Below are 72089 nucleotides of genomic sequence, written 5' to 3' on the forward strand. Positions count from 1 at the left end.
AAATAATTAAATGAACATTTTTTATTTATGAGTTTTGGTTTCTTTAATTAAATATTGTGTATAATTCAATTATGGTAGGTATTCTTTTTGAGAAAGAATCAATTAAAATTTCGTTTTGTATCTTACACATTAATTTTAAGTTGAAATAATAATTCTATATTTAGTACAAGCTTTGTATCTGACCTTATTTGCGAATAATATACATTATTATAGGTATCTTTAATTAAATTTTGTGTATAATTCAATTTAGGTAGGTATTCTTTTTTAAGAAAGAAATAATTAAATAAATATTTTGTATCTTACATTTATATTATATTAAAGGAAATAGTATTAAAAAAACGAACAGGAGGACAAAGGAAAAAAGACAAGAAAAATTAAGGTTTGGTGGTTAATAAATTTTAAATAACCACAAAAAAAAAAGTTGAAATTTAAAAAATGCCAAAAGCTAAAAACTGAAAGATTCGTATCATTTCTTCAGAACTCACACATACATATTGATTTACCCATGCCTTTTTTAAATATTAGGATTTCATATACATAAAAATTGATTTACTATGATAGTCTTTCCTTACAAAATCTTTATTTAAGCAACTTTTCTTTAGGGTTGGCTTCTCTACATTGCTTAGGGTTTAGCTTCTACACAAACTTCTGCAGGGCTCCAAACTATAAATATATCAGCGAAATATCAATGTCCAAAATGAGTTAGAATTTGAAGGTTCGTGTTGTTAGATTATGGCACATTCCAGACCGCGAGAAACCAGAAAATACTAATTCAATTGAATTAATTATTCAAGATGAAAAGGTGCATACTCTTTTACATGTTGTTATTTTTTTCGAGTTGTGATGTATTTTTTCAACTTATGCACCTTACTAACTTAAATTTCTTTCCACATTTTTTATTTTAGGGAGATCGAATTCATGCAACTATTGAAAGAGATGTTATGCATATTTTTAAAATAAAAATACATGAAATGAGATTGTACGTTATGAAAAATTTTGTGGTTGGACCAAACAATCTGAAATTAAGACCTGCAAGCATAAATTGAAACTGAAAATTATAGGGGTTTCATCAATTTTTGATATTGGGAACATATTGAGTTCCCAGTTGGTATTCTATTGTTTATATCAATATGAAATATATTATTATTGTTTAAGTTCTCACCTCAGCATAATCAACCCTTCCACTGGCTTCATCTATGGTTTGAATAGCTGAATTTATCAACACTCCGCAGTTGACCTGTCCTTTTTCTACCTCAACGTTGGTTTTAGATAGTGTTAGGCTAATAGACAAAGCTTGTGGAATGGTAGAAAGAGCAAAAAAGTTTCAATTACCACAAATGCCAGACAATAATAAAGAGAGAGCCTTAGCAGGAAATTAGTTTTTGCATATGCATTGCCACATACATTTTGATTCTGAATAAGCTAATGTTTGACATAATATATTGCCTCAATATAGAGGACAACTTTTTAAAAATGCACTGCAATATATCATGAGCATTTGCTACAAAAATGTTCCCTTAAGCACTTGCTTCATATCAAGCAAATTGTATAGTATCATTATTTTTCGTGGAACATTCATATCAAACAAGTTGTATAGTATCATTATTTTGTATGGAACATTTATTAGGAGATGGAATGAAAGTTTTACTGGAGTCTTAAAATGTTTTTAATATTTGATTATAAAGATGATATTAACACTAACATATTAAAAACTTTACGGTGTAGATCGTATTTTTAATTATCCGCATATCACAAGGTACTAATACTAGTGATCACTAAAGGCCTATGTTATCAAAATGTCCAGAAGAATCATTAATCATTTGCATCTTCTACTGTTTAATAAAAAGCCATTGATATATATATATATATATATATATATATATATATATATATATATATATATATATATTTATTTTTTGCATATGTACGCATTGGGCAAGTCGCAAGCAATATGTAACAGTCTTTCTCTCTCCACAAAATATAGATAAGGTTTGCGTACACATTATCTTCTATATAGCCATCACATGGAATTACATTGAATATATTTGTTGTAAACCCGGCTTAGATCCGACTCTGGTTGTCACACCTCCTTTTTGCGCGCCCGGCCCCGAAGGGTTAAATGCGCGAGGGGAGTTTTTCCAATTTAAGTGACAATATTCGAAATGGGATTATTTATTTTTATTCAGAGTCGCCACTTGGGAAAGGTTTGGCTTTTGGTGTCCCAAGTCACCGGTTTATCTTGAATCCCAAATCGAGGAAATTTTCGACTTTTCCAAATGAAGTCTGCGAACCAGAAATTCTAAGTAAGGAATTCTGTTGACCCGAAGGAAGGTGTTAGGCACCCTCGAATCCCGTGGTTCTAGCACGGTCGCTTAAATTGTTATAATGGCTAAATATCTGATTTAAATACATGTTATGACTTACGTGCTTTTATTAAGTTTAAAACCGCTTTTATTATTATCATTTATTTTATTTTTTTATAGAATTGCAACGTCGTGGAAATGCATCTCGAACCACGTCACAATCAATGCACCCGTAGTCGTCGACACATCTTGACTCCGTTGAGATTTGGATTTGGGTCACATCAATGTGCACCCGAGTTTAAGACTGTAATTTAATTAAACCGTGCCTAAAGAGTCTAACGTGTTATAATTCTTGGGGAAGGCCATGAAATTCACTAACTGGCCTGTCCTGAATTCTAAGTATTTATTATGGCTAGTTATTGAGGGCCCCGCAATTTGCATTTTTCATTTGGCGAGGCTCGTCTCTATTTTAGAAAGGATATCCAAAAGTGGCTACATTTCTAATGCGTTTGTCTCTAAAACTAGAAGAAAAAAGGTACATGCTAATTTAATTATATGTTTAGGCCCAATCCGGATTTTTATCAATTTCTGATCAATTATTTACAAAGTGGAGAAAACATTATACTTCATGGAAAAATGCTTTAATTTGTCAAAGAAATCACATACGAGCTGACGAAGTACAACGCTTAAACCGAACAAACATCCTTGAGTCGAATTTAAATTAAATTGCTTAAACAGGATTAATGGAATTCCTTACCAAAGGATGCTACCTATGGTGTAAAAAAAACTATCTTAAACATGCCTAATAAAATTGCAACCCAAGAATCTAAAAAAAAAAACTGTATTGTATTTTTGCGGGATTAAAAGGAACCGTCCAACCTATATATTCGAAGCATGCTGAAGAACGAATTTTGAATTAACAACTATACTAATGGTTGCATATTCCATGAATTGTAGTTACATCCTATATACCATTAAATCAATTGCATATTGTGGTTTAAAATCAGCATAAGCTTCAATCAGATACAAACTTACTAATGTACTTCTCTATTGAACTACAAACTAAAATTTACACGATTTAACAACATTTATGAAAAAGGCAGTCAATAAACAGCGGATGATTATAACTCCTTCAGATCTTTCAATTCATGCTTTTCAATGTTACAATCAGCTACACCAATGTGAGACTCGAAATATGTACCTGGAAATACTGAAAATGCAAAGGAGAAGAGGAAGAAGATAGGGAAATCAGCAGCAGCAAAAACAGAATAGCAACAGCAGCAACAAATGAAACAATTGGGGTAGAATCAAGATCCCAGCTAGACCAAGTCCCAAAGTAAACCAACAAACAACCAGCAGACTCAGTTGGATTTAGAAGAAATCAGTGTTGAACAAACAGATCAAGACCAGTGAAATCAAGACAGCAAAGAAGAATGCAATTTCTAGTTTTGTCTGTCTGTGTTATCAAACAGAGTTCTTTTCCAGTTTTCTGTTTTTTCAGAACTTCAGCTCTCAATCTCCAAACTAAGTTTTCTGTGTGTATTCTCCTTTTCTCTGTCTGTGTGTGTGTATCTATCTCCCAGAACTTCAGCTCTCATTCTTCTTATTTCTCCCTCTATCTATCTGTGTGTGTGTATATATCTTCTAGCCCCTCTTATCAGATCTCCCTCCTATGTGTCTGTATCCCTCCTTTTCAATCTCTCAATGTGCCTCCCTTTTATAGGCCTTAACATCACCCCCTTTACAGCCTGATAGACTAATTAGATACCCCTCCCATGTGCTCTCTTCTTTTCAGTTCCACTTAGCTATTTAAGTATTAGAACCCTCATCACATTCTCTGGCAAACTTACTTTTTAGTAAGGTTTATTATTTCTGAAACTAAAGCAGTGTATGGGTAGCAGAATGTGATCTGACAGCATGTGCTGTCAACTATTTTATTCAAAAGCCCTTATGCAGGTCACAGGCTGTGCACAAATGCACCTGTGGTGCACAAATGCACATGTTGTGCACAAGTGCACATGCCCTCCAATTCAGAACTTAAACAAATATTCCTTTTACATTTCTGATTCAAATTAACAACTATAAGTAAACAAACTTAGTTCTTAATTGATTCAGGCAATGTTTAACAGAAGCAAATCGATTTGTTATTGTTTGGACAACTGAAACTAATTGACGACATATGCCTACTCGACTATACTAGTTATAACACATACAATCGAAACCAAAATCAGACATTTAACAGTATCGAACACATGATTCGAATTGTACTGACTAAGCAAAATTACATGGGAGGAATCAGTTGGTCAGTTCACATTTGAAATTCAATTAATTGCACAACAAATACATACATACACATTATCAGAACAATTAGAAGAAGGACTCAATCAAACAACAGAGGTTCAGGCAAAGTGGACAGGAACAGTTGATAAAACTCAAAACACAGATTAAAGCAAAACATGAACATACCTTTTAAACGAACATGGACTAACAGAAATAAGAAAAGAAAAGCAAAACTCACCTTAAATCTCGAAAAATCAAAAGCCTTAACTTGGATTCGGACTGACCTTTCTTAAGGCTGAATGGACTTTAATCGAAGTGTTTCTCAATTAAGGTCCATTAGACCTTAATCTTTTGGTTTAAACGAGATACGAACCAGTGACAAGGAACCCTAAGGTTTCAAAGATTAGATCTGGGATTCATGCTTCCCTGGTCAGATTCGGACCAAACCAAGCATGGTTTGGTCACGAGGGGGTCCGGGGACTGCCTGGTATGAATTTAGGGCAGATTGGGGTAGATCGAGTTTTGACTCGAATCTTCAAATGAAGATTCGAGAAGGTGGGATGGGATTCGAGGTGTGTGGTTGGTGGATTTGGGTTCAGGACGGTGAGGAGCATCTATGGTGTTAAGGGTAGGGTCACCGGCGTCCATGCCGCCGGCTTTCATGGCGAAGGTATGCAGGGGCGGCTAGGGTTTGGAGGGTTGGGGTCTGGTGAAGACGACCTAAGGCAGGGGGGTTTGGATTAGGGCGCGGGGTGAAGGGGGAAGGGTTTATATACGGGGTGGATGGCTTGATCTCAACCGTTAGATCAATCTAGATCTACGGTCTGGATCTGAGGGCTTAAGTGGAACGGTGTCGTTTGGCTTAGTAGGGGTCAAGGTTGGTTCGGGTGGAACGGGTCGGGTTCATTAGTGGGTTATGGGGTGTGAGATCTTGGCCGTTGATCAATCTGAGATCAACGGCCCAGATCATACTGGATTAAACAGTGTCGTTTGGATGGCTAGGGGTAGGCAGGTCACGGACCGGGCAAGCCTATTTTTTAGGCTGAGTTTGTTTGGGCCAATTTGTTTAAAATTGGCCCAAGTCCGAAAAAGATTTTTTTTATTTATTATTATTATTATTTTATTTTCTTCTTTATTTTATTTTAAAAACAAAACCTAAGTAAATCAAATTAAAATTAAATAAACACTTAATACAATTATTTGCACACACATTAAAATATTTTAAGACAGGTAAAATCAAACAAAAACAAAATCACGGACAAAGATGCCTATTTATGATTTTCTATTTAACAACCGGATTACGGTTCAAATTATGCATGACACATACATTTTTTTTGTATTTTGTTTTAATAAAATAAAATGGGCAAAAATCATAAATAATTAACAAAGTGCCATGTAAAAATCCAAAAATTGTACAGCAGGACCAATTGTTATTATTTTTTTATTTCTTTTGGAGCGATTGTCGCGCGAAACAAAAATCACGTGCTCACAGCTGCCCCTCTTTGTTCGGAAACACGAAGAGTTTTCGTGCAAAGATAAAGTGAGCGTGTATGAGCGATTTTTGCCTATGGACTACTCCGTGTGAAGCATGTTTTTGAAAGATCTGACCGAATCTTGCTTCAAAGATTTCCTACATATCCTGGGCTAAACAGGAATCAGGTCAATGTAGTTTGGGAAACCTTTGGTAGCTGGGACTACCATGGGATTGCAATGCTTGCTGTTACTACTGTTGCTGTTGTCACTGCTGCGTCAGTGACCGCCTTATTACAACCAAAGGAAAATTGGAACTGAACTAACTACTTATATGCATGTCAACTGCGAGTTACAAGATTCCTATCTATGATTCTTTTGCGACTTGATCTTGGGTCTTAGCTGATTGTGCTTGGAGACTTTGATCCGAATCTTGATGCTTGCGAGTTGCGGCGACTTGTTCAATCTTTGGGATACTAAGTGAAACGCGACTGGCAGAGTTCAGGACCTTAGTCAAATGTTGGAGTCGATCCGCCTTCCATTTACTCTGATATTCTCAGGACATCTTCTTTTTGTCTTTTTCCTTCTTTGATTCTGAGTTGAGACTCATCTCGTGGGTCATTTCGAATCGGGTGGCTCGAGGTTAGACCTGCGGGAGAAAACAAACAAACGAATGAAATTTTCTGCCCCAGTTTTACTAGGAAAATTTCGTGAATTATTCGCCGGGAAGTTCATAAAATTAATGAAGGAAGATAAAAAAAAATGCTCAGTTCAGGGTTGGAGCCCTAATACCGACTAGCTGGGTAGAAGTTCAGTTTAGGGTTTAAAACCCTAATGCTGACTAAAGGAAAAATTCAGTTCGGGGTTTAAAACCCTAATGCTGATTGCATGGAAAAGCTTAGTTTAGGGTTTAAAACCCTAATGCTGGCTGAATGGGAAAAAAGTTCAGTTTAGGGTTTAAAACCCTAATGCTGACTAAAGGAAAAATTCAGTTTAGGGTTTAAAACCCTAATGCTGATTGCATGGAAAAGCTCAGTTTAGGGTTTAAAACCCTAATGCTGGCTGAAAGGAAAAGCTCAGTTTAGGGTTTAAAACCCTAATGCTGACTAAAGGAAAAATTCAGTTTAGGATTTAAAACCCTAATGCTGATTGCATGGAAAAGCTCAGTTTAGGGTTTAAAACCCTAATGATGGCTGAAAGAAAAAAGTTCAGTTTAGGGTTTAAAACCCTAATGCTGACTGAATGGGAAAAAAGTTCAATTTAGGGTTTAAAACCCTAATGCTGACTAAAGGGAAAATTCAGTTTAGGGTTTAAAACCCTAATGCTGATTGCATGGAAAAGCTCAGTTTAGGGTTTAAAACCCTAATGATGGCTGACAGGAAAAGAGTTCAGTTTAGGGTTTTAAAACCCTAATGCTGATTAAAGGGAAAAATTCAGTTTAGGGTTTAAAACCCTAATGCTGATTGCATGGAAAAGCTCAGTTTAGGGTTTAAAACCCTAATGCTGGCTGAAAGGAAAAGCTCAGTTTAGGGGTTAAAACCCTAATGCTGGCTGAAAGGAAAAAACTCAATTTAGGGTTTAAAACCCTAATGCTGGCTGAAAGAAGAAGCTCAGTTTAGGGTTTAAAACCCTAATGCTGGCTGAAAGGAGAAGCTCAGTTTAGGGTTTAAAACCCTAATGCTTGCTTAAAGGAGAAGCTCAGTTTAGGGTTTAAAACCCTAATGCTGGCTGAAAGGAGAAGCTCAGTTTAGGGTTTAAAACCCTAATGCTGGCTGAATGGAAAAAGTTCAGTTTAGGGTTTAAAAATCCTAATGCTGACTGCATGGAAAAGCTCAGTTTAGGGTTTAAAACCCTAATGCTGGCTAAATGGAAAGAGTTCAGTTTAGGGTTTAAAACCCTAATGCTGACTAAATGGAAAAACTCAGTTTAGGGTTTAAAACCCTAATGCTGATTGCATGGAAAAGCTCAGTTTAGGGTTTAAAACCCTAATGCTGGCTGAATGAAAAAAGTTCAGTTTAGGGTTTAAAACCCTAATGCTGACTAAAAGAAAATTCAGTTTAGGGTTTAAAACCCTAATGCTGATTGCATGGAGAGCTCAGTTTAGGGTTTAAAACCCTAATGCTGACTAAAAGAAAAATTCAGTTCTGGGTTTAAAACCCTAATGCTGATGGCTGGGGGCAAAATTCGAGAACAACAACTGACCTCTTTTCTTTTTTTTTTGAATTTTCTTGTTTTAGTAGAAGATAAAAGGGAGTTTCGTGGAAACTTACCTTTCGAGTGAATTCCTTATTGCCAAAATGTTTCTTGTACCCATGTACCTTCTTCTTTGGGCGACACCTGCTTCTTGCACGGTTGTCTTGGATTAAACCTGTTTCAACTTTTCAGACAAAGAACATTTGTTAGTTCGGAAATGACGGTCGGTTTGGTGACCTTGATCGTTCCCGGTTGCTTTGTTGCGTCTTCATTTCTGTTGCGAAGTCCCGCCATTGATTTGATTCATATGTCGGAACCTTTTAGACTGCTCAGGCTTGTATTTCCAGATTCCGTGATGATTCGCCTCACAAGGCTCTTTTTCTTTTCTCTCTTTCTCTTTTTTTTGTCCCGTTTTGCTTGGAGGTTCTCAACGGGGGTTTTATTGGAGGTATACGGTGGGGATTTGTACAAAAGGAAGCTCTGAGGGGGAATATTTACAAAGTGGATTCTTTGTGCGGATTTTGTACAATGGGGCATGCTGGGTATTTGTTTCAAAGCGGGCTTTCTAGGATTTGTTGGGGTAAGCTTGTTGGGGAATTTTTACAAAGGGACTCGCTGGGGATGTGCTGGGGAAATTCCAACAGGATTTTTTTTTTTTTTTTTTATTTTTATATTGGGGAGACTTTGTGGGAGGATTGTACAAGGAGAGACTCTGTGGGGATTCGTCCGAAGGCGGACTTGCTGGGGGAAATTTCTCTTTTTCCTCTTTACTTCGAACGCCATCAAACGTCATGATTCATCAAGTTTGGACAGACGTACCAACGAAATGGGGTGTTGTCCTTCATGAAACGGAACTCCGTGAAAACAAACCTGCCACCTGCCCTCTCCGGTGTATCCTGAACTTGGGGTTAAAACATTAAAGAGATTCGAAAAGAAACAAAGAAAGGAGAAAACAAATTTCAGGAAGGGAGTGTCCCTTTTGGGACAAGAAAGACTTATCTGAGGAAGATAACGCTGGCTTTAAATGACATGACATGCTCTTTGGACTGGACGCCTGACCTTCCATGAACTTGCGTTTCCCTGAACCAGAACGGATATGTGATTCCAAACCGGTGGAACTTTGCCGAGACCTCCTTGGGGTGGAGTCATTCTTTTCGGCCAACAGCGCCCTTTGCGGGTTTTCGCCGGCTGACCTCTCTCATTTCTCTTCCTGTCATCGCTTGATAGCACTCTTTGTGAGTTTTTACTAAACAAGCTCTCTCATTTTGGTTTCTCTACTCCCGTCGCCTCGTGGTGCCCGAAGGTTTTCACCGACGAGACTCTCTCATTTTATCTCTCTCAATTCAGAGTGTGCCGGTCTCCATTTGTGACGCTTATTGGTTCCCCACCATCTTTGGTAATTGATTTGAAGGCTTGTTCTTGGTATAGAGAGGTAGATAATACTAACTTCTCAACTGCTCGACGTGCCCCGGTTTCCATTTCAAGGCGAATGGGATTTTATTGTTGGTGTGACTGAACCTCAGGGAGAGGCGGCCTACGTATCCTTTCGGAATCAAGTCAAACATAGTTCAGGCTCAATCAATTGTTGGTTTTTTTTTTGTAAGCGGCTCAAAGGTTGGTAGAGAGAATTGGGTAGTGTTTGGGGAGTAGCGGGGAATAAATCCTTCGTCGTTTCAAATGCGTCAAGACTACTAGAGTACAATTCAGACGTAGTATCTCTTGACTGCATCCACATTTACTGTTGTGTCGGGGTCGTTTCCTTCGATATCACCTAAATACAATGCTCCTCTCGGCAATATCTTCCTTATGATGTATGGGCCTTTCCAATTTGGAGCAAACTTCCCTTTTGCTTCCTCATGATGCGGCAGAATACGCCTCAGTACCAGCTGACCTACTTCGAAATTCCTGGGTCGGACTTTCTTGTTGTAAGCACGGGCCATTCTTCGTTGGTACAACTGTCCGTGACAAACCGCGGCCATTCGCTTTTCATCAATCAAAGTCAATTGCTCTAACCGAGTCTTGACCCACTCGCTGTCTTCGATTTCTGCTTCGACAATGGTTCGAAGCGAAGGAATTTCTACCTCTGCCGGTATTACAGCCTCGGTCCCATAAACCAGAAGATAAGGAGTCGCTCCTACTGATGTGCGTACCGTAGTGCGATACCCCAACAGTGCAAATGGTAACTGCTCATGCCACTGTCGGGAACTTTGGATGGTTTTCCTCAAAATCTTCTTGATGTTTTTGTTTGCCGCTTCTACAGCGCCGTTGGCCTTTGGCCGATAAGGCGTAGAATTCCTATGCGTTATTTTGATTTGCTCGCATACATCTCCCATCAAGTGACTGTTCAAGTTTGCTGCGTTATCTGTAATGATAGTCGCAGGAATACCGAAACGACAAATAAGATTTGAGTGTACAAAATCCACCACAGCTTTCTTAGTGACCGACTTGAGAGTGACAACCTCTACCCATTTTGTGAAGTAGTCTATGGCAACCAGTATAAACTTGTGTCCATTCGAAGCCTTTGGTTCGATTGGTCCAATGACGTCCATGCCCCAGGCGACAAATGACCAAGGCGCAGACATGGGATGCAGTTCTGTGGGAGGTGCATGAATCAGATCACCGTGCACCTGACACTGATGACACTTCCGAACGAAGCTAAAGCAATCATTTTCCATGGTTATCCAGTAATAACCTGCTCGAAGGATTTTCTTTGCTAAGACATACCCGTTCATGTGAGGTCCGCACACACCTGCGTGTACTTCGTGCATGATTTTCCTCGCTTCCTCGATATCGACACATCTTAGGAGATTGAGGTCCGGGGTCCTCTTATATAACAATTCACCGCTCAGAAAGAAACCACTTGCATGTCGCCTAATGGTCCTCTTTTGATCTCCAGTAGCGTGCTCGGGGTATTCTTGTGTCTTTAGGAACCTCTTGATGTCATGGTACCACGGCTGCGTATTTGATCCTGCCTCGATTACATTGCAGTAACCGTGTCTTTCCTTGATTTGGATTTCCAAAGGATCGACGTGGGCGTTGCCCGGGTAGGGTAGCATTGAAGCCAAAGTAGCAAGTGCATCTGCCAGTTCATTGTGACACCTCGGGATATACCTGAACTCTATTGAGGTAAAGCGCTTGCTGAGGTCCTCCACATGCTGTCGGTAAGGGATAAGTTTGACATCCCGAGTTTCCCATTCGCCTTGGGCTTGCCGGATAATCAGGTCAGAATCTCCCATAATCAGTAAGTCTTTGACATCCTGATCGATTGCCATATGCATGCCCATGATGCAGGCTTCATATTCAGCTGTATTATTTGTGCAAAAGAAACGAAGTCTAGCTGTGGCGGGATAATGCTGACCAGAAGGTGAGATCACAATTGCCCCAATTCCTACACCCTTGGCATTCACGGCTCCATCAAAGAACATCTTCCAAACATGAGCTTCCTCCGAGACCACTTCTACGGTGTTTACTTCTTCATCTGGAAAGTAGGTATCCAATGGCTGGTATTCCTCATCGACCGGATTTTCGGCCAAATGATCTGCTAACGCCTGGGCTTTCATTGCCGTGCGAGTGACATAGACTATGTCGAATTCCGTAAGCAAGATTTGCCATTTAGCCAGTCTCCCAGTAGGCATTGGTTTCTGAAATATATACTTCAAAGGATCCAACCTGCTTATGAGGAACGTAGTGTGGGCTTGGAGATAATGTCTCAGCTTTTGAGCAACCCATGTGAGAGCGCAGCATGTCCTTTCCAGCAGAGTGTATTTGGCCTCGTAGCCGGTGAATTTCTTGCTCAAGTAGTAGATTGCTTGCTCCTTCTTTCCGGTTATGTCGTGTTGCCCGAGGACGCAACCGAAAGAGTTCTCCAGGACTGTTAGATACAAGAAAAGTGGCCTCCCTGGTTCTGGAGGGACCAAGACTGGGGGATTCGAAAGGTATTCTTTGACTTTATCAAAGGTTTCTTGACACTCAGTTGTCCATTTAATCGCCGCATCTTTCCTTAACAACTTGAGTATGGGCTCACACGTGCTTGTCAGCTGGGCAATAAACCGACTGATGTAGTTCAACCTGCCCAAAAGACTCATCACGTCTTTCTTTGTTCTCGGGGAGGCAGATCTCTGATGGATTTTATCTTAGTTGGATCTAGCTCGATACCTCTCCTGCTTACGACGAAGCCCAAAAGTTTGCCCGACGGAACTCCGAAAGCACATTTGGCTGGGTTTAGCTTCAAGTCATACTTCCTTAGTCTCTCGAAGAATTTCCTCAAGTCTTGGATGTGATTATCCTGCGTCATGGACTTGACTATCACGTCATCCACGTACACCTCTATTTCCTGATGCATCATGTCATGAAAAATGGCAGTCATGGCCCTCATGTAAGTAGCCCCAACATTCTTCAAACCGAATGGCATAACCCGATAACAGTAGGTGCCCCAAGGCGTGGTGAAGGCAGTTTTCTCGGCATCCTCTTCATCCATCAGTACCTGATGATACCCAGCGTAACAATCTACGAAAGACTGTATCTCGTGTTTGGTGCAGTTATCAACGAGGATGTGGATGTTGGGAAGTGGAAAATTATCTTTGGGACTGGCTCTATTCAAATCTCGGTAATCTACACATACCCGAGTCTTCCCGTCCTTTTTCGGTACCGGAACCACATTCGCCAACCATGTTGTATATTGGACTACCCGAATCACTCCCGTTTTCAGTTGTTTAGTGATCTCCTCTTTAATCTTGTCGCTGACCTCAGTTTTGAACTTTCGTTGCTTTTGTTGAACTGGAGGACAATCAGGATGAATCGGCAATTTATGAACCACTAGATCAACACCTAGACCCGGCATGTCATCATATGACCAAGCAAACACGTCTTTAAATTCAAAAAGAAGTTGAATTATCGCCTCTCGCGTTTTCTTGTCCGTGTGAATGCTTATTTTGGTCTCCCGGATTTCTTCAGGAGTTCCTAAATTAACCGGTTCGGTGTCATTCAGATTTGGCTTAGGTTTATTCTCAAAATATTCCAACTCTCGGTTTATTTCCCTAAAAGCTTCTTCCGCATCATATTCTGGTTCTGGGTTCATTAATTCGCAGTTAAATAGCTCATTGTGATCTGGGCGTGAAGTCCGCAAGCATGTCATATTTAAAGCCGCATTATTATAACTGAAAAGAAAGATAAAAGGAAAAATAACAAAAATCAGAACAAAAGAAAGAATGGGAAAGCAATGATGATTTTTTTTTATTTTCTTTGGAAAGTTGGAAGACAACACTGTTTACAACTTAGGAATTCAAGACAACAATTGAAAGGAAGAAAACGTTCAAGTTATGTCCTGGAGATAACTTGTGACACAGGAAAGGTGGCAGGACAGGTCTACCCGGACTTCCGTCTAGTCGGGAATGGCGTGGCCTCCCAGTTTTGAAGTTGGGCGTTCGGCCCCATGTACAGCATCTCAGCAGTGCTTGTGCCTTCACCTGGTTGAACCATGTGGACCTCGTAGAGCATCTCTCTCATCGCCCCACATATCTCCTCGATTTCCTCAGCTGTGAAGACCTCATCATCTTCTTCTTCAGCGTACCTTGGCCTGATGAAAGTTGCATATAAATCCGGCAGTGGTCGAGGTAACTTCCAACCCTCATTTTTCCTTTTCTTTGCCCACTCTTCGTCTGCTGGAGTAGGTTTGAAACCTAGTCCAAAAGGTTTCTTGGTGACTGGCAAGGTAATGGGTTCTGTTATTCCCTGAAGGGTTCGTCCAAGCCCCTTCCCTGGCCTAAATCCGTGCCGGATCATCTCTTTGGCCACCATAACCGAGGCGTTAGACAAGAAAGGCTGGGGGCAGGGTATTCCCTCTTCGTGCTGCTCTGCTAGTACAATCTCAAAAGCTTGATAGACCGTATGTTCGCTCCCTTCTCTCGGTTCCAGATATGGGATGGATGGGTCCCGATAAATAGCATGCTCATCTTCCCCATGGACCACGATCTCTCTGTCTTCGTACTCGAACTTCACCATCTGGTGAAGAGTGGAAGGCACGGCTCCTGCCGCATGGATCCAAGGTCTGCCAAGGAGAAAATTGTAGGATGTATCCATGTCGAGCACCTGGAAGGTTACTTGAAATTCGACTGGTCCTATGACCAACAACAGGTCTATTTCTCCCATGGTATCTCTCTTGATGTCGTCGAAAGCCGTTACGCAGACATTGTTGGGTTGGATTCTTCCGGTCCCAATTTCCATTCTTTGTAGCGTGGAGAGCGGGCAAATATCAACGCCTGAGCCCCCATCCAACATTACCCGCTTGACATAATAGTCTTTGCATTTAACTGTTAGATGCAAAGCCTTGTTGTGTGCCACTTCTTCCGGGGGTAGATCGTTCTTGCTGAAAGAGATTTGGTTGACGGCGAAGAATCTTTCTGTCATCCGCTCTAGTTGTTCAACCGAGGTTTCAACTGGCACATATGCTTCATTCAGGGTCTTCAGTAAGATCTTTTGATGCTCGGCCGACCTCATCAATAATGATAGCATGGACACTTGCTCGGGGTACTTGCGCAGTTGATCTATCACTTCGTAATCCGGCATTTTCATTTGTTGGAAGAACACTTCCGCTTCTTCAACACTTACGGGCTTCTTTGGCGGGAAGCGCCTTTGTGTGGCGTTGTTCAGTTCTTGGGTATTTGAATACCTTCCAATGAAAGTATTTTCTGGAAGTTCTCCCATGACCTCTTTACCTTTGTACATTACCAAAGTCTTTTGATAATTCCACGGCACTGTGGACGGGTTGGTCATTGGCTTTTGTGGCACGCGTCCGATAACCACTGGCTCATTCAGCCGAGGTGGTTGAATCGTCCCCCGGACCACATAGGCCCCTTTCGGCACGTACATAGGTTTTGTCTTTTTGATTGCGAAGTTCTGCGTCTTCTCAGTTCGACCTCGTGGTATGTAAAGAACTCCATCCTCTACCGGTACCACTTTATTCTCCACCTTCTTTTCAAGTCTTTCTTTATAGCCTTGGCCTCCTCCCCCTTTTCTGGTTTCTGGTCTACTTCGGGCCTCTTCCCTGTGTCGACAATGGCAATTATGGCTTTCAGAGCAGGGTCGAACTCTTTGTCTTCACAAATCATTCCGATCAGCGGCCCATTATTGTGAGCAGGTAATGGATTGTTAGTTACATTCGGGATCTCCTCGTCCCTTAGCACTATTTTCCCTTGCTCTATCAAATTTTCGACCACTCTTTTCAACGACCAGCAGTCATTTGTATCATGTCCCTCGGCCCCTGAATGATAGGCGCATCTGACTCCAGCTTTGTAAGAAGGTGACGTCGGGTTTTGCCTTGTTTGAGGGATTGGTTGCAAGAAACCCAACTGGACTAGCTTCGGGAACAAAGTTGAGTATGGTTCACCGATGGGCGTGAAAGTCCGCCGTCGAGGTGGCTCCTGAGGGCGAAAGTTATTCTGCGGGGGTTGTGGGTTATAGTGGTTGCGGTAAGGAGGCTGATTTCTGGGAGGTGGAGCTGGGCCTCGGTTGGCTTGTTGTGGTGGATGGGCATAAGGTTGGGCATTCATGACCATATAAGGTTGATGAGCATATGCCAAATTGGAGTGGGGGTAGTAGTGTTGTGGGGTTCTTTCCGGAAAACGGGGCCTGGGATGACGATACTCCCTTGCTTCCGAGGCTGCCATAGTCGTTTCTTCTTTCTTCTTCCCTCTGGTCATTCCTCCGGACCCGCTTTGGACGGCCTGGGAGGTTGCCCTTATGGCTGCTTGACTCAGAATCCTACCTGTTTTCAGACCACTTTCTACCATCTCTCCAATCTTGATCGCTTCCGCGAATGGCTTACCCATGGCTGACATCATGTTTTGGAAATAGTCAGACTCTTGAGCCTGGAGAAAAGTAGTGACCATTTCCACTTCATCCATGGGAGGCTTCACTCTTGACGCCTGTTCACGCCACTTAATAGCATATTCCCTGAAGCTTTCTGAAGGTTTCTTCTTCAAATTCGACAGCGAATTTCGGTCTGGCGCAATGTCGATGTTATACTGGAATTGTTTCACAAAATCTCTGGCGAGATCATCCCATATATGCCATCGGGACATTTCCTGGTCCATATACCATTCCGAGGCTATCCCTACTAGACTTTCCCCAAAATATGCCATTAGCAGTTCTTCTTTTCCGCCGGCTCCCCGCAATTGGTTGCAGTATTTCTTAAGATGTGCAATGGGGTCACCGTGCCCATCGTATTTCTCGAACTTTGGGGTCTTGAAACCCGTTGGCAGGTGCACGTGAGGGAACATGCACAGGTCGGCGTAAGAGACGCTCTTTTGTCCGCTCAATCCTTGCATATTCTTCAAACTTTGTTCAAGGCTTCTCATTCTCTTGGCAATCTCATTTTGTTCTGCAATTCTGGGGTTCTGATCCTGCCCGGGTGCAAGCTCGCACTGAGGCGGTAGAGGATTAGTGCTGGTAGCAAACCTAGTTGGTTCCATTGAGAACGATGGTGCTTGGAATGTAAAAGAGGATGAGTCAAAGCTTGGCTTGTACGTGGTAGGCTGTGCCGTAATCGGGCAAGGCGATGCAGTAAAGATGTTCATGCTTGCATCAGTGGATGACATTCGGGGATGAGGCTCAGAAGGCGATCCAGCAGAGAAGGCTGAGGTGGCTGGGTACCCGAATGGGGTAGCAGGATAATTTATGGGGACATTAGAAGTCCCACTTGACCTGGAGAATAATTCAGGGAATCCGGGGACGACACTTGGCGGCTCTTTCCCATTATTCCAGTCGTCCAGCATTTCCAACATGCGGAGCCGTAGGATTTTATTTTCCTCCGCAGTTGCGGATTCAGGTGTGAGGATGGCTGAGATTGAGCTCTCCTCAGAAACAGGGATTGTTTGCAATGGAATTTCTGAAGACATTTCCACACTTCCTTTTGACCTGGTGAAGTAAGTGTGAGTACTGCTTCTGGTCCTAACAACAGGTAGTTGAACACTTCTCCTTGACCTCGTGAAGTATGAGTGCGAGGCCAGACTTTCACCAAACCAACCGTCTTTTCAAAACCCTGGATACTCAACGACAAACGCACGGTTAATTTGCAGCGAATAACAGGTAGTTGATCTCACGTTGGTCATGATGCACCTATACAGTTAAGTGGATTACTACATGTTTGCTACGAGAGCATGCGTCATTCCGGCATTTTTCCTCTTTATTAGTTTTTCCCCTTTTTATTATATTTTTTTTTTCTTTTATGTTTTTTTTTTATTTTATTTTGCAGTAAAAGAAATGCGACCGGATCCGATGAGGATTGCCTACGTATCACGATGCCTACGTGAATCAGATCATTACGTAGTTCGAAAAACACAAATGAGCGTAAAAGAAGCAACCTCTTTATTGTTGAAATGGTCTATTACAAACTACATTTTGCAAAAGAAAGAGCAAACTTTGAAAATAAACCTAGACTCAAAATAGACTAAAAATCACCCTGATGGAAAAACAGGCAGAAGATGCTAAGATACAGGCTTGACTTATGAGTGCATTATGGTTTTGAAAATTGGTGTCCGCGGGGCATCGTTCGGCCTCGCCGCGGTCCTAGGCGTGATATCCCTCTCAAGTTGCTCCAGCTCATGCATAGTCTGCTTGACATAACCCATCACTGCCGAGAGGACGGTAACGCTGGACATGTTCTCACATCGTAGACATCGTCTGGTGATGGCATGGGCAATGGCCTTGATCCTATCTCTGGTTTGCTTCTTCTCTACGAGTAGGCGTTTTATCTGATCGCTACATATCTTGAATACTTGAGTATCCTGTATATGCTGATGCTTCAGTCGCCGTACTTCCAACTTCATCTGGGCTATTGAGTCGTACCAGTATCTGCTCTCAATTTGGAAATCCTTGGCCTGATTAGCTGCTTTGATCTCAAGTGCAGCCATCTTTCTCTTTATTTTAGCAACAGTTTTCTCGTGGTTGCCTTCCAATTGATTCAAATATCGGCGATGCTTATCTGTTCTTGTATCACACTGTGCCCTGAGCTCCGCTATGACGTTTTCAGATTTCTCCAAACCATCTTGCCATTCCCTGATTTCACTTTTTAACCTTTTTATCAGCTGCTCGTCTGATCGACGCCTTGGCTGTTTATCTGCATCCACCCTTATCTGTTTGATCTGGGCTCTGAGCATTTCGTTTTCCTGAATTAACCTGTTCCGCTCTCCCAGATTGGTAGCAGCTTGCACGTTGTGCTCATATTTCAAGCCTTCTACTTGTTGCTTTAACCTGCTGATTTCGGCGCAATAGCCTCTTTCCTTTGCTAACCAATCCCACTGCCTTTGCGATGATTCGGTGAAATTCCGGATGTGGGGTCTCTTAGCCGGCCTTTCATGCTCAAATTCCCTTCTATACCATGCAAGGTAACCTGGCGCTGTCTCTCCTTTGGCTCGATCCCGCACGCAAGTATCTGATTTCAAATATTGACACTCACTCCAGATTTGGCGAATCTTTGCTTCTGGGAATTGTCCGTTAGGACTTATCTCAATTGCTTGAGTGCTAAGATCTTCCTCATGAGGTACTGTCTGGCATCTTCCGAACTGTCTCAAAACTCGGCAGGGTGCGTAAGGTTGAATGCTCTTAAGCCCCATCAGTAAGAAATAAGTTTTAGCTGCCGACATATATAGGATCTCATCAACAGGCAACCATCCTAGCGTCCATTGTATTTGGCTGGCAGTAAGAGCTTGAAAGAACGAGGTCCATGCCAGGACTCCTTTGGGCAAACTGATCTCTTTGGTTCTCGTGTAAGATTCTTCTATGCAAGTCTTTTCCGGGGAACCATGGCTCAAAATCTCGGAATGATGGCAGAGGTGCTCGGTCATCCATATCTGTAGGAGCAAGTTACAACCTTCGAAGAAATTTCCCCCAGCTTTACAAGCTGTAAGAGCTCGAAAGATGTCAGATACCACCATAGGCGCGAGAGTACTGTCACTTTGCGTGAGTAAAGTGCTGACGACCCCGGATATCTTCAAATCAATGTTTCCGTCTTTCCTTGGAAATACCAGAAGGCCCAGGAACATCATCATGAACGCTACCCGTCTGTGCTTGTCCCACTTCTGACGAACTCCTTTGCTGCACAGTTTGTTGATTGGATTATTGAATCCCCCCTCATGACCGTACCTATCATATATGAAGCATGGAGTACAAAATCCGGCTGCCAGATCCGGGTTGTGGACTGTTCTAGGTATCTTCAATGAATCTAGGAACCTATGTACCGTGACAACTCTTGGGGCGACCAAGTATTTTTGCCTCAAGGGAAGTTCAGTATTCCCGATGTATCCGGCCATTTCTTCCAAAGTCGGGGTGAGTTCAAAATCAGAGAAATGGAAAACATTGTGCGCCGGGTCCCAATAGGTAACCAAAGCTCTTATGATATCTCCCCGAGGCTGGATTTCCAACAAACCCACAAGACCTTTCAGATATTTCTTGACCTCATTTTGTCCTTCAGCACCTAGATCATTCCACCATAGCCGTAACTTGACAGGGATTTTGGTCATTATTGAAAAATGTTCATTTTGCATCGTGCTCATCCTGCACATTTATTAAGGTGATTTCAACAAAAATGACTTTGACTCAAAAATATTTTACAAAGGGGATCAAGTTTTGAACACGGCTTTAAACACTTTGAGGACGAAGATTTTAAGGTCGTGTGGGTCAACTGGACAAAAATACTAAACAAGACCCAAAGGTGGCTGTTTATGCAAAGTCAGCCTTCCGGCGTCCCTTTCGGGAACATTCGGCTATTTATGACAAAACAGCATCACCTGACTTATTTATGACTCTTTTTATCGTTTTTTTTTCAAATTAGAAAACTCAATATTGCCAACACGACCTTTCAACGCCTCAGTGACGAAGATTTTAAGGTTGTGTGGGTCAACTGGACCAAACCTTAAAAAATGACCCAAAGGTGGCTGTTTATGCAAAGTCAGCCTTCCGGCGTCCCTTTCGGGAACATTCGGCTATTTATGACAAAACAGCATCACCTGACTTATTTATGACTCTTTTTAAATTTGACATATATTTTGGCTATTTTTAGCAAAAGGGAAGGTTGGACACCACCCCACTTATTTATGGCAAAATTTAAAATTTGACACGTTTTTATTTATTTATTGATTTTTGGCTATTTTAGCAAAAGGTGGGGTTGGACCCGATGAGGGTTGCCTACGTATCTCACATCCGGTGAGAATCAAACCGGCGTAGTTCTCGAATATCGTAAATAGAAAAAATTAAATAAACCTAGAAATCAAGGATAAGTATTTTTATTATATTTTTTCTTTTGCAAAGAGATAAAGACTAAAGAAAATATTATTATTATTATTTTTTTTTTAGGAAATATTTGGACTATTAGTCTAAATTTATAAAAGGGGTACTACGAAAGAGACAACATTTTTTTTGAATTATGAATTTCCGTTTTTTTTTTACTTTTAAATAAATACCTTCTCCTTTTTTTGATTTTGGAAGTGATAAAAAAAAGAAAATTTTTTATATTATTTTGTTTTTAATAACTCAAACTAAGAAGACAAATTTTGTTTTTATTCTCTTTTTTTTAGAAAAATTCCGGCGAGGTTTCGACACTACTTGGACATTGGTTTTATTTTTCCAAAATAAGTAATTATCTCTCTACGCTGCTATTTTTCTTTTTTAGAAACTGGCCAGCATGCGGAACTGAAGCAAATAAATGCGCAAAACAGGTAGGAATGCAGCAGGATGGTCTTCTCATTTCAGGTTGCCTGTCCTAGACGGACCCAACCCCTGTGTTGAGCCCCCTAAGTAAAATGCAACATGATGCAAATAAATGTTCCTACTAGGGATCCGGCATGAAGTTTACGTTATACTAGGTTTATAACCTGGGTATTTGTTCTAGACTGTGTACCCGAGCGGACAACTCGAGTCGAGGAGGGGGCTACGTACCAGGGACCCGCGAGATCGTCCGGCTTTGTAACTTGTCCGACCTCTTTCTTATTTCAGGTATTGACACTAACAGAATAGGGAGTCTCGACCAGCGAGCTTCTCCCGGAGGTAAGAAGAGAAGGGTTTCGGCGCAGTTTATATACAGTTCAGATAATATCAAAACGGTAAAAGACAACATTTAGCACGTTATGCAAAAACATGTAATAAAGATCAGATAATAAAGCCAAATATAACAATTATTCTAAGCTCGAATTCTTGAACCCTGAACCAGTGGTTCTGAGTTAATATGTCCCCAGCAGAGTCGTCAGAGCTGTCACACCTCCTTTTTGCGCGCCCGGCCCCGAAGGGTAAAAATGCGCGAGGGGAGTTTTTCCAATTTAAGTGACAATATTCGAAATGGGATTATTTATTTAATTCAGAGTCGCCACTTGGGAAAGGTTTGGCTTTTGGTGTCCCAAGTCACCAGTTTATCTTGAATCCCAAATCGAGGAAATTTTCGACTTTTCCAAATGAAGTCTGCGAACCAGAAATTCTAAGTAAGGAATTCTGTTGACCCGAGGGAAGGTGTTAGGCACCCTCGAATCCCGTGGTTCTAGCACGGTCGCTTAAATTGTTATAATGGCTAAATATCTTATTTAAATACATGTTATGACTTACGTGCTTTTATTAAGTTTAAAACCGCTTTTATTATTATCATTTTTTTTATTTTTTTATAGAATTGCAACGTCGTGGAAATGCATCTCGAACCACATCACAATCAATGCACCCGTGGTTGTCGACACATCTTGACTCCGTTGAGATTTGGATTTGGGTCACATCAATGTGCACCCGAGTTTAAGACTGTAATTTAATTAAACCGTGCCTAAAGAGTCTAACGTGTTATAATTCTTGGGGAAGGCCATGAAATTCACTAACTGGTCTGTCCTGAATTCTAAGTATTTATTATGGCTAGTTATTGAGGGCCCCGCAATTTGCATTTTTCATTTAGCGAGGCTCGTCTCTATTTTAGAAAGGATATCCTAAAGTGGCTACATTTCTAATGCGTTTGTCTCTAAAACTAGAAGAAAAAAGGTACATGCTAATTTAATTATATGTTTGGGCCCAATCCGAATTTTTATCAATTTCTGATCAATTATTTACAAAGTGGAGAAAACATTATACTTCATGGAAAAATGCTTTAATTTGTCAAAGAAATCACATACGAGCTGACGAAGTACAACGCTTAAACCGAACAAACATCCTTGAGTCGAATTTAAATTAAATTGCTTAAACAGGATTAATGGAATTCCTTACCAAAGGATGCTACCTATGGTGTAAAAAAACTATCTTAAACATGCCTAATAAAATTGCAACCCAAAAATCTAAAAAAAAAAACTGTATTGTATTTTTGCGGGATTAAAAGGAACCGTCCAACCTATATATTCGCAACATGCTGAAGAACGAATTTTGAATTAACAACTATACTAATGGTTGCATATTCCATGAATTGTAGTTACATCCTATATACCATTAAATCAATTGCATATTGTGGTTTAAAATCAGCATAAGCTTCAATCAGATACAAACTTACTAATGTACTTCTCTATTGAACTACAAACTAAAATTTACACGATTTAACAACATTTATGAAAAAGGCAGTCAATAAACAGCGGATGATTATAACTCCTTCAGATCTTTCAATTCATGCTTTTCAATGTTACAATCAACTACACCAATGTGAGACTCGAAATATGTACCTGGAAATACTGAAAATGCAAAGGAGAAGAGGAAGAAGATAGGGAAATCAGCAGCAGCAAAAACAGAATAGCAGCAGCAGCAACAAATGAAACAATTGGGGTAGAATCAAGATCCCAGCTAGACCAAGTCCCAGAGTAAACCAACAAACAACCAGCAGACTCAGTTGGATTTAGAAGAAATCAGTGTTGAACAAACAGATCAAGACCAGTGAAATCAAGACAGCAAAGAAGAATGCAATTTCTAGTTTTGTCTGTCTGTGTTATCAAACAGAGTTCTTTTCCAGTTTTTCTGTTTTTCAGAACTTCAGCTCTCAATCTCCAAACTAAGTTTTCTGTGTGTATTCTCCTTTTCTCTGTCTGTGTGTGTGTATCTATCTCCCAGAACTTCAGCTCTCCTTCTTCTTATTTCTCCCTCTATCTATCTGTGTGTGTGTGTATATCTTCTAGCCCCTCTTATCAGATCTCCCTCCTATGTGTCTGTATCCCTCCTTTTCAATCTCTCAATGTGCCTCCCTTTTATAGGCCTTAACATCACCCCCTTTACAGACTGATAGACTAATCAGATACCCCTCCCATGTGCTCTCTTCTTTTCAGTTCCACTTAGCTATTTAAGTATTAGAACCCCCATCACATTCTCTGGCAAACTTACTTTTTAGTAAGGTTTATTATTTCTGAAACTAAAGCAGTGTATGGGCAGCAGAATGTGATCTGACAGCATGTGCTGTCAACTATTTTATTCAAAAGCCCTTATGCAGGGCATAGGCTGTGCACAAATGCACATGTTGTGCACAAGTGCACATGCCCTCCAATTCAGAATTTAAACAAATATTCCTTTTACATTTCTGATTCAAATTAACAACTATAAGTAAACAAACTTAGTTCTTAATTGATTCAGGCAATGTTTAACAAAAGCAAATCGATTTGTTATTGTTTGGACAACTGAAACTAATTGACGACATATGCCGACTCGACTATACTAGTTATAACACATACAATCGAAACCAAAATCAGACATTTAACAGTATCGAACACATGATTCGAATTGTACTGACTAAGCAAAATTACATGGGAGGAATCAGTTGGTCAGTTCACATTTGAAATTCAATTAATTGCACAACAAATACATACATACACATTATCAGAACAATTAGAAGAAGGACTCAATCAAACAACAGAGGTTCAGGCAAAGTGGACAGGAACAGTTGATAAAACTCAAAACACAGATTAAAGCAAAACATGAACAGACCTTTTAAACGAACATGGACTAACAGAAATAAGAAAAGAAAAGCAAAACTCACATTAAATCTCGAAAAATCAAAAGCCTTAACTTGGATTCGGACAGACCTTTCTTAAGGCTGAACGAACTTTAATCGAAGTGTTTTTCAGATGAGAAACACTTCGATTAAGGTCCATTAGACCTTAATCTTTTGGTTTAAACGAGATACGGACCAGTGACAAGGAACCCTAAGGTTTCAAAGATTAGATCTGGGATTCATGCTTCCCTGGTCAGATTCGGACCAAACCAAGCATGGTTTGGTCACGAGGGGGGTCCGGGGACTGCCTGGTATGAATTTAGGGCAGATCGGGGTAGATCGAGTTTTGACTCGAATCTTCAAATGAAGATTCGAGAAGGTGGGATGGGATTCGAGGTGTGTGGTTGGTGGATTTGGGTTCAGGACGGTGAGGAGCATCTATGGTGTTAAGGGTAGGGTCACCGGCGTCCATGCCGCCGGCTTTCATGGCGAAGGTATGCAGGGGCGGCTAGGGTTTGGAGGGTTGGGGTCTGGTGAAGACGACCTAAGACAGGGGAGGGTTTGGATTAGGGCGCGGGGTGAAGGGGGAAGGGTTTATATACGGGGTGGATGGCTTGATCTCAACCGTTAGATCAATCTAGATCTACGGTCTGGATCTGAGGGCTTAAGTGGAACGGTGTCGTTTGGCTTAGTAGGGGTCAAGGTTGGTTCGGGTGGAACGGGTCGGGTTCATTAGTGGGTTATGGGGTGTGAGATCTTGGCCGTTGATCAATCTGAGATCAACGGCCCAGATCATACTGGATTAAATGGTGTCGTTTGGATGGCTAGGGGTAGGCAGGTCACGGACCGGGCAAGCCTGTTTTTTGGGCTGAGTTTGTTTAGGCCAATTTGTTTAAAATTGGCCCAAGTCCGAAAAAGATTTTTTTTATTTATTATTATTATTATTTTATTTTCTTCTTTATTTTATTTTAAAAACAAAACCTAAGTAAATCAAATTAAAATTAAATAAACACTTAATACAATTATTTGCACACACATTAAAATATTTTAAGACAGGTAAAATCAAACAAAAACAAAATCACGGACAAAGATGCCTATTTATGATTTTCTATTTAACAACCGGATTACGGTTCAAATTATGCATGACACATACATTTTTTTTGTATTTTGTTTTAATAAAATAAAATGAGCAAAAATCATAAATAATTAACAAAGTGCCATGTAAAAATCCAAAAATTGTACAGCAGGACCAATTGTTATTATTTTTTTATTTCTTTTGGAGCGATTGTCGCGCGAAACAAAAATCACGTGCTCACACTGGTTGCTTCATTCCATCATAAAACAATCTTTGGACCATTTCTGGCGCCAGAAATTTAGTTACTTTTGTGGTTATACGTCAACGAAGATTTTAATTGATCTTGGTGATATATTGTTGGGTCAATGATTCCTAAGAGGGATTTTCACAACAGTGGGGTGGTTTAAGATTTTGTGAATTTTTTTTATGCAAAAGTTGACTCATTTATTTACTGTCCAAGTACATTATATCTCTTGTGACCTTCTATAACTCAATAATAGAACAAATAAAATGAACCATAAGATAAGAAGAAAATTAGGAAATGGCACATAAAGATGTTAAACTAGTTTCATAAAGAAATTTACTTACTACTCTCTCCCGTCCACAATAAGTGACTAATTTGCCTTTTTATTTGGTCCAAAATAAGTGTCCATATATATAATCAAGAAAAAATTCAATTTGTTTTTCCAAAATTATCCTTATGTACGTATCCCTAAAAAGTATTTTACTCCTTACATTAACTATGCTACAACATTTAATTAAGGGTAGTTTAGTCACAATAACTATTTTTATCTAGAATTTATCATCATCCATCCATTAGCCCGATGCACTAAAGCTCCCGCTATGTGCGGGATCCGGGGAAGGGCCAGACTACAAGGGTCTATTGTACGCAGTCTTACCCTGCATTTCTACAAGAGGCTGTTTCTAAGGCTTGAACTCGTGACCTCCTGGTCACATGACAACAATTTTACCAATTACGTCAAGACTCCGTATTTTCTTAATGGGTGTCCACAAGGCAAATTGGTCACTTATTATTAAACCAGAGGAGTAATAAATATCCTTTCTTCCTCTATGTTTACTTGATTTTATTAACATTTTATACACTTTAATGACCAAATTCTTGTCAGACAGATTGCATTAATCTTGACTAACCACAATAACTGCAAACCCCACCCCTGCAAAAAGGGTGAAAGAAGGAAAAAAATAACTTTGAAAGACTCATTCAATTCAACCTTCATTTCTTTCTTTCTTTTCATTTCATTCATCTTTAGGTACCTTTCTATAAGGAAAGAGTGTGGTGTGTAGTGATGGTAACGGTGCCTTGGTTGGTGAATGGAATAAATGCTTCTGTTCTTAAATCTCTTGTATTGGTAACAGACCCTACATATGATGCATACTCCACTGTAGTGATAGTGAAGTCTCCAAAACCAGACATATTGGCTTCTCCTTTTGTTTGTTATCACTAAAAACAATTAGCCAAATATACTTAAAACTCAACCTACATTTCATCAAAAAATTTGGTGAAAGTAAGAAGAGAGTCACCAGTTTCTGAATGAGTATGATTTTATTATATGTAGACTCTATAAAATTGTTTTTTGTGATCTATAAAATACAGGTTCGAGTCGTAAAATCAATCACTAATATTTGTATTAGGATAGACTGCCTACATGACAACCTCTTGGGATGCGGCCTTTTCCTAAACCTTGCATGAATACGTGATGTTTCGTGCACTGAGGTACCTTTTTATATGTGTTATATACTTTATTTATAAGTATATATAATTCGAGCCAAAAGTAAAAGTTTGGTACCACCATGGGTTGTGGTGGAGACCGGAGTGGTAAGTACTTCTTCATCTTTAACTATTGGTCTCGAGTTTGAGCCCCTGGTATAGAGTCACCTTTGTTAAAGAGCGATTTATCCCATATGGGATTTCCCGGCGCAAATTCAATTTAGTCGGGCTCCAATGTAGATACCAAATAACGAGTGGGAAACCAAAAAAGAAGTTCGGTTGAATTATGATAAGTAAACGGGGAAGGAGGAAGGTGACCACGTGGAGACAACCGTCAAATATGTGCAGACTTTTGTTTAAGAAAAGAAATTAAGTAGTTTCTCTATTAAACTAACAGACCAATCTTCTTTTCCAGCCAAGCCAGGCATTTTCTATTTGCATTCCACTAGTTTAGTATTACCCATTCTGCTCTCTCTATGCATGTCATTGCCAGCCAGCTTAACAGCAAACTCCAAATTTTCCTTCCTTTTTTTCTCTCCTCTCTTTCTTAGCCCACTTTCTTGAAATCTTCATTTTTCTTGAAATTCAGCAAATTATAGAATTTAGGGTTAGTGACACCAAGTCCAACACCAACCCATATATACAAAATACCCAAAGTTTATAACTTTATTGTTTCCTCCAAGAAAAGAGTACTAAATCACAGAAATTTAAGCTATGCCCATAAATGCACTTTAATTTCTTTCTTGTTTTAAGCAGATACTAAGCATTGAAAAATGTTCCTGTTTAGTCAAGATTTAAATCTTGTATTTTTAATAGTTGGACCCCATTTGAGAATAGGCAAAAGGGTGTCTGAAGAAGTAGAGATCAAGAAGTTTCAAGACTGGATCCAGCAATGATAATGCTGGAGTGTTTGTGCTGGGGAACATGAAAAAATTAGGTACATTTGTTCATTGTCTTGTTGTTGTTTGGTGTTTTTGTTTGCTTGAGTTGGAATTGGTCTCCCCATTAACTGAAAAAGAGATCTTGCTTCAATTCAAGGGTAACATTTCTACTGACCCTTACACTAGTTTAGCTTCTTGGAATCCTAGTGGTAGCCCTTGCCTTGACTTTAGTGGTGTTTTCTGCAATTCTGCTGGAAATGTGGTGAAGATTGTGTTGTGGAACACTAGTCTTGGTGGTGTTCTTTCCTCTGCCTTAGCAGAACTTAAGTCTTTGCGAATCCTCACTTTGTTTGGGAACCAATTCACTGGCAATATTCCTGTAGAGTATAGTGGAATTGATTCATTATGGAAGATTAATGTAAGCTCCAATGCTTTATCTGGTTCAATTCCTGAATTTCTTGGGGATTTGCCTAATATAAGATTCCTTGATTTGTCAAGAAATGTGTACAGTGGTGACATTCCTGTGGCTTTGTTTATGAATTGTTACAAAACAAGGTTCATTTCCTTGTCTCATAACAATCTTTCAGGTCCAATTCCAGCATCAATTGGAAACTGTCAGAATCTTGAAGGGATAGACTTGTCTTTTAATAGTCTTAGTGGAAGTTTACCTTCACAAATTTGTGATATTCCAGGGCTAGTTTATTTGTCTGTGAGGAGCAATGCTCTAACAGGAAATGTTCAAGAGCAGGTTTCAACATGTCAAAGATTGGAGCTTTTGGATCTTGGTAGCAATAAGTTCTCTGGTTTGGCTCCTTTTGGGGCACTTGAATTGGTGAATCTTACATATTTCAATGTTTCAAGTAATGGTTTTGAGGGGGAGATAGTTAACTCTAGCACTTGTAGCCAGAGACTGGAAGTGTTGGATGTTTCAAGGAATAATTTTTTGGGTGAAATTCCCTTGAGCATCTCGAAATGCAGCGCCCTCAAGTACTTGGACATGGCAAATAATAGGATTAATGGAACTATACCTACTGAGCTTGCGGATTTGAAAAGCCTTTCTCTTATTCGATTGGGTAATAATTCACTAGGGGGAACAATTCCAGCCGAGCTTGGTAGTATCGAATGGCTTGCAGTTTTGGACCTGCATAATCTCACCCTATTTGGTGAAATCCCATATGACATTAGCAACTGCAAGCTTCTTCTTGAACTGTGAGTTAATTACCATCTCAAGTTTAATGTTTTTGTTAATGTTAACGTTGTTTTAAACTGGAATTGAACTGTCTACAATTTGCTGCAGGGATCTTTCTGGGAACCTTTTAGAAGGAGAAATACCACAGAATCTATACAACTTGTCAAACCTTGTATATCTTGACTTACATCATAACCAATTGAATGGAAGTATTCCATCAACCATTGGAAATTTGTCTAACTTGCACTTTTTGGATTTATCAGAAAATGTGCTGTCCGGATCAATCCCTGTTGCTCTTGAGAATCTGCATAATTTAACTCATTTTAATGTATCTTACAACCTTCTATCTGGTGCTATACCCTCAATTGAGAGCATCCAGCAGTTTGGACCCTCGGCTTTTTTTCATAACAGTGGTCTTTGTGGTGCTCCTTTAGATGTTTCATGTTCTCCCAGTGGCGTTGCTCCTGCAAAAGGGAAACCAAGATTGAGTGCCTCGGCTATTGTTGCTATTGTCGCTGCTGCAGTAATCCTTACGGGCGTTTGTGTGATAACCATCATTAATATGAAAGCTAGGCGGAGGAGGAGAAGAGCAGACGAGACAATAATTGTAGAGAGCACGCCACTGGCTTCTACAGATTCAAATGTCATTATAGGAAAGTTGGTTCTTTTCAGCAAGACTTTGCCTTCAAAATATGAGGACTGGGAAGCTGGCACAAAAGCTTTGCTAGACAAGGAGTCTTTGATTGGTGGAGGAACAATTGGATCGGTTTACAGAACTTCCTTTGAAGGTGGTGTATCACTTGCAGTGAAGAAGCTCGAGACATTGGGCCGAATCAGAAATCAAGATGAATTTGAGCATGAAATTGGGCGGTTAGGGACACTTCAGCACCCAAATCTTGTTGCTTTACAAGGATACTACTGGTCCTCTAGTATGCAGTTAATATTATCCGAGTTTGTTCCGAATGGAAACCTGTACGATAATTTACATGGACTTAGTTATCCTAGAACCAGCACTGGTGCTGGTAATCCAGAACTGAATTGGCCGAGAAGGTTTCAGATAGCTGTAGGGACAGCTCGAGCACTCGCATATCTTCACCATGACTGCAAACCTCCCGTCCTTCATCTTAACGTTAAGTCCACTAATATACTCCTGGACATGAACTATGAAGCCAAACTGACTGATTATGGTCTTGGTAAGTTCCTTCCCTTGCTGGATAACTATGGACTAACCAAGTTCCACAATGCAGTTGGTTATGTTGCACCAGAGTTGGCGCAAAGTCTGAGGCTAAGCGATAAATGTGACGTTTACAGTTTTGGGGTAATTCTGCTGGAGCTGGTCACTGGAAGGAAACCAGTGGAGAGCCCAGTAGCAAATGAGGTGGTGGTTTTGTGTGAATATGTTAGAGGCCTGATAGAAAGAGGTGCTGCTTCGGACTGTTTCGATAGAAGTTTGAGGGGCTTTGCAGAAAATGAGCTGATTCAGGTAATGAAGCTAGGCTTGATTTGTACTTCTGAAATGCCTTCAAGGAGACCTAGCATGGCTGAGGTAGTACAAGTTCTTGAGTCCATCAGGAATGGCTTGGGATCATAGTGAAGAATCAGTAGAGCCCTTGGACTATTTGAAATGGGAACTGTTCATAGAATGAGGGAGAAGCAGTCTAGCTGGGATTTCATTTTGTGTTTCAACAGGTTAAGGGCCTTAAGGCAGAGCCTGTTATGATTTCTTCTCATGAGATTGGGTGAGGAAATCAGAAAGGGTCCCAAATAAGAGAGGCACACAGACCAATTAATCGTATCGGTCATATTCTTGAATTTGGAACAGGAGTAATTAAGAAGTGGCTGCTTTTGGTACAAAGAGAAAATTCTTTTGTATTTGATTTGTGATTCTTTTAATCAATTGATCATTGTAAGTTTACAATAAAGCCATTCTTTTCCTGTAAGTTGCCAAGTCATTTTGATATCTCACATGCAGGTTGATAACTACTTTTTAGAACCATATGATCTTGTAATCCATTTACTTTTACCAATTAATTAATAAATAAAATAGAGAGGCAAATTCCAATTGATAACCAGTCTAAGCCCAAAAGGCTCCATTGGAGCTACAATGCAGCATTAATGAGCCAGATATCAACACAAGATGAGCAATAACTTGATTCTTCAAGCTATCAAAGGAAGGAAGCATATAGCATCTTTGTCCTCTTTGACCAACTATTTTGAAGTCCAAATCAACAAACCTTCAAAGGGATGTAAGAAATCAATTCATTTCTCAAATAACAGTATCCACTACTAACACAAGAATGAATGTGAACAAATAATGAGTCGGTACATGTACCTGTAACTACAAAAAGGGGGAATAAAAAGAAAAATACGCTTTCAGACCATACTTATTGACTATGCACATTAAATTTGGAAAAGAATTTCATTTGATACCAATTTCTACATGCTATATGCTAATTCACCTATCTACAATCTCTGGAACCCCGAGGCAGGTCAAACCCCACAAAAACTTGGAGGAATGCATTTGCAAATGGCAGTGGGAGAGGACCAAGTACACAATCTGACATTTTTGGTTTTCTCTGCATTTGGTTCCCAATGCTGCATCCTGATCTCATTATCAGAACACTGAGCACTAAGTTGAACCGTTCAAAGCTATCTCATGTGTGACCTCATCCCTGCCAAAGTTTTGGCTACGGTTGACTATGAGTAAAAGGTAGCAACTTAACTCAGAGACCTGCGCATCTCCAAAACTTTCTGAATACGTTGCATAACTGTGGAAATATCCTTCTCACTTAAGGTCGTAAAACATAACCTGAACCACCCAGGTTCAACGCAGTGGCAGGAAGAACCAGGAGTTACATTGATCTTAGCTACATTTAGTAGCTTATTCCAAAGCTCAATCTCCCCCTTTTCACTATATGATCGAATTAACCTGCTCATGTCAGCCCAACAGTAGAAGCCCCCGCTACTTTTGGTGCACTCAATTCCCAGCTGCTTCAATCCACTAACAAACAGAGAATACATCCTTTTGAGCCTCTCTCTATTCTTTTTGATAAATTGTTGCACAAATTTTGCATCTGATAGCATCTGAATGAGCAAATGCTGTGTTGGCACTGAAATGGATGAGAATCTTGTCAACTTTTTTGCAGCAGCTAGAACATTTTCATTGCAAGAATAGATTACCCCCACCCTGAAACCAGGAAGAGAGAGGTCCTTAGAGAGACCATAGACAATGTGGACCCTGTTCCGGTCAAAATCTTCAGAATCAATTATCTCTGCTATGCTGACAAACTCTTCACTTCCATAAGACCCAGCCAAGATTTCATTGGATATTACGTGGATGTTCTTCTCAGTTGCAAAGTCTAAGAGGTTATACAGTGTCTCCCTAGTGAACAGATTGCCTACGGGATTTGAGGGGTTAGAAATAATAATCCCTCGTACTTTAAGACCACGTTTCTTGGCTTGATTAAGCGCTCGGTCAAGAGCATCAATGCTCAAGCTAAAGTTGTCTGCACTGCGGCAAGGAACAGGTATAATCTCCACTCCAGTTCGCCATTTGACATCCCTATCAAGACTGCAGATGTTTTGAGTTCATTTTATACAATAGATAAGTAAAATGACAAAAAGATTGAAATATCTTTAAAAGGGAGAGAATACTCACTCAGGATAATATGGTGAGGGAACAAGAAATGCATTTCCAGGATCAGCTAGGCAGAAGCTCAGTATCTCAAGCGCAGGAGTTGCACCAGCGGTAAGAACCATTTGAGAGGGGCTGAAGGACACTGATTTCTCCACAGCTTGAGACATAAATCCTGCCACGGCCTGCATATGGGTGAAATTAGCAGGCAAAAAGCACAAAAATTAATTCAAAGATACTACAAGTAATGTAGAACCACACAAAACACTTAGTATTCTTTTACGAATTGATCTTCATAGTGGCTAAAGGATAATTTCATATATTACTGTTACACGATTCAAACCCACAATTTAAAAAGGTAAATCCATCAGATCATCTCCTGATCTCCCACCCACAGGATACCTGATGACAAAGGTAGCCACTCATATTTCAAAGAGGCCAAAATTGGCAGCTATCTTCAACAGGTACTGCAAAACTAGCAATAGATCCTCGACAGGTTACACAAAGATGAGTATCAAAGTGAACATGTATCAAGGATATAATAGAGGCGCCTATCACAGAAAAACTGAGTCCAGTATTCACTATAAAGACTTTCGAGCTTGCTAAAAGGAAAACCATGCAGAATAAAGCAGGTTAAAGCATTCACCTATGTGCTAGGAGTAGGACACAGAAATCAGTTTTTTTTAACATATCAGACTGCAAGCACATCCATTGTTCGAGTCAGGACAAACATCACCACAAACAATCATCAAATGCAGAAACAACATAAATACCTGAGCTAGATCGACAATAATTATGAATTTCCAACTAAAGTTTTACCAATGTAATGCTCAAGTAGGAGCAGAAATTTATTAACAAGAACACACAAGAAAACTCTTCCATTCCTCTGGCTATGGTTTGACGAATTGGCTGGGCATTTTCAAGTTTAAAAATATTCCTATCTTTTCTATTCTGTTATATTTTTATCCTCCTTTTACGACAACCATGGGCTCTGAAAGCTCAAGAAAGAACTCAAATATTCAGAGCCGTGTTCATTGTCCCATAGTGATGCTTGAAGTTAAAGCATGCTATCCTCCTACACATAATTGACAAACTTTTCAGAAGTTAATTGGCACTGTTAAAATAAAGCGAAGCTTATTTGTTGCCTTACCTTATGTTTTTGGTGTACATTATAAACTTAGAAAGTTCAAGACAGGACATACAATACCTTATATACAATAGGTAATTTTGGAATTGTCAAATGCCACTACGGGACTCTATACTGCTCTGGACCAATCCCGCTTCCAGGGGTTCGCGTTTAAAATTAAACCAGCAATAAAGCACACTGAACTAGTGGATGGGTGATAACTGATACAAAGTAACTGTGATACAAGCATATGGACTCTTTTTTTTTTATTGTTGCATATGGACATAAATGAGCCCATCCTTGGTTACAATTAAACTAATACCACTCAAACAGGTATCTCATAGATTTAATCATATTAAGTTTTAATTCAAATTAACAAGTAATTAAAGTTCTACCAACCTTTTCAAGTAAAGTTTTTCTTCAATTTCCTTCTCTAGCTCGTATAGACGATAATCATATGAACAAATACTAATTTAATAGTCCAAGAAGAAGAATCCACAATCAAAACAGAGGATATTCAACATAAGTCAACAGTATATCAACAAACAAGTCACCGGTAGTGTGCAAGGAAAAAATTAAAAAGCTTACCACTTTCAACTCCAACAACCCGTCAAATGGTTGATAAGTAGCTATTCCACTTATACTCAGATCCTGATTCATCATCCATTTTGACATATTTTCTTCCAGCCATTCTTGAATTAAATCCAATGACAACTATAACCATACAAAACAGATAAGAAAATGTCAAAAACAAACAAAAGAAAGAAATATCAACCAAAAAGTTCCTCCAGCAAGAAATGTATTGCATTGGCATTCAAGGAAAATGTTTTCTATAGAAAATGTTTTTCCATGGAAGATGTATTACTTCAACGGTATCATTTTCTCGATCAATTTCCAGTGTTTGATTGGGTATAAAAATATGTGATATATGGTAATAGTATATGACAGGTGCTGTTTGAAGCAAGTTCTGATGATATATGCAGCCTGTTTGGTTGCTTGAATTAGAGAATTAATCTCCTCAATAAGCTCAGCATAATCAATACCTTATTTGGCTGTTTGAATGAGGAGAATTAATCTCCTCATCAAATTTAGCATAACTTATACATTGTCTAGTTGTAATTTTTGCATCATCTTATAAACAATACTCGCTTAAGTTATGCACGATTATGTATAATTCTAAGCGAGGTGGAATAAGAATACATGTATTACAATGCAGTGATTAGATTATTTAAAGAGACAACGCCCTTAAAGTAAGTAGTTCTTGTATAACCATAATTCATCCTATATTACGCCCCGCATAACAATTCTTTATGTTTAATCACTGCAATCCTTCATTACTAATCACCACATAAACAATCCCGACATTACTAACCCCTACAAAACTTTGACGGGAATGCCACATTTTTCCATTTTGTCACAGTTCAAAACACCCAAGTGCTCCAAAATATTTTCAGTAAGGAAAACATTTTCCCTACTATCAAAGTATCAAACACATAAAAGTATTACTCCTACCTTGTTTTCTGCTAATCCAAGTTGAATAACACCATCTGGGTTACTTGCTTCATCATAAGGATCCTCAGAAGCTCTTTTTAATCCAATATAGTAAGGACTACTATCACTTTGTTTAGAAATAATAGAATTAGCTCTTGAAGACACTTGAGTGGGCCCAGTAGCTCCCTTAGGTGACAGTAATAAACGTGACGACTGAACTCTCTGTAACCCTCCTGAACTAGAAGACGACACTTCCGCCAAATGGCTCGACGACGGAGACCTCGCCGGAGCCGTAGATTCGCCGGTATTGTCGTCACCGGAAGAACGATTACGTTTGAGGTAGAGTTGCCAGAAGTAGAAAAGAGCACAAGGTATAACTGAACCGAAAAAAAGACCACCTCGGCCTTGTACTACTCCTTGTAAGGGTACTATTACCCTCATCGCCGCCGCCGCTCCTCCGCCGCCGCCAGTTGAAATGGTTGTTGTTGTTGTTGTTCTTGTTGGTGAACGGTCCCGGGACCTTGTCATTGTTGTGACATAGCGAAGAGGAAGTCGTCACCTTGTCGGAATATGACGTCAGTGGACGGGTGTATTTGGAGTATCGGCGGCAGTGGTGGTGGACGGAGAGTACGAAGAGAGGTGAGTGATGGAGAAGAAATGGAGAAAATGGTGGCAGGAATTTGTTGTATTTTATCTTTTTCTCCGCCTAAATAGAATTTTTTTCCTAATTTTGGTAATAGGTTTTGCCTTTTTCTTTTTTAGAAAATTATAACAAGTTAAATTTTCAAGAAGAAGTCCAATTCATAATTTTTCGCGGTAATAGGTCTATCTTGCTTCTATTGTGGAAGGGGGTGCGGCTAGTGGATGAATAAAGTTGTTGGGAATATTTTCGCCTTTTTTACAAGCCCCGTCACAAATTATTTATATTCGGTAGTCGAAAAAATATATAAAATATATATAATTTATATATATATATATTATATAAAAAATATATATTTTTTCAATTATTATTTTGAGAGCGGCTATACAGTGTCATTTTCCCAATAATTTTGGACAAGTTACGTATTTGCCCTGTCGGCCAAATAATTTCATCCTCTAGTCAATATACAAAAAATATACACTGATTATGTGTGTGTATGTGTATTAATATATAATTTATAGTGTAATTATATATATATATATATATATATATATATATATATATATATATATATATATATAATTACACTGTAAATTATATATTAATATACAAAACATATATATATTATCGATTATTATTTTTTAGATCGGGTATACAATGTAATTTTTCAATTTTTTCCCCTTAATCCTTGCTGGTCACTCGTATATAAGATTATTTTTTGAATTTTACTCATATAGAAGACTATTCAAAAGCAGTAATCATAAAGATTATTTGAAATAATTGTTCATTATCTTTCTTCAATCAAATGAGTAATACATACTGAGAGATTTTTTAGTATAGATAATTTCTTACAACATAAATAAAAATGTTAAAATAATATATTAATGGCTTTTGGACTTTTAAAGCAACACTTTTTAAATCGAATTTGTTTAACTAAAATAATATTAGAAAGGACGAATAAAGTAGTATAGTAGTTCTTTAGAGGTCCGTGATCAAGAAGTCACTATGTAAATATGTACACTATTTAGGAGTTTGGGAACAGGCCAAAAAGTGAGCCATCATTTTGTTTTTTAATCTAAGATGACAACATTGTGTTAATCTATAGATGATGTTTAATGAGTTGAGATCCCAAAGTAAGTCAGGAATCACCCCATCATTTGGGCATCATTCATCCACAAGCTTTTGATAGTATAGTATAATTCATCCATCCACGAGTGAAATTTGGAAAGGGAGATGCGTACACAAACAAACTATTTTCGAAAAATATTTTCAAAACAGATTTAAAAAATATGAGGATAAAAGAAGTATTGATAGCACACTACTACTCAAATTAAAGACAAAAAAAATTCCAGCTTACTTTGTCAGCTTCTAATGTACATTGTCAACCACAAAGCTAGAAATGAATACGATACGACCCTATTGTTTCAATGGCTTTGATATGACCAAAAGATAGAGCTAGGAATATCCAAAGTCCTAAGAACCAATAATCAAAACGTACATTTGAGCCACAAATTTTTTTAATGTTTATGCGCTTTGGATCTGGGGCTTTTTGTGATCTAAGTAAAGCTCTTCTCCTGATTGTCACGTGCTACCCTCTTGTGTTTTCTTTTGAGATATTATTACTTTTACCTCGTGCTAAAAATTATTTATATTTGATATCAGAAAAAGTGTATAATTTTTGTATAAAACATACATAAACATTATGTATACAAAAAATATACAATTTTTATATATTTTTATGACTATTATTTTTACAGCGACTATACAGTGTCATTTTTCCTTTTCTTTTGGCTTAACAAGGTAGATTTTTTTTATTTTTTAGGGGGTCAATAATTTAAGTTATATAAATTGACATGATAAAATAAAGATGGAACTCGACCAAGTCCACTCTATGCCATTTAGGTACAATGTTCTAATATAAAAAATGTCCCTTTCTCTCTTACTTTTATCATTTTTAACTCAAGTTAAAGAGAAAAAGAATTCAACTAAAGTGGTTGAATCACATTGACTACAAGTATTACTAATAAAGTCATTTTATAAATTAACAACTCAATGATACTAGTAAATAATTTAAAGACAACATAATAATATAATTTAGGGGTTAAAATTTTTTTATACTATGCCTTACAAACCGAACCGGCGTACTACTTGTCTAAACTTTTACTATAGAATGTCCACAAGCATTCAACTTTTTGTCATTGTCTTTGTTTTAGATTCCCTTTATTTATTCTGCAGCTTGCATAAAGTTTCGTGTAGGGATAGAGCTAGATTTTTATTAAAAAATATTTGAAGAAATAACCTAAGTAGCAGCACATCCAACCAGGTAAACTAAACATAACCGGTGGAGGTATAATATAGGGAGAATTACATAATAATTCATTCCACAAGTTAACCTTGCAACCGCATGACCCAGATTTAAGTTTACAAATATGTAGCCCAATATTAGTTGGCTCAGATCCGGAAAAAACCTGCATGCCCTTCTTATTCTTACGCAAATTTTTTATGGTTTTTTGTTCTATTTCTTACCCAAGTTTATATATTCCTATCACAGCTATAAAAATACAAAAAACAGACCTAAAATCTCTTATTCTCCAAATTCTATATAGATGAATTTGCTCCAAAGTTTCTGATTTGACAGAAAACTCAACAAGGAAAGAAAAATTTGAAAATTCATGATTTAGCAGAGAAATCAACGAAAAAAATTAACTTCATATATAAATTGTTCGATAAAAGTGAGAAAAATACAAAAAAATTATTTTTCAGTTTTAACTGCATCTGTACAGTAATGTATAATAACGTATAAGTTTGTATAAACTAGTATATGAAATGTTGAATAATATATACCAGTATTTCGCTGGCAAGAAAAGCAAAATCAGTGCTAATAGAAAACATAGAGAATGCGAAGCAAAAGCAAAAAGAAAAATCTAAACAAAAAGTAACCAAAACAAAAGCAAAAGAAAACTATGGCAAAATTAAAAATAGAAAACATGCAATAAAACTAAAATTACTACCGTGAAAGAGAAACTTACTTCAAAAGAAAGATCAATATTGTATAACAACATTTTCACACCCAATATACAATATTATACAATATTATACCCTTATTATAATTTTGTATAATATTATATAATATTGTATAATGATGTAGAACGGTGTATACAAAACTAGATTTCATCTTCAACTTCCTTCTTCAACTAGTATGGTTCTCAAAACCAACGTTAATCAAACACAGTTAACCCAACACTCAAGATTCATATCATTACATGCTTTTACAATAATTTTTAACTTAACCCTATCACGTTAGAGTTAGATTTTTCAAATCTGAGTTGAACTTAGAGCTTCAAAGCTCATTCAATGGAGTTTTTAATATGGATGCAACAAAACTTCAATTTTAAAGTTTGACACCCATAAATCGAGATTCAAATATTTGAGATCTATAAAAATTTACGAAGATTAAGCAACTTAGTAGAGAAAATGCTTTAAATCAAATTTGAGTTCTATTAATATTCAGATCTATGTGAGTGAGAAAAGAGAAAGAAAAGAGAAAGCAAAGAGGGGCGGGTTGAGGTATAGAGTGTGTTGGGAATGAAGAAAAACGAAAATAAAGAAACCCTAAAAGTGTGTTTGTAATAGTGGCTAAAGGTTGAAAATTTTCTTTCAGATTATGTATAACCTGAGCCAAACTAGGTAAGGACTTCAAACGTGGGCCGTTTTCGGTTGGGTTGTTAGGCCAAGTAACAAGGGGTGTAAATTATAAGAAAATACACATGACTTCATACCATGACAAAAAATGGACCATATTTTTAAGTTTTACCCGATCTAGTCCATATTGTACATATTTTGAAAGCATTAGCAAATTCAAAATTTGTGTTCTTACAACCATTGCTTCTAAAAGCTATGGAGTTAAATCAGTGTTCTCACAACCATTGCTTTCACTCTCCCTTCTTCTCACATCTTCTACATATGCTTCAAGGAGCCGTGTATTTTCTGCTTCTCCCCTCATCACCTGGTTGCAATGTAAGAAAATTAAAGATTGGAAGTCTACCATTGAAGGCCATTCAAAGCTTTACTTTCGAGAATAGGATTTTTTGAGTTTGTTAGTTGTTTGGATTAGGTGTTGGTCCAATTGATTGAAAATATCAAAAGAAGTTCAAAATTTAAATTTGAAGTGATTTGGAATAGATTTGAGCAAGATTTGAGTTAAATTTTAGAAAAAACACAAGGAAGAAGACGTAGTTAGTTTTTTGTATAATTATGTATAATCTTGTATAATAGTGTATAAACACATCTTATACATTATTATATAATTTTATACAACTTTATACAAGCGTCTGTAGACGAACTTCTTCCAGCTTTTCAGTTTGCAATTCTTGTTCAAAACTAGTCCAAATCAACATTAAATGACTTCAAATTTTATATAGAACATCCTTATACTATTTCTAACAAGTCTAAACAATACCCACTCTAAATTTCACATAAAATCAAATTCGGAATTTAAACCCACATATTTAATCTTATTAAAAATCTAATTTTCACCACCCAATTGTATTTGGTTTGTTGAACTAATATTTGAGTCACAGTTATGTCACGACCCAAACCTATGGGCCGCAACGGGCACCCGGTACCTTACTCAACTGAGTACCAACATAACATATATTTCTTATCATACTTTTATTGGCAAATAGGCCAAACGGGCCGTCATGGGCTAACCAGAATAAACATAGAGGAATACTCAAATTGGATGACCCAACCTGATATAAAAAGTTATACATGTGACATACGGACCTATAAGGCCAACATGATCATTTGTAAACTCAAAACCTAGGCCGGCAAGGCCATACATGTCACGACCCTGATTTCTCCACCATCGGGAGTTGTGATGGCGCCTACTAACGGAGCTAGGCCAGCCAAACTTTAAACATTCTCTGATAACTTCTCAACAATAACCATATACGAAAGCAATTAAATAAAAAAAACGGAAGACTTTAAGATTATAAAACTGAAATTCAAATGCGGAAGTTTAAGATAAATCTCTACCCAAAAACTGGTGTCACTAACTCACGGACTGCTAAAGAGTGCTACAAACAAGTATGAATGGAAATACAAAATATCTGTCTCGGTACAATGAAGACAAACTAAACATGGAGAAGGACTTTGGCCTGCGAAAGTCAGCTAGGCTACCTTGAAGTCTCTGGACTGAAGTCAGCTCCCGATCAATACGCTACTGTTGCGGTCTTAAAGCTGCTCCAGTACCGTAATCTATGCAAAAAGTACAGAAGTGCAGCATCAGCACAACTGACCCCATGTGCTAGTAAGTGCCTGGCCTAAACCTGGCGATGTAGTGACGAGGCTAGGACCAGACTCCAGATAAACCTGAGCAGATATATAATATGTTGCGGAAAATAAACAGGAATAAGCAGTTTAAAATGGAAGGGGTACATGCTTCGGGGAAACATATCAAAACCAATAAAAGAAACTTATTAAAATATGAAAGGACAACTCAATACCTACAACGATACAATAACAATACTGTTGCGGCGCGCAACCCGATCCCTTATCATTTAACATTGTTGCGGCGTGCAACCCGATCCACATATATATATAGTTGTTGCGGTGTGCAACCCGATCCAATATAATATCTGTTGCGGCGTGCAACCCGATCCAATATATATATAGCAGTTGCGGCGTGCAACCCGATCCATTTCATTATCTTGTGGTAGGCGTACCACCCGCTCCCATTTCACTATCTTCGATGAAAACAATCACGAACAAATCCAAATAGGGAACATAAGGAATATACTACTTCCCGGCAAAGGAGAAAAAGCTATAACCAAACTTGTTACCACCTAACTACCTCAACTACATCTAGACTTGTTACAACACCTAACTACCTCAGGTATATCTAAACTTGTTACAACACCTAACTACCTCAGCTATATCTAAACTTGTTACAACACCTAACTACCTCAGCTATAACCAAACTCGTTACAACATCTACTACTTCAGCTATAACTAAACTTATTACAATACCTAACACAAAGAATCATCAACCTAAGCATCCGTAATATCAAATAAGAACACAATGCAAGGGAACCACAACTCAACAATAGCCCGGAAAGGGTGCAACGTGATAATCTCTTCCCTTTCTCACTTTTACTTCACAACTCCCTTCACCACTCGAGCCAATACTCTAGAGTTTCAGTTATCACTTATACTTTCACAATTCGTTACACAACTGGAGTCAACGCTCCTCAATGTTCATAGGTCACAATTCTTTCCACAACTTTACACAACAAAAATAGAAATCTTCATCAAGGCATGAATAATACAACAAAATCATGGAAATCACAATATAAGACTCACGGTCATGCTTGTCACCAACGTATAGATACTCGTCACCTTGCCTATACATCGTACTCAACAAAAAGTAAGTAGCAGATATGACTCAACTCCTAATCCCTCAAGCTAAGGTTACACCGAACACTTACCTCGAATGCTCCAACTCAAGTCTCGATTATAGCTTTACCTCTCGAGTTCACCACCCAACCGCTCGAATCTAGTCACAATTTGCTTGAATGCATTAATAATTACTATTGGAACTAACCCCAATGCATAAAAATAGTTTTTACAAGGTTTTTCCCAAAAAGGTCAAAAATACCCCCGGACCCAAGTGGTTGAAACTCGAGGTTCGGACCAAAACCCGATTACCCATTCTCCCACGAATCCAAATATATGTTTTGTTTTGAAATCGGACCCCAAATTGAGGTCCAACTTCTCAATTTGTAGAAAACCTAGGTTCTACCCAAAATACCCAATTTCCCCATGAAAATCTTTGATTTGAAGTTGAAATCATGTTAAAAGATGTTAAGAAGTGAAGAAATTAAGTTAGAAATCACTTACCAATGGTTTTGGAGAAGAAAAGTTGTTTGAAAAATCGCCTCTTAGGTTTTGGGTTTTTCAAGAGTGAAAAAATGACTGAAAGTCCCGAATATATATACTTTTGCTGGGGGATGGCGCGGACCGCGCAGAAATGTACCGCGGTCGTGCCGAGGGAGGGAAGAAGTGAGCTTTCTCTGAACCCACCCAGCGCGGACCGCACTGATTTGGTGCGCGACCGCGCTGGTCGACCCTCTGAACTCCACCACGCGGACCGCACAGAAAAGCACCGCAGCCGCGTGGCTGCCAGCGCGGACCGCGTGGAAATGACCACAGCCGCACTGGGCCGGGGCCTGCAACATCTGAACCTGCATTTTTTTTAAGCCTAAGACCGCCCGGGCCCCACTCAAAACTCACCCGAGCCCTCGGGGCTCCAAACCAAACATTCATATGATCTCGAAAACACTTTACAGACTTACTCGTGCGATCAAATCACCAAAATAACATCATATACATAGGATCAAGCCTCAAAGCTCATGATTTTCTTTCAACTTTCATAAAATTCAAATTCCCCATTTTAAGTCCGAAACACGTCATATGACGTCCATTTTTAGCCAAACATTACATATAGTGCTTAAAACATATTTAAGACTTTACCGGGCGTCGGAACCAAAATACGAGCCCGATACCACAGTTTTCTGATAAATTTTCTTCTTCATTTTCCTTAATAAATTTCAGGAAACAATTTCACACAAAAATTCATTTCTCGGGCTTGGGACCTCGGAATTTGATTCCGGGCACACGCCCAAGTCCCATATTTTTCTACGGACCCTCCGGGACCGTCGAATCATAGGTTCGGGTCTGTTTACCCAAAATATTGACCGAAGTCAATATTATGCATATTAATATCAAAATTCATCAAATTTCTCACATAATTCGCATATTTTAACATAAAAGCTTTCCGGCTACGCGCCCGGACTGCGCATGCGAATCGAGGCAACTAAAAGCGAGGTTTTCAAGGCCTCGGAAGCACGGAACAAGGAAGAATTACGGTGATGACCCTTTGGGTCGTCACATTCTCCACCTTTAAAATAACCGTTCGTCCTCGAACACACAAAAGAAAGAAGTACCTAAGTTGGGAAATAAATGAGGATAATGGCTCCACATATAGGACTTGGACTCCCAGGTCGATGCCTCAGGAGGTTGACCTCTCCACTGAACACGCACCGAAGGAAAACTCTTTGACCTCAACTGTCGAACCTGCCGGTCTAGAATAGCCACCGACTCCTCCTCATATGACAGATCCTTGTCCAATTGGGCAGTGCTGAAATCTAACACGTGCGATAGATCGCCGTGATACTTTCGAAGTATAGATACATGAAACACTGGATGCACAACTGCCAAGCTAGGCGGCAAAGCAAGTCTATAGGCCACCTCTCCCACACGCTCTAGGATCTCAAATGGGCCAATGAACCTAGGGTTAAGCTTGCCCTTCTTCCCAAATCGCATCACGCCCTTCATAGGAAACACATGGAGCAACACTCGTTCACCAACCATGAAAGCAATATCTCGGACCTTGCGATCTGCATAACGCTTCTGCCTACACTGAGCTGTCCGAAGTCTATCCTGAATGATCTTGACCTTATCCAAGGCCTCCTGAACTAGGTCTGTACCCAATAACCGAGCCTCTCCCGGCTCAAACCATCCGACTGGGGACCAACACCGCCTACCATACAATGCCTCATACGGAGCCATCTGAATGCTGGACTGGTAGCTGTTGTTGTAGGCAAACTCTGCTAAAGGCAAGAACTGGTCCCACGAGCCTCCGAAATCAATGACATAGGATCTGAGCATATCCTCTAATATCTGAATAGTCCTCTCAAATTGACCGTCCATCTGGGGATGAAATGTTGTGCTCAATTGAACCTGGGTGCCCAACTCTTGCTGAACCGCTCTCCAAAAATGGGAGGTAAACTGCGGACCTCGGTTCGAGATGATAGACATAGGCACCCCATGAAGGCGAACGATCTCCCTAATATAAATCTCAGCTAATCTCTCGGACGAATAGGTGGTGGCAACCGGAACAAAATGTGCTGACTTGGTCAGCTTATCTACAATAACTCAAACCGCATCAAACTTCTTCCGAGTCATCGTCCAGTAACAAAATCCATAGTAATCCTTTCCCACTTCCACTCGGGAAGCTCAATCCACTGAAATAAACCATCGGGCCTCTGATGCTCATACTTAACCTGCTGACAGTTCAAACAACGAGCCACATATGCAACAATGTCTTTCTTCATTCTGCGCCACCAATAGTGCTGCCTCAAATCCTGATACATCTTCGCGGCGCCCGGATAAATAGAATACCGAGAACTGTGGGCCTCCGCTAAGATCAACTCTCGAATCCCATCAACATTGGGCACACAAACTCGCCCCTGCAATCTCAATACACCATCATCATCTAAGGTTACTTTCTTGGCACTTCCACGCTGCACCGTGTCTCTCAAGACACACAAATGGGGATCTTCGAACTGCCGATCGCGGATACGCTCCAACAATGAAGAACGAGTGACCGTGAAAGTTAATACTCGACTAGGCTCAGAAATGTCCAACCTCACAAACTGATTGGCCAAATCCTGAACGTCCAAAGCAAGCGGTCTCTCACCGACCGGAATATAAGCAAGACTGCCCATGCTGACTGACTTCCCACTCAAGGCATCGACCACCATATTGGCCTTTCCAGTGTGATATAAGATAGTGATGTCGTAATCTTTCAACAATTCCAACCACCTCCTCTGCCTCAAATTCAACTCCTTTTGCTTGAACAAATACTGAAGGCTCTTATGATCCGTGAACACCTCACACGTCACACCATATAAATAATGCCTCCAAATCTTCAAAGCATGAACGATGGCTGCCAACTCCAAATCATGCACTGGATAGTTCTTCTCATGAACCTTCAACTGCCTCGAAGCATAGGCAATGACTTTGCCATCCTGCATCAACACTACACCAAGTCCAATATGAGATGCATCACAATAGATTGTATATGGCCCTGAACCTGTGGGCAAAACCAACACCGGTGCCGTAGTCAGAGCTGTCTTGAGTCTGAAAGCTCGCCTCACACTCGTCTGACCATCTAAACTGGGCACCTTTCTGGGTCAACCTGGTCATCGGGGCTGCAATAGATGAGAACCCCTCCACGAACCGACGATAGTAACCTGCCAATCCCAAGAAACTCCGAATCTCTGTGGCTGATGCTGGTCTAGGCCAGTTCTTGACTGCCTTAATCTTTTTCGGATCAACCTAGATACCTTTTACTGAAACAACGTGACCCAAGAATGCAACAGAACTCAACCAGAACTCGCACTTCGAAAACTTGGCGTATAACGGACTATCCTTCAGAGTCTGAAGAACCACTTTGAGGTGCTGCTCATGCTCCTCCTGACTGCGGGAGTATATCAGAATATCATCAATGAAAACTATCACGAACGAGTCCAAGTAAGGCCTGAACACTCGGTTCATCAAATCCATAAAAGCTGTTGGGGCATTGGTCAACCCAAATGACATAACCAAGAACTCATAATGCCCGTACCGAGTGCGGAATGTTGTCTTAGGGACATCAGATGCCCTAATCCTCAACTGATGGTAGCAAGATCTCCAGTCAATTTTTGAGAATACCTTGGCACCCTGAAGCTGATCGAACAAATCATCAATCCTCGGCAGTAGATACTTATTCTTAATTGTAACCTTGTTCAGTTGTCGGTAATCAATGCACATTCTCATCGAACCATCCTTTTTCTTAACAAACAACACTGGCGCACCCCAAGGCGAAACATTGGGTCTAATAAAACCTTTCTCAAGCAAACCTTGCAACTGTTCCTTTAACTCTTTCAACTCCGGCGGGGCCATACGATATGGCAGGATAAAAATGGGCTGAGTGCCAGGAGCCAAATCAATACAAAAGTCAATATCCCTATAGGGCGGCATACCCGGCAGGTCTGAAGGGAAAACCTCAGGAAACTCCCGAACAACGGGCACAGAATCAATAGAAGGGACCTCCGTGCTAGAATCGCGAATGTACGCCAAATAGGCCAAACATCCTTTCTCAACCATACGTCGAGCCTTCACATACGAGATAACACTGCGGGTACAATGAGCAGAAGTCCCTCTCCACTCTAAACGGGGTAAATCCGGTAAGGCTAAGGTCACGGTCTTGGCATGGCAATCTAAGATATCATGGTACGGGGACAACCAATCCATCCCCAATATAATGTCGAAGTCCACCATATCTAAGAGCAATAAGTCAACACGGGTCTCAAGACCCTCAAATACTACTACATAGGAACGATGCACTCAGTCGACCACTATAGAATCACCCACCGGTGTAGATACATATACAGGAACACCCAAGGCATCGCTAGGCATAACCAAGTAGGGTGCAAAATAGGATGACACATACGAATACGTAGACCCAGGGTCAAATAGCACTGAAGCACATCTATCACAGACCAGAATAGTACCTGTGATGACAGCATCGGAAGACTCAGCCTCTGGCCTGGCTGGCAATGCATAACACCGGGGCTGAGCCCCACCACCCTGAACTACCTCTCTGGGATGGCCTACTGCTGGTTGGACTCCACCTCTAGGACCTCTACCTCTACCTTTAGCACCTCTGCCCCCGCCTCTAGCTGGCTGGGTGGCCTGCGGAGCCTCTGGTGCCTGAATCATAGCTTGAGGACCCTGCTGCTGCGGCTGTGCACTCCTCAATCTCGAGCAAGCTCTCCTGATGTGACCATACTCACCACACTCGTAGCACCCACCTGACTGCTGCAGCTGAGAGGGCTGAGGCTGACCCTGTTGACCTGAATGACCTCCTCGAAAGCTCTGAAGCGGTTGTGCACTAATAGGCTGCTGATACGAATAAAGCTATTGAGAACCACTATCGCCCGAAGTACCATGTGAGACCTGGAGTGCTGACTGAAAGGGTCTAGGGGGATGGCCTCTACCATATGAATCTCTACCTCCAAACGAGGTAACACTGAATCTGCCTGAATGACAGGGCCTCTTATCCGACCTATGATCACCTCCCTATGACAGAACCGCCTCAACTCTGCGGGCCACATTGGCCGCCTCCTGAAATGTGATCTCGCTCCCAGCCTCCTTGGCCATCTGAAGACGAATCGGCTAAATAATACCATCAATAAACCTCCTCACATTCTCTCTCTCAGTGGGAAGTATGATGAGAGCATGGCAAGCTAGATCGATGAACCTGGTCTCATACTGGGTAACAGTCATGGAACCCTGCTGGAGGCGCTCAAACTGCCTCTGATAGGCCTCTCTCTGGGTAACGGGGAGAAACTTCTCCAGAAACAATTCCGTAAACTGCTCCCAAGTCAAAGATGGTGATCCGGCTGGTCTCGCTAAGCAATAATCCCTCCACCAAGTCTTGGCGGATCCAGACAAACGAAATGTAGCGAAATCAACCCCATTGGTATCAACTATACCCATGTTCCTAAGAACCTCGTGGCAACTGTCTAGATAATCCTGGGGATCCTCAGTAGATGCTCCACTAAAAGTAGAAGTGAATAGCTTGGTGAATCTATCCAGTCTCCACAAAGCATCGGCGGACATAGCCGCTCCATCGCTGGTCTGAGCTATGACACCCGGCTGAACTACTCCAACTGGCTGAACCGCTGGAGTCTGAGTCTGTGGAGCTACCTGCTCCCGAGTGCGTGTAGCAGGAGTCTGAGCCCCTCTTCCAGCCTGAGAAGTGGATGGTGCTACTGGAAGCAAACCCGCTCGGGTGACACTCTCCATGAGGCCTACCAATCGGACCAGAGCGTCCTGAAGAACTGGAGTGGCCATGAAGCCCTCTAGGACCTGAGCTGGGCCCACTGGAGCTGGAACCCCCTCATCATAGTCAATATGAGGCTCCACCTTTGGGACTGCTGCTCGGGGCTAGGCTCTGCCCCAGCCTCGGCCTCTGGCACGACCTCGCCCTCTGCCTCTAATAGGAGCTGTTGTTGGGGGCTCGGGCTGCTGCGCGGTAGAAGGGAAAGCACGTGTTCTCGCTATCTGCAAAAGAACAGAGTAGAACGACAATCAGTGTTGAGAAACAGAATCGCACGACAAGAAAGAACAAGGTGAAATTTTTCCTAAATCTGTAGCCTCTAGGGGATAAATACAGATGTCTCCGTACCGATCCCTCAGACTCTACCGAATTTGTCCGCGAGTTGTGAGACCTATGCAACCTAGAGCTCCGATACCAACATGTCACAACCCTAATTTTCCCACCATCGGGAGTCGTGATGGCGCCTACTAACGGAGCTAGGCCAGCCAAACTTTAAACATTCTCTGATAACTTCTCAACAATAACCATATACGAAAGCAATTAAATAAAAAAACGGAAGACTTTAAGTTTATAAAACTGAAATTCAAATGCGGAAGTTTAAGACAAATCTCTGCCAAAAACTGGTATCACTAACTCACGGACTGCTAAAGAGTGCTACAAACAAGTATGAATGGAAATACAAAATATCTGTCTCGGTACAATGAAGACAAACTAAACATGGAGAAAGACTTCGGCCTATGAACGTCAGCTAGGCTACCTTGAAGTCTCTGGACTGAAGTCAGCTCCCGATCAATACACTACTGCTGCGGTCCTAAAGCTGCTCCGGTACCGTAATCTGTGCAAAAAGCACAGAATTATAGCATTAGCACAACCGACCCCATGTGCTGGTAAGTGTCTGGCCTAACCCCGGTGAGGTAGTGACGAGGCTAGGACCAGACTCCAGATAAACCTGAGCAGATATATAATATGTTGCGAAAAATAAACAGGAATAAGCAGTTTAAAATGGAAGGGGTACATGCTTCAGGGAAACATATCAAGACCAACAAAAGAAACTTATTAAAATATGAAAGGACAGCTCAATATCTACAACGATAAAATAACAATACTGTTGCGGCGCGCAACCCGATCCATTATAATTTTACATTGTTGCGGCGTGCAACCCGATCCACATATATATATATATAGTTGTTGCGGCGCGCAACCCGATCTAATATATATATAGCAGTTGCGGCGTGCAACCCGATCCATTTCATTATCTTGTGGTAGGCGTACCACCCGCTCCCATTTCATTATCTTCGATGAAAACAATCACGAACAAATCCAAATAGGGAACATAAGGAATATACTACTTCCCGGCAAAGGAGAAACAGCTATAACCAAACTTGTTACCACCTAACTCCCTCAGCTACATCTAGACTTGTTACAACACCTAACTACCTCAGCTATATCTAAACTTGCTACAATACCTAACTACCTCAGCTATATCTAAACTTGTTACAACACCTAACTACCTCAGCTATAACCAAACTCGTTACAACATCTACTACTTCAGCTATAACTAAACTTATTACAACACCTAACACAAAGAATCATCAACCTAAGCATCCATAATATCAAATAAGAACACAATGCAAGGGAACCACAACTCAACAATAGCCCGACAAGGGTGCAACGTGATAATCTCTTCCCTTTCTCACTTTTACTTCACAACTCCCTTCACCACTCGAGCCAATACTCTAGAGTTTCAGTTATCACTTATACTTTCACAATTCTTTCCACAACTTTACACAACAAAAATAGAAATCTTCATCAAGGCATGAATAATATAACAAAATCATGGAAATCACAATATAAGACTCACGGTCATGCTTGTCACCAACGTATAGATACTCGTCACCTTGCCTATACGTCGTACTCAACAAAAAGCAAGTAGCAGATATGAGTCAACTCCTAATCCATCAAACTAAGGTTAGACCGAATACTTACCTCGAATGCTCCATCTCAAGTCTCGGTTATAGCTTTACCTCTCGAATCTAGTCACAATTTGCTTGAATGCATTAATAATTACTATTGGAACTAACCCCAATGCATAAAAATAGTTTTTACAAGGTTTTTCCCAAAAAGGTCAAAAATACCCCCGGACCCACGTGGTCGAAACTCGAGATTCGGACCAAAACCCGGTTACTCATTCTCCCACGAATCCAAATATATGTTTTGTTTTGAAATCGGACCCCAAATTGAGGTCCAACTTCTCAATTTGTAGAAAACCTAGGTTCTTCCCAAAACACCCAATTTTCCCATGAAAATCTTTGATTTGAAGCTGAAATCATGTTAAAAGATGTTAAGAAGTGAAGAAATTAAGTTAGAAATCACTTACCAATGGTTTTGGAGAAGAAAAGTTATTTGAAAAATCGCCTCTTAGGTTTTGGGTTTTTGAAAAGTGGAAAAATGACTGAAAGTCCCGAATATATATACTTTTGCTGGGGGCTGGCGCGGACCGCGCAGAAATGTACCGCAGTCGCACCGAGGGAGGGAAGAAGTGAGCTTTCTTTGAACCCACCCAGCGGGGACCGCACTGATTTGGTGCGCGACCGCGCTGGTCGACCCTCTGAACTCCACCACGCAGACCGTACAGAAAAGCACCGCGGCCGCGTGGCTGCCAGCGCGGACCGCGCGGAAAAGACCGCGGCCGCACTGGGGCCTGCAACATCTGAACCTGCATTTTTTTAAGTCTAAGACCTCCCGGGACCCACTCAAAACTCACCCGAGCCCTCGTGGCTCCAAACCAAACATTCATATGATCTCGAAAACACTTTACAGACTTACTCGTGCGATCAAATCGCTAAAATAACATCATATACATAGGATCAAGCCTCAAAACTCATGATTTTCTTTCAACTTTCATAAAACTCAAATTCCCCATTTTAAGTCCGAAACACGTCATATGACGTCCGTTTTTAGCCAAACTTTACAGATAGTGCTTAAAACATATTTAAGACTCGTACCTGGTGTCAGAACCAAAATACGAGCCCGATACCACAGTTTTCTGATAAATTTTTTTCTTCATTTTCCTTAATAAATTTCAGGAAACAATTTCACACAAAAATTCATTTCTCGGGCTTGGGACCTCGGAATTTGATTCCGGGCACACACCCAAGTCCCATATTTTTCTACGGACCCTTCGGGACCGTCGAATCACAGGTCTGGGTCCATTTACCCAAAATGTTGACTGCGTATTAATATCAAAATTCATCAAATTTCTCACATAATTCGCATATTTCAACATAAAAGTTTTCCGGCTACACGCCCAGACTGCGCACACAAATCGAGGCAACTAAAAGCGAGGTTTTCAAGGCCTCGGAAGCACGGAACAAGGAAGAATTATGATGATGACCCTTTGGGTCGTCACAATACATGCATCAGTATACATGACATCTGTCTATAAGCATCTAAGAGTACATACTTATCATAAAGGTTGGGACAGGGCCCTGTCATACTAAACAATACATGTCTAAATCATACTGACCAAACAAGTAACTTCGAAGCAAACAGAGCGCACCGACATCTTCCGTTGTACTGATAGCTTACTTGGAGGACTCTCGACCTGTCTATCGGGCCCCGCGGGCATGAAACGCAGCGTCCCCAATAAAAGAACGTCAGTAAAAATAATGTACTGAGTATGTAAGGCACATAAATAAGTATATAAAAGACGTGGAAGAAACATGGAGTAAATGACTTAACCTGTAAGTCTGGATAACTTAGTAAATAATGAAATATTTATAGTGTCATGCATATGCGTATGAATGTCATGTCGTGCATAGGTATATGTGTTCATAACATCATCAAGCCTCTGAGGGCATCCCATCATATCATCTCGGCTACTGTGGGCAAAATCATCAACGTATACCAGCTGATCAGGTGGTGGTGCGTATATAACGCCGTAACCTTTTTCCCATATCCCATATATATATATATATACACACGTATATAATGTCATCAGGTCATGGATCAATGTACATGAATAAATGAATGCAATGCATGAGAAGTACGATAATAAAATCTCTCGGAATGTCATAAACCAAGTATACCTTTGAGTAATTGTGATGACTCAAAAGGTCATCACTTGTTTTTAGAAATGAATTATGTGTTCCGAGGCCTTAAAACCTCTTTTAGCATCACCTCGATTTGCGTGCGTAGTTCGAGCGCGTAGCCGGAAAGCCATTATGTGGAAATCTGTGAAAAATGATGAATTTTGACTTTAAAATGAATTTAAGTTAACTTTGGTCAACATTTTGGGTGAATGGACCCGGACCCGTGATTTGATGGTCCCGGAAGGTCCGTAGGAAAATATGGGACTTGGGCGTATGCCCGAAATCGAATTCCGAGGTCCCAAGCTCGAAAAATAAATTTTTAAAGAAAATTATTTTCTGGAATATTTATGAGTTCTTGGAAATGAAATGTGCTTAAAATTTGATGGTATCGGGCCCGTATTTTGATTCCGGAGCCCGGTATAGGTCTTACATGTGATTTAAGTTGAGTCTGTAAAGTTTGGTAAGAAACGGACTTGAAATGACATGAATCGAACTGTATTTGAGAAAAATTGGAAAATTTGAAGTTCTTAAGTGATTTCATGATTTTGATGTTAAATTCATAGATGTTAATATTTTTTTGGCGATTTGATTGCACGAGTAAGTTCATATGATATTTTTGAGTTAGTATGCATGTTTGTCTTGGAGCCCCGAGGGCTCGGGTGAGTTTCGGGTAGGTTCCGGGGTGCTTAGGCTTAGGAAGTCACTGCTGTTGCATCAGTTCTGGTGTAACCGCACCTGCGAATTAAGCACCGCAGGTGCAAATAGTGGGTCGCAGGTGCGGTCCAGCCTCTCGCAGATGCGGACAAGCTACCGCATAAGCGTTTCCGTAGGAGCGAGTCTCCCCTAGCAGATGCGGCCCCAGCGGGCCTAGTCATTTCCGCAAAAGCGGTCTGTTTTTCGCACATGCGATTTCGCAGGTGCGACCCAAGGACCGTAGGTGCTAGAGTCGGGCAGTGGAGTCTTTTAAAACAAAACTTCAGCATTTTCTCTTTCAAAATTTCATAAAGATAGAAGGCCTAAGGCGATTTTCTCAAGAGATTTTCTTCCCAATTCATAAGTAAGTGTTCATTAACTGATTTCTTTCAACTCTCTAATGTGTTTCACCAACTTTTATCTAAAATCCTAGGGTTTAATGGTAGAAAATTGGGGATTTCGGTAGAGTTAGGGCTTTTTGAATAATTGAAATTTAGACCTCGTTTTGGAGTGGGATTTCGAAACTAATTACATATTCGGGCCCGTGGGTGAATGGGTGATCGGGTTTTGGTCCGAATCTCGAGTTTGACCAAGCGGGCCCGGAGTCAATTTTTTACTTTTTGGGAAAAATGATAGAAAACCTTTAATTAAGCATTGGGTATGAATTCTTTAGCATTTATTGATGTTGTTAAATCAATTTGGACTAGATATGAGTTGTTTGGAGGCGAATTCTAAAGGAAAAGTGGTGTTTGAGGCTTGAGTTGGCTGTGAAAGTTCGAGGTAAGTGTTTGGTCTAACCTTAGCTTAAGGGATTAGGAGTTGTGTCTTATTTGCTATGTGTTAATTATGGAGTACTACGTATAGGCATGGTGACGTTTATCTATACGTCGGTGTCAAGCATGCCCATGAGTCTTGTATTGTATTTTTTATGACTCCATTGTGGTTTATTCGTGCTTCATATGAGGATTATATTATTGTTCCCTTGCCGGTATGTTGTTGTGATATTATTGTTCCCTTGTCGGGATGTTGTTGTCATATTATCGTTCTCTTGTCGGGATATTGTTGTTATATTAGTATTCTCGTGCTGGGATGCTGTTTGTTACATTATTGTTCCATTGCTGGGATTTTTTTGTGATTGGTGTTAATATATGGAATGGGAGTGGGTTGCACGCCTGCAACGTTAATATATGGAATGGGAGCGAGTTGCGTGCCTGCAACGATAATATATGAAATAGGAGCAGGTTGCACGCCTGCAACGGTGATATATGAAATGGGAGCGGGTTGCACGCCTGCAACGGTACTATATGGAATGGGAGTGGGTTTCATGCTTACAACGGTATCATATGAAATGGGATCGGGTTGCACGCCTGCAACGGTATTACATGTGTACTTGATTTTTATTTCCTTAACTTTTGCTGGTAATTTATTTATGGCGTTCCTTACATTTCTCTACTGTTATTTGTTACTCCCCGCAGCATGTTTCCCCGCCCAACTTTAACTGTAATTTATCTACTTTTATATCTGCTGTATATAATTTAACTGCTCAGGTTTATTTGGTAGTCTAGTCCTAGCCTCGTCACTACTTCGCCGAGGTTAGGCTAGGCACTTACCAGCACATGGGGTCGGTTGTGCTAACACTATACTCTGCATTGTGTGCAGATACTGATATCGGAGCATTTGGACCGCAGCGAGGGCGCTGTCTTCAGTCCACTCAGGCGACTCGAGGTAGTCCTGCAGACGTTCGTGGGCCTTGGCGTCTCCTCTTATCTTTTCCCTTTCTGTTTTACTTATTCAGAGACAGACTTATGTATTTCATTCAGACCTTGTTTGTAGTATTCTTAGACAATCTGTGACTTGTGACACCAAATTCTGGGTAGTATTGTACTTCAAATTATGTAGTAGTGTTTGATTGTAATATTTAATTTTAGCTTCCGAAATTTCCGATTGTTTAATCTTATTCCGTTGTTTAATCACATAGTATTTTACATTGTTTAATATGTTTAAATAAAAAGGGAGATGAATTTGCAATATTCGGCTTGCCTAGCTTCTATGAGTAAGCGCTATCACGACTCCCGAGGGTGAAAAATCTGGGTCGTGACAGTAATATCATGAAGTAAACATTTTTCAACTTATGTATTTTTTTGAGACCCATGAACATAAGATGTAATAATAAGACACATGGGAATTCAAGAATATAGGCACCTCTAATACTACTATGAATAGAGTCATTTATGGAAGTTGTACATTTGTTCATTTCGTTTGTGTCGTATAGATCATGCCAAAAGGAAATAAGGGATAGCCTTAACATACCTGAGTCGGTTCTCTTGATAATCCCTTTAATACACGTCAATTGCGACAACATGTAATCGGCAAGATCGAAGTAGGAAAAAATTTGTATGATATTCTTGAGAAAGATTATACCGTAATCCCTTAGAATTGCAAATCTCGTTGTGCTAACATAGTATAACTTCGTTGCAAATCTCTTAGAATTGCGATTCTGTATTGAAGCTTCATCCGTACGTGTAGTCATAAGCCTTCACTTTCTGAATTTTATCATAATCTCGTATGAATCTTTTTGAATATGAGAAGTCTTTAATGAATTTTGTCTAAGATTTCATTCTTTATTTTGATGAAGCCTTCCTCCATTCCCCTTATTAAATTTTGATGTAAGATTTTTCTTTTGAATTAGATAAGTTTTGGTCTTTAATTGGTATGACTAAGCCATATACTATTTAAATGTGCCACATTTTCAATCATAGATAAGAGTTATAATTTGGACAAGATTTTGCTGCCACGTTAGCTTTTCTTAATCTTTATCCAAAGACCTCAATTAACCATCCACCACTCCTTAATCGCTTATTAATTCCCCACTAATCCAATATTTAACCAATTACCCACATAATTAAGAATTATCTCAAATTACTTAAAATACTACTCACTTTTAACACACCTTATACACCTTACTATTATGGTCATGTGGTACATTGTATGACACTAGTCAATATATACATGGTATTATAGCTCGGGCCGTATTTTATCCCAAAATGTCAAACTTCGACGAAATTCATTTCCTTCGATTTGCTTACCCTCTCCCCTTCACGAATTTACTTATCACTTGTTTGAAATAGCGTAATACTTATAATCCTAAAATAATCTCATTCCCAAACTTACGTCGATTCACTTACGATGAAATTTTAGCGTACGAAAAATGCGGGATGTAACATCTCATTTCCGAGCTTTCATCAATTTACTTATGGCGTACTTTCACGTACAAAAATATGGGGTCTAACAAGTTACTGATTCGAAAAATAACTTAAAAGTTTGAGCAATCTTTTTTAAAAATTAAATAGTAATTTCGAGAACCTATTGAAGTTGAATTTTGAGTATTAACTTATTACTTTTGGGCTAGTTAGTTCTAAATTGAAATATTGGCTATAAAATTGAAAAGTAGAAAGACCAGTTATTTTTATGTGAAATTTATGGATAATATATATATTATATATGTATAATTATGTATAAATATTGCATAGTCTATGTATATGGCTAGAAAAAGTAAACAGTAAATATAACCGACTATATGTGTAAAGATCCCTTTCTTGAAAGAACAATAGTCCAAATTAGTTTTGAGTAATTAGATCATTTTTCTTATGTGTAGATTAAACATAAGATAATATGACATTACGGGTCGAGGGCTAGCTTACTCAGGGCTCATTTATTTTTTTTAAGATTAAGACGTCTGGATCTGAACACACGTATGAATATCAAGATGTGTATTAAGATTAAGACATTTAAATTTGAATACACATCTGAATATTAAGATGTGTATTAAGATCTGAATACTAAATTATTAAGACTGTTTAATTTTTAACATCTTAAAATGTATAAAATTTACGTTTATTTGAAAATTAATAAACATAAAATTCAAAATAAAATACTTATTAATCTAATATTTCATCACTAAAATATATAGCTTTTTAAAATATGATAGTTGTTGTGGTGATGGCTAACAGTAATGCTTGTGATGCCGACTAAAAGCGGTGGTTGGTGGTATATTTGGTTGATGGTGGTAGTTTAGAGTAGTAGCTAGTGGTAATTGGTAGCTGCAACTATTATGATTGAGGATGATGGTGGTGGGTGGTGATAGTTTATAATGGCGGGTGGTGGTAGTTGTGATTGAGGAAGATGGTGGTGGTAGTTTATAATGATGGGCAGTGCCAGCTATTGTTGTTGATGGTGATGGGTGATTAGTTGTGGTAGTTGAGGTGGATGAGTGTTGGTTGTCGTTGAGAACGATGGTGATGGGAGTGGTGGGGATGGTGGGTGGTGGTAGTCGACAATGGTGACAGCTATGATTGAGTGTGGTGGTGGGTGGGCCGGTGTGGTGGTGGTGGGTGGCATGGTGGTAGTTGATAATTGTAGGCGGCGGCCGCAGTTAATGAATATGGATGATAGCATCTTAATGAAATTAAGTCTCTGTTATAGATCTTAATGATACAGACCTATTTAGACCCATTAAGTGGTTGTGAAGTAAAAAAACACACACACTTAATGATTAAGATCTGAATAATTAAGATTCAGACTTTAAAAATAAACGCACTTAATGTCTGAGATCTGAAGATTAAGATTCAAACCTCCATTAAGTGCAAACAAATGAGGCCTCAGTGAGCTCTGGATAGGTAACATAGAATCCATGTCTTCCCCTTTTCCCCTTTCTCTCCTGATGTGGGCAGTCTGATACATGAAGTATTCAATATTCATGCATGTCGGAGGAAGAGTCGTAGACAGCCTAGTCTAATACAAGCATCAATGACTGATTTTTAACGGCTCCTCTCCCCCGATATAATTAAAAAAATAGATATTAAGACATCATGTTCTAAGATTTATACCCAATGCAATTCACAAATAGCAATTCTTTGATTCTAGGCCTTCTCTACCCGACTTTTGACCATCATTGAGTTTTGAGGTGCTATTGAATTGGACCAATTATAAGATGGACAGACTTTAATCTCCCTCGGGTTTCTAGAAAAAAAAAGATATTGCATTTGGATTAAATTCTATTTAGTTGTTGTCTAATACAAGTTCTTTGGATTAAGTTCTATTTAGTTGTTTGTCTAAAATTATATTACATGATCATGTAACTGATCACCAAAAGCTGAGCCTAAAGTTTTAGGACAAATAAATTTCTTTTTTAAAGGGATGTTGTATTTATATGCTAGTTAACAAAAGGAACCACACCAGGAACAGATATCACAGAGACCCCATAGTTGTAAAGTTATGCATGATTGTATTTAAGTTACAACCCACAAAAGATCTAACTAGTTCAGTTCCTAGGATGTCTGCCCAAAATACATCATTGACAAACATCGGAGGAACTAATAATGTCATAGATTTGTTCAAAAATATCTCCTTTGCTGCTTCCTTGGTGAATGCATCAGCTATTCTGTTCTGCTCCCGGTAGATGTGCCTCACTACCACGCTGCCCATCCTTTAGATGATTAACCTGCATTCACAAATTAGAGGGTCATAAATCATACTTCCATTCAAAAGCATATTGATTGTTTCAGCTGAATCAGTATTTATTTTCAGCGGTACTAAATGGTTTTGCTCTGCCAGTTGTAGACCCCGTATGAGGGCCTGAACTTCTGCCCTTGTGTTTGTTGTTTGGGGGATATTGTCCATGTAGCCCGATATCTAGTCGCCATTTTGGTTTCTGAATACTCCCCACTGATCCTTTTATTCCTGGGTTCCCCCTTGCTGCTCCATCTGTATTCAGTTTGTAAGATCCTTTGGATGGAGGTTCCCATTTTAACAGAATCTGGTGAGTTACCTTTCTTGAGTCATTCTTTACAAGCATAAGGTATTGGGGACAAATAAAGTTATGATAGAATATATGGAGTGCAAATTTAACCAGTGTAACAAGAATGAAAACGAGGTGTGATTAGGCAGGGTCGTAATGCATGTATGATGACTAAGAGAATGTTTGAATTTTTATTTTATTTTTTAGTAGGTAGTACATTGGTATAGATAAATATATTATAGATCAGGTGTTGACTTATTAAGAAATCTAAACTCCTTCTTCCAAGAAAAATATCATGATAGACGGCATGTAATACATAAAATAAAAAAGTATAGCTAAAATGGAAGAGTGTAATTACATGAATGCTATGCGATGAAAATATACATAACAATTTGAATGCAAGTGTCGCGACCCAAACTGAAGGGCCATGACTAGCACCCGACCACACTTGCCGAGCACCAACGTACATTTCATCTAACCTTCATTATTATCTTTTAAGGCTAAAGAGATCAATATAAATGGTAGACCTAGATCATGGACAACCAGCAATAAAATATGATGGCATGAATATACATAGCAGGGGATGACCAGACAATCAAGAAACTACATGTAAGGTATGAGCTACCACGCTACTATGAAAGACTATACAACAAAAACTAGCCGACAAGGCATACCAAACTATACATGAGCCGACACCTGTCTATGAGCCTCTAAAAGAACATAAGTGTTGCAACATAGCCGGAACAGGGCCCCGACATACCCATAATGTCTATAACAAAAATTGCATACCAAGACCAAGGCAAGTCCGGAGAAGGGATCTCGCCAATCACCGCTGAACTGGACAGTCTACTGTGGTGGGGGAGCTGCACCTGTCTATCTATCAGGACCTGCAGCACGACATGCAGCGTCCACAAATAAAAGGACGTCAGTACGAATAAAGTACTGAGTATGTAAGGCAAGGAACCATAAATACGATCAGTAATGTAAGCAAGGATAGAGAATATACAACCTGTAACATCTTAGTACCTCTGAGGGCTACTTACATGAAATGCATGATACATATGTATAAATACATAAACCTTTAAAGCATTCGCCTCTGTGGGCATCATCATCATCATATCGTACCCGGCCATAATAGGCTCGGTAGAATCGTACCCGGCCACGTGGAGCTCGGTAAAACCCAACTGATCAGTGGTTGCACAATAGGTGCCGTACCCGGCCAACTATAGCGTGGCTCGGTAGAGTAAAATAGATACATATATATAATGCATGCTCGACTCATGGAATCACATTCTAAACCTTTCGGAGTGACGTAAGGTCGGTATCCTCTGTACACGTTATTAGGACTAAGTCTTCACTATGAACCTTATAAGATTCAGGAAGTATGAACAACATTGATAACATAAGAATAAGAGAAGCAACATTAACATCAATCGTTCCATAAGAGGGAAAACAATGTAAGTACTGCTAGCTTCTAAGAGTAGAGTATCTTTGGAAGCTCGTTCATTACATTATGTACAATCGGAGTCGTGCAAAAGAAGGAAAGGGATAGCCTCACATACCTTGTATATACTTCCCCAATCTCAAGCTATGCAATTGTCAAAACTCCTTAGTCTACAATAAGAGAAACGATACTATCGTTATCATTTAAGCGTCATAACTATTATGTATCGACCACAACCTATTTTACGATGAAACGGACAGCACCTCCCCTATATATATGACCTCACACCATTCAAAATAGTCACCAAACAGCCCAAACAACATCAATAATAAACATATTGAGCCTCCCAATATAGTCCACACACAGCCTAATCACTCCATACATACGACGACCACCGTAGTCGTGTCAAACAATCTGGAAATGTTACGAATAACTATCAGCCCATAACCCTACATATATATGGTGTTTCCCCACACCCTTCCTCCTCCAAAACTCCACAAGATAGTAGTAAAATACGCAGCCCAACAACAACGCAAAACAGTCCACAAAACAATAACATTACTACCAAACCTTTCGATATATATCTCACAAGTTCTAGCTTCAATGGCTTAGCCGCAACTTGGATAATCTTAAATACATATAGAGTAAGAGGTTCCTTACCTTTATACAGAAAGAACAACTCCAATTTGACCTTAAATTTCCATGAAATATCCCTCCAATGCTGCCACACAACAAAAAAAACGAAACTAGCGATCAATTAGTGTTTTTCGGCACTAGAATCACTTTAGAAGGCTTGAAATCACCTAGGATTGATATTAAGAACATGAGGGAGTATTTACAGAACATAAACCCTTTAAAACAACCTCCCACATGAGCTGGAACGACACAAAAATGAGCAACAACAAGAAGAACAAGAGACTTACTAGCGCCACGGAATTCCCGACACTTGATTTGTGTTGTTTGCCCTTTTTTGGGTCTTGAATCTTGAGAGAACCTTGAGAGGATGTTCCTAGGGTTCTAAGGTCTGAAAATAGTGAAAAGAAATGACTAAAAACGGGTTGTAGTCATCCTATATAGGTCCAAATATCTTAAACCGACTTAGTGGGCCCCATAGAGAGGTGCTTGGCGCAGTCTCGCGAAAACGCGAATATCTCTCTACTCCGAGATCGTATCGATGAACGGTTTAATGCGTTGGAAACTAGACTCATAGATCTTTAATTTTGGTGGGTAGATCACCCCGTAATTCCTTGTAAATTATGAGAAAAGATTAGAAACATTTGACCTAATGTTTAAGTAAAATTATGAACCTAAGTTGCGACAACTTTTGTCGACTTTTGTTTCATAACTCGTTTGACTTCAAGACTTATGATACAGATATTATATGATTAAAATACCTTAATAAATGACCTCTTGAGTGTATTAAGCACCGCTAGATTACCTGAAAATACGAGTTACAACATCCTTGATTCGTTTAACTTCTAATATTGGTTAATCACCCTTATACACTCTTGTATCACTTAAGACCAATAGGATTGACTTCTTATCATCTCAAAGATAATTCCTTCTTGGATTTATGTTAACTAATATATGGCATGAACTAACACATGTGGATATGGGTTGTAACACCCTCCCCCCCTTAGGAACATTCGTCCTCGAATGTAAGGGTTTAGGGGGAGTTTAAATCACCGTGGATTCCAATGGAAATTTCCGATCAATTTTCCCCTATAAAATGGTCACTAGCAAAACTTGCATGTAATTAAGCCCAACATATGGCTTCACAAGGCTACACAAAGCATTATGCGTATTTACATTATCTACATATCACCATTTTGTATTAAGGAGGAGTATTCTCAAATTATTGCTTACCTCATAAAGCCGTTTCTTCTTCCAATGTATCCTGTCTTCCACCAGCATCCTTGTTATCTTCATTCTGGAATAAGTAAGGGTATTTAGACTTCATCTCCTCTTCTGCTTCCCATGTCATTTCTTCCATATTTTTGTTCCTCCACAATACTTTGACGGAAGCTACATCTTTTGTTCTCAGCTTGCGGACTTGCCGATCTAATATCGCCACTGGCACTTCTTCATATGATAGGTCCTCTGTAACTTGTACATCTTTGATAGGGACGACTCGAGAAGGGTCTCCAATACATTTTCTCAACATAGATACATGGAATACCGGGTGGACAAATTCCAATTCGGATGGCAATTCTAACTCATAAGCAACCTGTCCAATCCGTCGAAGAATTTTATACGGCCCGATATACCTTGGACTCAGCTTACCTTTCTTCCCAAAACGCATAATACCCTTCATTGGTGAGATCCTCAGGAAAACCCAATCACCAACCTCAAACTCTAGATCACGACGTCGGACATCAGAATAAGATTTTTGCCTGCTTTGTGCCGTCCTCAATCGCTCCTGTATCACTTTCACCTTCTCAATAGCTTGGTGAATCAAATCTGGCCCATATAATTCTGTTTCACCGACTTCGAACCATCCAACTGGTGATCTACATCTCCTCCCGTATAGTGCCTCGTATGGGGCCATTTTAATACTGGAATGGTAGCTATTGTTATAGGCAAATTCTATGAGTGGAAGATGATCATCCCAATTCCCCTTAAAATCTAGAACACATGCTCGTAGCATATCTTCCAGTGTCTGAATGGTACGTTCAGCCTGTCCGTCAGTCTGCGGATGAAATGCAGTGCTGAGATTTACTTGTGTGCCTAAACCCTTCTGGAAAGACCTCCAAAAGTTAGCCGTAAATTGAGCTCCTCGGTCTGATATAATAGATATGGGCACACCATGAAGCCTAACAATCTCCTTGATATACAACTTCGCATAATCTTCAGCCGTGTAAGTTGTCTTCACTGGCAGAAAATGGGCACATTTTGTAAGTCGATCAATTATCACCCAGATGGAGTCAAACTTATGATAAGAGCGAGGTAATCCAATAATGAAGTCCATATTAATCACCTCCCACTTCCAGGTCGGAATCTCTATATTTTGAAGCAATCCACCGGGTTTCTGATGTTCTATCTTTACTTGTTGACAATTGGGACACTGGGCCACAAATTCTGCAATAGACTTCTTCATATTATCCCACCAATACTGCTCCTTGACATCATGATACATCTTTGTCGAGCCGGGATGGATGGAATATCGGGATTGATGAATCTCATTCATAATCTTCTCTCGCAACCCTGCCACATTAGGCACACACAATCGGCTCTGGTATCTCAGTGCCCCATCTTTTCCGATCCTAAAAGCCATACTTTTACACTGTTGAATGCTTTCTCTTAATCGTACTAAGATAGGATCTTCATATTGTCGTGCTTTTACCTCGGCTACCAAAGATGATTCTGATGTATTCTGTACAGTAACACCTCCGTCATCAGAGTCTAACAATCTGATTCTCATATTGGCTAGCTGATGAAGCTCTTTAATCAACCCCCATCTACCTGCCTCAATATGTACTAAGCTTCCCATTGATTTACGGCTGAGAGCATCTGCCACAACATTGGCTTTACCGGGATGATACAATATCTCGACGTTCGTAGTCTTTCAATAATTCAAGCCACCTACGCTGCCTCAAATTCAACTCTTTCTGCTTGAAGATGTATTGTAAACTCTTGTGATCTGTGTAGATGTCAACATGGACGCCGTATAAGTAGTGCCGCCATATCTTCAAAGCATATATTACTGCAGCCAATTCCAAATCATGGGTTGGATAATTCTTTTCATGCTTCTTCAATTGTCTTGATGCATAAGCAATCACATTCCCATGCTGCATCAATACGCACCCCAAACCTATACCTGAGGCATCACAATATACCACATAACCTTCTGTTCCTTCAGGAAGAGTGAGCACTGGTGCAGATGTCAATCGATTCTTCAGCTCCTGAAAACTATGTTCACAAGTGTCAGACCACTGGAATTTGGTAGCTTTTTGTGTTAACTTAGTCAATGGTGATGATATAGAGGAAAATCCTTCTACAAACCGCCTATAATATCCTGCTAGCCCTAGGAAGCTGCGGACTTCTGATGGTGTTGTAGGTCTCGGCCAATTCTTTACTGCATCGATCTTCTGAGTGTCGACACTAATACCCTCATCAGATATCACATGGCCAAGGAATGCTACTGAGTTCAGCCAGAATTCACATTTGGAGAGCTTAGCATATAACTTACGATCCTGAAGCGTCTGTAATACTATCCGCAAGTGGCCCGTATGTTCCGCCTCCGAACGAGAATACACTAGAATGTCATCAATGAATACAATCACGAACACATCAAGATAGGGCCTGAATATAGTATTCATGAGATCCATAAAAGCTGTTGGGGCATTTGTTAGCCCGAACGACATCACCAAGAACTCAAAGTGCCCATATCTTGTCCGGAAGGCCGTCTTTGGAATATCCTTCTCCCTAACCCTCACTTGATGATACCCTGAACGTAAATCAATCTTAGAGAAATACTTGGCACCCTGGAGTTGGTCAAACAGGTCATCAATTCTTGGAAGTGGATACTTGTTCTTTATAGTAGACTTATTCAACTGTCGATAGTCGATACACATCCGTAACGACCCGTCTTTCTTCCGCACGAATAGGACTGGTGCACCCCAAGGTGAAGTGCTAGGCCTAATAAAGCCCTTATCCAGCAAGTCCTTCAACTGCACCTTCAACTCTCGCAACTCTGCCGGGGCCATTCTGTATGGAGGAATAGAGATCGGTTGAGTGTCAGGTAACACATCAATGCTAAACTCAATCTCCCTTTCAGGAGGAAGGCCTGGGAGTTCATCTGGGAAAACATCTGGGAATTCGTTGACCACAGGGATTGATTGTAAAGTAGGCGGTTTCGCCTCCACATCCCTAACGCGAACGAGATGATAAATGTAACCTTTTGAGATCATTTTCCTTGCCTTAAGATAGGAAATAAACCTACCTTTCGGTGTAGCAATGTTTCCTTTCCATTCAATGACGGGTTCACCTGGAAATTGGAACCTAACCATCTTCGTACGACAGTCAACATTTGCATAGCATGAGGCCAACCAGTCCATTCCCATTATCACATCAAAATCAACCATTTCTAACTCAAATAAATTTGCCGAGGTTTGACGACTACAAATCATCACAGTGCAACCTCTATATACCCTTCTAGCAATCACAGAATCTCCTATCGGAGTAGATACCGCGAGGGGTTTACTTATCAATTCAGGTTCAATGCCAAACTTATTAGCCACAAAGGGTGTAACATATGATAATGTAGATCCCGGATCAATCAACGCATATACATCATAAGAAAACACAGATATAATACCTGTAACAACATCTGGAGACGACTCGAGATCCTGTCGACCTACTAGAGCATAGGTTCGATTTTGAGCACCACTCGAACTCGGCACTGCACCTCTACCCCTACCACGACCTGTCGACTGCTGAAAACCCCGTGCTGGAGGTCGAACTGATGAGGAAGAACCAGACACAGATCCAGTCGGCTGAGCCATACCATCACCTCCTCTATTAGGACAATCCCGCATCATATGGCCAGGCTGCCCGCACGAATAACATGCATCAGAACCTCGACGACACAGTCCAAAGTGGGCTTTGCCGCACTGATCACAATGTGGTGTTGGGGGTCTCATCTGACTAGTATCCCTGGGATGTTGCGAGCCAGATGCCCGCGAACTCTGACCTGGACCAGAATAGGATCGATCATATCGAGGCCTCTGAAACTGTGGAGGAGCACTAGCTACAGGTGGCGCCGAACTCCTCGAAAACTGTGGCCTGATGCGGCCTCTGAAGTCATCAGAATACCCTGCAAATCTTGCCCTCTTATGCTGGCCTCTATCCTGCTCCCTAACTGCCCTCTGCTGGCGCTTACGATCCTCTAGGGTCTGGGCATAAGCTTGAATACGGGAAATATCCATGCCCTCCACCAAGGAGGCTGTCGTACACTCATTTATCAGATGTGGTCCCAACCCATTCACGAACATATGCACCCTATCACTCATCTCGGCCACCATATGGGGAGCATACCTTGCCAAAGAATCAAACTGCATACTGTACTCTCGTACACTCATATTACCTTGTCTAAGGTTCAAGAACTTATCAGCTCTAGCTCGTCGTATCTCAACTGGCAAGTAGTGACGAAGAAAGGCCTCAGAAAATTCCTTCCACACAGCTGGAGGAGGGTTCGGACCCCTGGATCTCTCCCAACTATCATACCAGAGAACCGCTAAATCCCGTAACCGATAAGAAGCCAACTCTACTGCCTCTGTATCACTAACATGCATAACCCGAAGTGTACGATGAACCTGGTCAATAAAAGTCTGTGGGTCCTCCTTGGGGTCTGATCCGGTAAACACTGGAGGGTCTAAATTAATAAAATCACGAACTCTTGTACTAACTGGTTTCTCAGCAGCACCTGTATTCTGCCTCTGAGCCTGAGCAGCTACCAAGCTAGTCAATAACTGCAAAGCACTCCGCATATCCTGGTCTGGAGTGCCAGACGGAGGAACTGGAGGCGCTGGGTGCCTTCTAATATCCTCTGGAGGAGATGGAGTAGATGAGGTATGAGAGGGCATCTCACTTTGAGCCTCACTTTGTCCTGCTCTGACTTGGGGCACCTGACTGGTACCCTCTCCCGCTGCTGTATCAAGCCGTCTACTAATCGTTTGCTTCCTAGTCGAAGGCATCACTGAAAAAACAAGGTGAATATTAGAGACAAACACTTACGACTCAACTCTACGCACGATCTAGATTCAGGAAGAAGGTAACAACCCTAGATGTCATGTAGCCTCCTGATTATAAATGTGGCGCGCTACACATCCATAATCAAGACTCTACTAGACACGGCTCATAGACAACCCCTAGGACAGACTTGCTCTGATACCAAGTTTGTCACGACCCAAACTGAAGGGCCATGACTAGCACCCGACCACACTTGCCGAGCACCAACGTACATTTCATCTAACCTTCATTATTATCTTTTAAGGCTAAAGAGATCAATATAAATGGTAGACCTAGATCATGGACAACCAGCAATAAAATATGATGGCATGAATATACATAGCAGGGGATGACCAGACAATCAAGAAACTACATGTAAGGTATGAGCTACCACGCTACTATGAAAGACTATACAACAAAAACTAGCCGACAAGGCATACCAAACTATACATGAGCCGACACCTGTCTATGAGCCTCTAAAAGAACATAAGTGTTGCAACATAGCCGGAACAGGGCCCCGACATACCCATAATGTCTATAACAAAAATTGCATACCAAGACCAAGGCAAGTCCGGAGAAGGGATCTCGCCAATCACCGCTGAACTGGACAGTCTACTGTGGTGGGGGAGCTGCACCTGTCTATCTATCAGGACCTGCAGCACGACATGCAGCGTCCACAAATAAAAGGACGTCAGTACGAATAAAGTACTGAGTATGTAAGGCAAGGAACCATAAATACGATCAGTAATGTAAGCAAGGATAGAGAATATACAACCTGTAACATCTTAGTACCTCTGAGGGCTACTTACATGAAATGCATGATACATATGTATAAATACATAAACCTTTAAAGCATTCGCCTCTGTGGGCATCATCATCATCATATCGTACCCGGCCATAATAGGCTCGGTAGAATCGTACCCGGCCACGTGGAGCTCGGTAAAACCCAACTGATCAGTGGTTGCACAATAGGTGCCGTACCCGGCCAACTATAGCGTGGCTCGGTAGAGTAAAATAGATACATATATATAATGCATGCTCGACTCATGGAATCACATTCTAAACCTTTCGGAGTGACGTAAGGTCGGTATCCTCTGTACACGTTATTAGGACTAAGTCTTCACTATGAACCTTATAAGATTCAGGAAGTATGAACAACATTGATAACATAAGAATAAGAGAAGCAACATTAACATCAATCGTTCCATAAGAGGGAAAACAATGTAAGTACTGCTAGCTTCTAAGAGTAGAGTATCTTTGGAAGCTCGTTCATTACATTATGTACAATCGGAGTCGTGCAAAAGAAGGAAAGGGATAGCCTCACATACCTTGTATATACTTCCCCAATCTCAAGCTATGCAATTGTCAAAACTCCTTAGTCTACAATAAGAGAAACGATACTATCGTTATCATTTAAGCGTCATAACTATTATGTATCGACCACAACCTATTTTACGATGAAACGGACAGCACCTCCCCTATATATATGACCTCACACCATTCAAAATAGTCACCAAACAGCCCAAACAACATCAATAATAAACATATTGAGCCTCCCAATATAGTCCACACACAGCCTAATCACTCCATACATACGACGACCACCGTAGTCGTGTCAAACAATCTGGAAATGTTACGAATAACTATCAGCCCATAACCCTACATATATATGGTGTTTCCCCACACCCTTCCTCCTCCAAAACTCCACAAGATAGTAGTAAAATACGCAGCCCAACAACAACGCAAAACAGTCCACAAAACAATAACATTACTACCAAACCTTTCGATATATATCTCACAAGTTCTAGCTTCAATGGCTTAGCCGCAACTTGGATAATCTTAAATACATATAGAGTAAGAGGTTCCTTACCTTTATACAGAAAGAAAAACTCCAATTTGACCTTAAATTTCCATGAAATATCCCTCCAATGCTGCCACACAACAAAAAAAACGAAACTAGCGATCAATTAGTGTTTTTCGGCACTAGAATCACTTTAGAAGGCTTGAAATCACCTAGGATTGATATTAAGAACATGAGGGAGTATTTACAGAACATAAACCCTTTAAAACAACCTCCCACATGAGTTGGAACGACACAAAAATGAGCAACAACAAGAAGAACAAGAGACTTACTAGCGCCACGGAATTCCCGACACTTGATTTGTGTTGTTTGCCCTTTTTGGGTCTTGAATCTTGAGAGAACCTTGAGAGGATGTTCCTAGGGTTCTAAGGTCTGAAAATAGTGAAAAGAAATGACTAAAAACGGGTTGTAGTCATCCTATATAGGTCCAAATATCTTAAACCGACTTAGTGGGCCCCATAGAGAGGTGCTTGGCGCAGTCTCGCGAAAACGCGAATATCTCTCTACTCCGAGATCGTATCGATGAACGGTTTAATGCGTTGGAAACTAGACTCATAGATCTTTAATTTTGGTGGGTAGATCACCCCGTAATTCCTTGTAAATTATGAGAAAAGATTAGAAACATTTGACCTAATGTTTAAGTAAAATTATGAACCTAAGTTGCGACAACTTTTGTCGACTTTTGTTTCATAACTCGTTTGACTTCAAGACTTATGATACAGATATTATATGATTAAAATACCTTAATAAATGACCTCTTGAGTGTATTAAGCACCGCTAGATTACCTGAAAATACGAGTTACAACATCCTTGATTCGTTTAACTTCTAATATTGGTTAATCACCCTTATACACTCTTGTATCACTTAAGACCAATAGGATTGACTTCTTATCATCTCAAAGATAATTCCTTCTTGGATTTATGTTAACTAATATATGGCATGGACTAACACATGTGGATATGGGTTGTAACAGCAAGTTTTATACAATGATTATGAGAATAATAGAAACTAATATACTCACAAGTAAATGTCATAACAATACAGATCTATCATATGACAAATATACGAATCGAACAAGATAAGTGACCACCATCAAACAATGTTACAAGTGCCACACGAAATTGGATTAAAAAAGAGGGGACATAAAAGATTTGTTTGGTCAATGTTCTATGTAGACTATAATATCCATCAATATGTAGGCATGACAAAATGATGGCAAAATGTGCTGAAAGTAAATAATAGTATTGTTTGACTAAAAAGAGTTAAGTTTTTTTATAAACTAATTAAATAGGAAGATTTGAGGTAAATTTTAGGCAAAGATAATTTATCCTAGATCTGAGGTAGAAGATAGGAATAAACAAGCATAGATGAACATGAAATTTAACCATAACAATAATTTAACCCCATAGTGTAAGAAAAGGATGGTGACTTTCATAGCTTTGAATGATAATGAAGAATACATAGATAAAAAGGGTCATCGTTCTTTAACATGGTTGACCCACATATATTTGATATAATGAAATTAACGATGTATATTGAGGATCTGAGCTTCCTTTCTTCTTTCTCCTTAGCGGGGAGAAAAAGATGAAGACCCCTCTTCCTCCCTGAAAATGTCTATATCTCTGTGTGAGTTTTTTCCCTGCCCCCCTTTCTTCTTTCTCTCACTTAGTTTATATACTAGGTATTCTCATTTACACAATAGTCATTAGCCAGAGTACCTAAGTCATTTGACAGTATTACGGGTTGACCCTCTGAAATGCCGTAACATCCAATTGCCGTTCAAGCATTCTGAATACAGGACCTCGACCGTGGCCGAGGTGCGTGCCATTATAGCGTTGTATGAATACGACTTCGGTACAAGTGACTTTTTGTCGTTTCTCTTCATATGGATTCTCATTTGGTCAGATTTCGACCCATATAGTTAGTCCCTCCGCCTATCGGGGTCGTCTTTTGGCGAGCACGATGGGTGGACTCGGTCGATTCGAAAATTGTGAGAAATTTGAACACTTTGTGCAAGAGGCGAGTACCTCGTGGAAAAGTAGCGACGTAACGTTTCAAGAGCTATATCAGACCGTCACGTCAGTTCAGAATGTCATTAAAACTCCACATGCGTCATTATAGCACATGTTTTCTATGCAGTGCATCATTTCCCGTGCCCTTTCCATTTTCAAAATGGTGGCGTTTGGTTTTCCCGCTCAGGATATTTTTATCCCTATAAATAGGAGAAAATCTTACATTTGAATGTTGTGCTTCCCAATCGCTCAAGAGAGACTTTCACAACTTTTCTTCTTCTCCTTCAGTTTCTCACCTTTCCCTTTATATTAAAAATTCTTGTGGCCGCAACCTTTTTCCCTTATCATTCCCAAATTTCACAATCAAAGAAGAGATGGATAGTGCATCCTCCAACCCTGATAGAGTTGTTGGTGCCCCGGTACGGGAAAACAATATACCTTCACTCGAAGATGGAGTGGCTATGGTGGAGGATGAAAGTTTTCCGACGGTGGATGAAGTGATCCCCCGCTCAGGGAAGGCAAGGACTGACTTCAAGAGCCCTACTGAGGATGAGTTCGAACTTGTTATTTCTACAATGGATGTCACGACGCTTACGACATTTAAAGCCAAATGGAGAATCCCTGATCACATTGAATTGGTTCCGGTGGGTCGTGATATAGTGCATATACACCGCCTGGGCTACTGTGCATTTTACGCATATTCATTTTTGATCGGATACGCTTCCCCTTCATTCCTTGGCGGTGGACTTCTACCGCTTCTACGAGGTGTGTCCGGCTCAACTCTCCACGTACATATACAAA

General features: G+C 40.0%; 2 protein-coding genes across 3 annotated transcripts; one reads left to right on the plus strand and one right to left on the minus strand.

Moving 5' to 3' along the window:
- The first annotated feature begins 27353 nt into the window (after nt 1–27353).
- On the plus strand, nt 27354–31030 carry LOC104249868 (probable LRR receptor-like serine/threonine-protein kinase At1g12460). Its single transcript, XM_009806376.2, has 2 exons — nt 27354–29059; nt 29148–31030. Exons 1-2 carry the CDS (start codon nt 27894–27896, stop codon nt 30628–30630), a joined length of 2649 nt encoding a protein of 882 aa, XP_009804678.1. The 5' UTR covers nt 27354–27893; the 3' UTR covers nt 30631–31030.
- A 248-nt stretch (nt 31031–31278) lies between these two features.
- On the minus strand, nt 31279–36010 carry LOC104249869 (probable aminotransferase ACS10). Of its 2 annotated transcripts, none has more exons than XM_009806378.2 (4): nt 35312–36010; nt 34388–34513; nt 32698–32858; nt 31279–32601 (listed from the first exon to the last, which is right to left on the minus strand). In XM_009806378.2, the coding sequence occupies exons 1-4, from the start codon at nt 35816–35818 to the stop codon at nt 31758–31760; spliced, it is 1638 nt and encodes a 545-aa protein (XP_009804680.1). In that variant the 5' UTR covers nt 35819–36010; the 3' UTR covers nt 31279–31757. The 2 variants fall into 2 exon arrangements, with proteins under 2 accessions (XP_009804680.1, XP_009804679.1); XM_009806377.2 differs by having other exon boundaries at nt 31279–32610; nt 35312–36008.
- Between the last annotated feature and the right edge of the window lie 36079 nt (nt 36011–72089).

The sequence above is a fragment of the Nicotiana sylvestris genome, chromosome 8 (assembly GCF_000393655.2).
Source record: "Nicotiana sylvestris chromosome 8, ASM39365v2, whole genome shotgun sequence".
In the NCBI taxonomy this organism is placed as follows: Eukaryota; Viridiplantae; Streptophyta; class Magnoliopsida; order Solanales; family Solanaceae; genus Nicotiana; species Nicotiana sylvestris.

Excerpts from the sequence above, each read along its gene's own strand:
- LOC104249868 (XM_009806376.2), top strand. The coding sequence starts at position 27,894 with ATGAAAAAATTAGGTACATTTGTTCATTGTCTTGTTGTTGTTTGGTGT. Across the intron at positions 29,060-29,147 it reads TGCAAGCTTCTTCTTGAACT|GGATCTTTCTGGGAACCTTT; the intron begins GTGAGTTAATTA and ends AATTTGCTGCAG.
- LOC104249869 (XM_009806377.2), bottom strand. The coding sequence starts at position 35,818 with ATGACAAGGTCCCGGGACCGTTCACCAACAAGAACAACAACAACAACA. Across the intron at positions 34,514-35,311 it reads TTGGATTAGCAGAAAACAAG|TTGTCATTGGATTTAATTCA; the intron begins GTAGGAGTAATA and ends GTATGGTTATAG. Across the intron at positions 32,611-32,697 it reads CCCTCACCATATTATCCTGA|TCTTGATAGGGATGTCAAAT; the intron begins GTGAGTATTCTC and ends AAACATCTGCAG.